The sequence below is a fragment of the Ursus maritimus genome, unplaced genomic scaffold, assembly GCF_017311325.1.
Source record: "Ursus maritimus isolate PB19 unplaced genomic scaffold, ASM1731132v1 scaffold_5, whole genome shotgun sequence".
NCBI lineage: Eukaryota > Metazoa > Chordata > Mammalia > Carnivora > Ursidae > Ursus > Ursus maritimus.
In genome coordinates, this window is record NW_024426663.1 from 21939502 (window position 1) to 22011590 (window position 72089).

Consider the following 72089-nt stretch of genomic DNA (forward strand, 5'->3'; position numbering starts at 1 on the left):
TGCTTGGCTATTTGGAGTCTTTTGTGGGTCCATACAAATTTTTAGGATTGCTTGTTCTTTTTCTGTGAAAAAAGCCATTGGAATTTTGATAGCAATTGCACTGAATCTTAGATTGCTTAGGGTAGTATGAATGTTTTTAACAATATTAATTCTTCCAATCCATGAGAATGGAATACCTTTCTATTCATTTTTGTCATCTTCAATTTCTTTCATCAATGTCTTACAGTTTTCAGTGTATAGGCCTTTAATCTTCTTGGTTAAATTTATTTTATAGGTGTTTTATTCCTTTTGATGAAATTGTAGATGGGTTTTCTTAATTTCTCTTTCTGATAGTCTCTTTGCTATTAGTTTGTAGAAACACAACAACTTTTCGTGTATTGGTTTTGTATCCTGAAATTTTACTGAATTTATTAGTTTTAACAGTTTTTTTTAAATTTTTTAAAAATTAACATATAATGTATTATTTGTTTCAGGGGTACAGGTCTGTGATTCATCAGTCTCACATAATATCCATTGCTCATTACAACACATACCCTCCCCAATGTCTATCACCTAGTTACCCCATCTCTCCACCTCCTCCCCTCCAGCAACCCTTAGTTTGTTTCCTAAGTTTAAGAGTCTCTTATGGTTTGTCCCTCTCTCTGGTTTTGTCTTGTTTCTTTTCCTCTCTTCCCCTGTGATCCTCTGCCTTGTTTCTTAAACTTCACATATCAGTGAGATCATATGATAATTGTCTTTCTCTGATTGACTTATTTCACTTAGCCTAATACCAGTCTAGTTCCATCCATTGTCATTGCAACTGGCAAGATTTCTTTTTTTTGATGGCTGCATAATACTCCATTGTATCTATATACCACATCTTCTCTATCCATTCATCTTTCCATGGACATCTGGGCTCTTTCCATACTTTGGCTATTGTGGACGTTGCTGTTATAAACATTGGGGGTGCATGTGCCCCTTTGGATCACTACATTTGTATCTCTGGGGTAAATACTGAGTAGTACAATTGCTGGGTCATAGGGTAGCTCTATTTTCAACTTTTTGAGGAAACTCCATACTGTTTTACAAAGTGGCTGTACCAGTTTGCATTCCCACCAACAGTGTGGGAGGGTTCCCTTTTCTCTGCCTCCTCACCAATATCTGTTGTTTCCTGGTTTGCTAATTTTAGCTATTCTGACTGGTGTGAGGTGATATCTCATTGTGGTTTTGATTTGTATTTCCCTGATGCCGAGTGTGTGGAGCACTTTTTCATGTGTCTGTTGGCCATTTGGATGACTTCTTTGCAGAAATGTCTGTTCATGTCTTCTGCCAATTTCTTGATTGGATTATTTGTTCTTTGGGTGTTGAGTTTGAGGGTTCTTTATACATTTTGAATACTAGTCCTTTATCTGATATGTCATTTGCAAATACCTTCTCCCATTCTGTTGGCTGTCTTTTGGTTTTGTTGACTGTTTTCTTTGCTGTGCAAAAGTTTTTATCTGATGAAGTCCCAATAGTTCATTTTTGCCTTTGTTTCCCTTGCCTTTGGAGACATGTCTAGCAAGAAGTTGCAGCCGAGGTCAAAGAGGTTGCTTCCTGTGTTCTCCTCTAGGATTTTGATGGATTTTTCTATCTCACGTTTAGGTCTTTTTGATGAACTGTTTAGGGTTTTCTATATATAGTATCATGTCATCTGCAAATAGTTTTCCGATTTTGATGACTTTTATTTCTTTTTCTTGCCTAATTGCTGTGGCTAGGACTTCCACCACTATGTTGAATAAAAGTGCAAGAGTGGGCATCCTTGTCTTACGCCTGATCCAATGTTGAGTATGATCTTAGCTGTAGGCCTGTCATATATGGTCTTTAATATGTTGAGGTATGTTTCCTCTATACCAGCTTTGTTGAGAGTTTTTATCATAAAGAGATGTTGAATTTTGTTGATCCTGCTTGATCATGGTGTATGATCCTTTTAATGTGTTATTGAATTTGGTTTGCTAACATTTTGTTGGGGGCTTTTGAATCCATTGTCATCAGGGATATTGGATTTTAATTTTCTTTTCTTGTGACAACTTTGTCTGGTTTTGGTAACAGGATAATGCTGGGCTTGTGAATGAGTTTGGTAGAATTTCCTCCTCTTCTATTTTTTCTATTAAATCTAAACTTTAAGATCTATGCACTGATACTTAGAAGGAGCCAATAAGCCAGGACAACTAATTAACTTCTTTCTTTCTTTCTTTCTTTCTTTCTTTCTTTCTTTCTTTCTCTACTTACTTTTTTCTTTAGGTTTTCCTGGACTTCACAATTAATTTGAATGTAAATTCTAAACCAGGATAAAGGCACATTTGGTGAGTATACTGTTTTTGTCCCTTCTTTCACAAGGACACTCAAGTGTCAGTTTTGTGTAATGGTATCATTTAATTTCCCACATTATGCAGCCCAAGACCTTGTCTCATAGCCTCATATATTTTTTTAAGATCCAAGCCTCGTGCTTACTGAACTAAATTCAGTGCATAAACATATTTGTTATAAACAACATGACATCTGGCATCCCCCAGAACAAGTGATCTGAGAGAGAGGCAGCAACGAAGATGGTAGCTGCAGTGTCTTTTATAACTGAATATCAGAAATGACATACCAATTCTCCTGACATATTCTATTGGCCACACCAATAGACCAACTCTGGCATAATATGGGAGGGGATTATACAAGGGTGTTAATACCATGAGGTGGGGATCATTAGGAGCCACTGTAGATGCTGGCTACCAGAGTACATATCCACATTTAAATTCTATTAAATCTAGTCTATACTGATAGTTCATGACAGAAATGTATTCCCAGCAAACTACACAATATCTGACAAATAGTGGACTCATAATTTTTAATAATTGGCTAGCTAATTTTATATTATCATAGATATATTATAGCATAGGTAGGTGGGTTTTTTAGGTTTTTCTAGAAGGATTTATAGAAGAAGGACATTTTGGCTGCCATAATTTGGTAAAGAGAAGTTAAAGGCATGCATAACTACTATGTATATGTGAATCTTAGGCATTACTTCAAAATTTTATTTCACTCAAAGAGGAAGTTTCAAGAGAATGGGCATTTAAAATTGTGTTCCAATTTTTACTGTTAGATATATTGTTATTTTGAAATTATTTAAGGTATGCTATAGGATAAAGTATTAAGTAAATAAGTAAGTGGTTTAGGAAAGAAAAGTTTCCATAGAGAGGAAAACAAGTATAAAATATTAAAACATTTTGTGATTTTAAATTTGAACTGGAAATATCAGTGAGCACTCATGATTCTACCCACTCATCCATCCAAACAAAAGATCCTACTAATTTCCCTAATCTTAGAAAAGTCTTAGAAACAATGACAATCTAGCAGAGATGAGTACCCCAAAGTACTATCTTTCACTAAAAGGAAGTAGGGCTCCTTGGAGAAATGGCTGATTCTAAATCTGAAACAGAAATTTTTCAAGATTAGCCTGGGACGTCTTATGCCAGAAAGCAGGAGCTATCAAATTCTAATGTGGTCATTTAAAAGGATGTATGATACAGCTTGAAGGAGGTCTCATTGACCTCAGACAAGGCAACTTGAACATCAGAAAGATTTAAACAGAATATATAAAAAATTATGAGTTCATGATGAGACAAAAAAATAAAATAAAAAAATAGAACAACAATACCAAACAAAACCCACTAGCCCCAAGATACTGATTCCAATGGAGTTTTCTAGGACACCAACTCATTACTCTGACAACTAACAAAAAATCAGCTTCTCATCAGCTACCCGAATAATAGTTGAAATAAGAATGACTTTTTTTTAAAAATTGAATTACAACTGACATAAAATATCCTATTAGTTTTAGATGTAAATTACAGTGATTTGATATCTTATAGATATTTTATAAATGAATGCCAGAAAACAAACCACCCAACTGAGTGATGGGCCAAAGACTCTAAGAGACACCTCACCAAAGAAGAGATCAGATAGCAAATAAATGTATGAGAAGAGGCTCCTATGTGTCATCAGGGAAATGCAAATTAAAACAACTAGATACCACTAAACATCTATTAGAATGGCCAAAATCTGGAACACTGACAACACCAAATGTTGGTGAGGATGTGGAGCAACAAGAAATCTCATTCACTGTTGGTAGAATATAAAATGTAATGGCCACTTCGAAGACAGTTTGGTGGTTTCTTATAAAACTAAACATACTCTTGTCATATGACCCAGCAGTCATGTTCTTGGTATTTTCCCAAATGAACTGAAAACTTACGTCCATACAAAACTCTGCACATGGATGGTTATAGCAGCTTTATTCATAATTTCCAAAATCTGGAAAATAAACTCTGAAACATCCAGACAGTGGAATATTATTCAGCACTAAAAAGAAATAGGCTATCAAGCCATGAGAAGACATGGAGGAAACTTAAATGCTTATTACTAAGTGAAAAAAGCCAACCTGAAAAAGCTGCATACTGTATGACTCTAACTTAGGACCTTGAAAAGTTAAAACTATGAAGCCAGTAAAAAAAAAAAAAAAAAAAAAAAATTCAGTGGTTTCCAGGGGTGGGAGTGGTAGTAGGGATGAATAGGTAAAGAGGATTTTTAGGACAGTAAAATTCCTCTGCGTGATACTATAACCATGGATACATGTTTGGGGTTTTCTGTTTGTTTTTTGATCCATGTTATTATATATTTGTCCAAACCCATAGAATGTAAAACACCAGGAGTGAATCCTAATGTAAACTACAGACCCTGGGTGATTATGATGTTTCAAAGTGTAGGTTTATCAGTTGTAACAAATGATCACTCTGGCGGGGGTGGCTGATAATGGGAGGGGTTATGCACGTGTTGGGGCAGAAAGGGGCACACATATATATCTATCTTTCCCTCAGTTGTGCTGTGAACCTTAAAGTGCTCTAAAAAATTAGTCTTAATAAATTTTTAAAAATATAAGAGGTCTGTGATTTGGGTTAACGTAATAGCGTGTTTGGCAATTATGAGTAAAAATGAACTGGCACCTGGAGATACGGTCTGAGTTATCATTATACAGATGGAAGGTGAATTAATGGTATTCTTGTCTTCTTGGTCATGAACTAATTCAGAAAATGTGATAAGGCCTGTATATTTAGCCTTGGCATAGACATGGTCATCAGTAAGGTAACTCTATTTTCTGTGGAATGATCTGAGAGAGCCCAAAGTAGCACATGGGTCATACCACATGCTTTTGTTTTGCCTCCATTTATTTGATCCAGGCTCAAGATACATTATTTGCCTGATTTGGTTTACACCTTTGTTTTCCCCATGAAATTTTTTAAGTATACAAGGTGAGGGACCAAGTCTTATTCAGGTTTGTCAATCTCTATTTACTGAAGCAAAGAATTATTCAGAACAAGGATAAGAAAATTCACTTGGACTCACACATTCCAGGCCTAAAAGAAGCCAGGTTACCTGCCTATTTATAAAAGTGGAATTAATGCCACTTCACAAGCTTACAGATGTGAAGATGGCCACAAAGTCTCAGTGTGTATAGCCTTTGTGGAATTACATAGTTACAGAAAAACCAATCTCCTGAAACATTCTCTCAGCAATAACAATGACAACCCTATTCTGTTTCTTTAGCTAATCTGAATGTGAGTTATTGACGGTGTGGAGGTGGGAGGCGAGAAGCAGCTGTTGACATGGGTGGTATACAAGATAATCTTAAAGATTCTCTGCCCCAAATTATCTTCACTCTTCTCTATTTCTTATGCTTGCAAATCCTACATTGTTAATACTAAGAAAGGCCCTGATTGAATATGGAATAAAAATATAAAGTGATCTGCTTCCAAACTGATAGTAACTTGGCCTCTATGCTCTTCCTACCTCACTGCTGCTTATGCTTTTCTTGTGAGCTGCACAACCAGGCAGAAAAGACCAACTTCCTAGATAACAGAGGGTTCCCTCGGAATGGGAGGGCCTGGGTTTCCATGCTAAAAACTCCAAACAAACTCTTAAGATCCATTAACATAATTACATTCTTGGTGGTGAAGAACTGATCAATAGAGCCAATCCTGGTATGGTGACAGCTCTGGGGAACAGTGGGCCAGCATAAAGATGCTGTATGTCTTTAGAAGGAGGAAAGTAGAGAGACATGTTTTCTTCTAGGTTGGAAACTGCAGATACCCTATTTTTCTTCCTTTAAATAACAAATTCTGGGATTTGGGAACAGATGATTTTATCCAAATTTCAATTCATAAAATTTCTTATATGTCTAAGCAATTTCTGCGTTTGACTCAAGAGGTACATGTCATAAAAATCACCAGAATTTTTTTTAGAATATTAGAAACATACAGAAATCTCAGCAGAGATACTGTCATACTATCTATGTTTTGATAAATACATTTCAAAGCTTTTATATTTTATTCACCCAAGATTTAGCAAGAAATAATCTGAAGAGGCTAGTGACATGAATGGATCCTCCAGGAGGAAGGAATATCTATCCCTAGTTTTCAATTATAACATCTATGCAAACATCTACATGAACGGATATGAACAAAGGTTTGGGCAATTAAAATGCTACCAGTTACAGCACAAAAGGGATAAGAAGTATGCTTTTCTCTTTTCAATCAATTGTATTTTAATTATTAGAAAACAAAATATTCCAATGAACATCTGTCAGGACTATTTTGCATCATTCTTTAGAATGTTTTTATGTTTAATTAAAGGTTTGTTTTCATATTACCCCAAACACTATTCATTGGGGGTACAGACACAAGAAAGGGACTAAACATATTAATATGATTAATATCTAATCAATAGGTATTAATTGATATGTAGGAAAATTGAACATATCAGTTGAGCCTATTTATGGCATGAACTAATTTAAAAACCATCAAGCTTTGGAACGTATGCATAAATAAAACAAATGCAAAATATAGTCTCTCTTCTTACCATACTTTTAGCAAATGTAGTAAATGAGCATAGAAATATAAAAAATATGTAAGCCAGGGATTAATTAGTCACTTTACAAAAAAAGAGGCTTTTATTTTAAGAAAGTATTTTTATAGGAAGTATTTCTGTAAGTATTTTTTTTCTTTTTTTTTTTTTTTATTATATTCAGTTAGCCACTGTATAGTACATCATTTGTTTTTGGTAGTGTTACAGTGATTCATTAGTTAAATATAACACCCAGTGCTCATCACAACATGTGCCCTCCTCAATACTCATCACCCTGTTACCCCCTCCACCCACCCCCTCCCCTCTGAAACCTTCAGATTGTTTCCCAGAGTCCATAGTCTCTCATGGTTGTCTCCCTCTCTGATTTCTCCCCCTTCAGATTTCCCTCCCTTCCCCTGTGGTCCTCTGTGCTATTGCTTATGTTCCACATATGAGTGAAACCATATGATAATTGTCTTTCTCTGCTTGACTTACTTCACTTAACATAAGCCCCTCCAGTTACATCCATGTTGATGCAAATGGTGGGTATTCATCCTTCCTGATGGCTGAGTAATAGTCCATTGTGTGTATGTATCACATCTTCCTTATCCATTCATCTGCTGAAGGGCATCTCGGCTCCTTCCACAGTTTGGCTATTGTGGACATTGCTGCTGTGAACAGTGGGATGCATGTGACCCTTCTCTTCACTGCATTTGTATCTTTGGGGTAATACTTAGTAGTGCAATTGCTGGGTCATAGGCTAACTCTATTCTTAACATCTTGAGGAACCTCCATATGGTTTTCCAGAGTGGCTGCACCAGCTTGCATTCCCACCAACAGTGTAAGACGGTTCCCCTTTCTCCACATCCTCGCCAACATTTGTTGTTTCATGTTTTGTTAATTTTTGCCATTCTAACTGGTGTTATGTGGTATTCATTATGGTTCTGATTAGTTTTTCCCTGATGGCAAGTGATGTTAAGCATTTTTTCATGTGTCTGTTAGCCATTTGTATGTCTTCCTTGGAGAAGTGTCTGTTCATGTCTTCTGCCCATTTTTTGACTGGGTTATTAGTATAAGTATTAACATATAACTCATTTTATAATTATTTTATACATTAATACCTTTAAAGGATGCTAGTAGCTGCCCCCATGAAATATTCTTGTGTTGCACCAGGAGACAACTTATAAAAAATTCTTGAATGATACTCAGAAATTTTAATCCTCATATGTCTGTTTCAGTGGGAGTGATGATACCCAAAACAACAACTGTCAAAAGTACCATTTTTCCAAATATGTCACATAAATCATTAATATGAATTGATTTTATGATGAAAGACTGCAGGTCAATTTTAAGTATAAGAAAATAAGTCCCATGGCCAAATATTAAATAATGGACATGAAACTTCTTACTAACATTCTTTTTTATTTTAAATTCCTTTTCTGTACTTTTTGTTACCCATACGCCTGCTTTTCCCTGTCTCCTCTGTACCTGTCTCTCTGCCCTCTACCTTCTTTCTTCTACTTTTATTCCTTGCTGTCCATACCCAGTGACATTTCCAACACTGCTTTATTCTCTCCTTAGCATTATTATATATAGAGATTAGTAAATTAGTATATTTGAGTATATTAGAGTATAGCGATATGGAATATGGAACTGCCAGGCTATCCAATTCACTGGGCACATCAAAAGGCTTATTATCTACGAAACAAGCAGCTACATCCATATTTTAACTTTCTTGTATTTATATGATCTAAAGGAAATTTCTCAGAGTTTGACTTTATTTCCAGAGGATCAATCTGAACACTGATTTCAAACTCTGAAAAATAAGCCCTTCCGATACTTCTTAGCTAGACAGATGAATAATTACTAATCAATAGATAAGGCGGATAAAGCAGTTCTCATGACTTCTAGTTACGTTTATCTACAACACACCTGAGAATTTGATATGGTAAATACACAAAGAAAAACATGGGGAATAGTGTTTAATGTAGGAAAGGACTCAAAATAAAGGAAAAATGCAATGTTCTAGAGTAAATGGGTCTTAAAATAGTGCCTTTTCCCATCTGTCTCAACTTAGCAGGCACAGTCATTGCTGATTTTCCTGCTGTGTTATAATCTGTGTTGATTGGAGTCCAAGAATAGGGCATGTCTGAACAAGACTGGTGAGTGAGAGTGGTCAAATAATACAACTGTCATAGATTTGCAGGTGTGGGTTTCCAGATTCCAATGGTGCCAGCCACTTGTGACGCCACCATAAAAATAGCATCACATGTTTATATTGAGGCCATTTATCTCGAAGACTTTGGAAGTATAGCTAATGCCACAATGCCCCAGGTAGTACATGAGTCAGGTATTTGAATAGTTATTTACTTGGCCACTTTTGGATTTATTTGAATTAGATTCTTAAAAAGCAGATGCAGAGTATTAATAATGAAAGTTATATCACTTGTTTACAGATAAATAGAACCAAATATGGAGGTGAAACAATAAATGAGATTATTTTTTTTAATCTCTGAGTGAGGATATACAGAAAATACTATATAGTCCTATTTTCTGTTGGCTTAACCAATTAAACAAATCGGTGTTTTGACTCTTCCTGCAGCTCTGAGTATTGATTGCCCCACATCCCTAGGTGTCAGTTTCTTGCTCACCCTGTTATCTCTTCTACTTGGTCAAGTTTACACTACCTCAACTGAGTTACAAATGTCTATTTATATAAAAGGACTATGGATATCCTCACGCTGTTCATTCTCTGCCCTACGTTGCTGTAGTTTCACTTTGTGTCTTCTACTCACTTAGTAATCCAGGACATTGGAAAGATAGAAGAGGTACCTGTAGATTACTTGTATTTTGAGAAAACATTATTTGTACAGGTGATTTCCAAGTCTAACCACAACACCCCTTTGTGCGTTAGCAAAGGAGCTGCATCCACAATACTAGAACTCTATAGCTCTTCCCCTTAAAAGACCCCAGGACAAGGGAGTGCAGTCCAATTACTTCTGTTTACTTATGAGTAATCTGACCAGTTTCAGTGATCAAAATCATACAACTTGTTAGAGACATGAGTAAACCAAAGCCCCAGGTTTCTAGTTCCAGTTCTGTGCTTGCCCTCTGTCCACTGTAACCTGCTTACTCAAACAAATATGACATTCACTGCACTTAGAGTATAGACACGGATGCTACTGGAGGAGTTTTCAAACAATCATATCATAAAAAGCAATAGCAATTGAGCTTATAGATAAAGGAGCACTTCACAATATTTTCTTACAACTATTTTTTTTTAAGAAGGGGAAGATTTTATTAGACGATCTCTATTGTTCCTGCTAGTTTTAATATCCTTGGAATCCATGAATCATCCTAGAACACATTGGTATGAAGCAAATGGCAAGAGGCATGCCTTTGTAAATTATAATGTGTGATAGTGCACATTTACTGCTGAAAACGTAGAATAAGAATAACCATCACAGTTGAAATGAGTATTTATTCTCCCTTTAATGTTGCTATATCTCATACTATCCTGCCCCCACTATTTTCCCATTTCATTCCCCATCAATCCACATAATGTGCTCTGTCCATAAATGCAGCGTGGTGGAATCAAAAGAGAATGGGCTTTGGCATATGATAGAAATAGTATTTGAATCCAGGCTGTGTGACTTTGAACCACATACTTAATATTTTTCTGAGTCTCAGTTTCTCCCACTGTATCATATAATTAGATTACACAAACGTAAGTCCGTGGAGGTGCTTATGGGGATCAGCGATCATAAGTGGAATATGCTTAGCACAGCACTGTGATATAATACTGATAATAATCAGATTCTTCTGAGTTTTAGAAAACAAGTATTCTGAAAATTTAAAGGGTGAGGGGAGAAGGAGGAGGCAGAGGACCCAGCTGTGTCCCTTCAAACACTTTATTGCAAAACTCACTTTTCTCTTTGCTCTTAGAATACTCTGCTCTGCTCAAATGCAAGGGACAAATGTAGTTCACTGCTATTTTAAAAATTCATTTAAAGCATGTTTACTTTGGTTGACTCCAGCATTAGTGCTTACAGTCTCAATTACAAGGTTGTCTGCCTGCCTAGCTGAAATATCTTAAGGCCTATTTCTTATCTTGCTCTACGTTGCTTATACCTTATATGACAAATGAGTTCTCATTGGTTTCAGATGAAAGCATGATGGGACCAAATGTTAGATTTAGTTAATGAAGTGTAATTGTGATGAGTTAAAATGAAGGCCTAATATCAAGATACACCAATTAGAGAGAAGAAAAGAAATTGAAGAGAAAATAAAATATGAAAGAAAAGTTAATCTAAGCCAATGAGCAGTATGCTTGATATTCCTGAATTGAAAGCAGGTGGAATGAAGGAAAGGACTATAAAAATTGTGAAAGATGTGGAATAAAAAGGTCTCCTAGGAAAAAATATATTAATTTGTCTTTCATGGCTCCTGTTTTCTAAGATTAATGTGACTGTACTGAATGCATTTTTAAAATTGTTTTTGAATCCATTTCTTAAAAAATTATTTCACTAGCAATCAAAGTAATTTATGTTTGTTGTAAAAATTACAGGATATGTGGAGAAACAAAGGGGAGAAAACTAAAGTTTTCCCCCAAGATAACTACTGTTAACTTCTGGTATCTTTTTATCTCTTCTTTTTTTTAATGCATAATCCATATATAATCTTATTTCTTACAAAATGTGGATGTTAGTGTGCAAACAGCTTAAAATACTTCTGGTATGGCTTTTATGTATATGTAAAAAGAAGAAAGACTGTATAATGAATATCCATGTGCCATTGACAATTATCCGGATATGGCCATCTTGTTTTATCTCTACCTTCTGCTATTCCTGCAGTCTTGAATTATTTTAAAGCAAGTCCAGATGATCTATCATTTCATCCACAAACACTTCAATATTTATCTCTAAAAGATAAGAATTCTTGCACAAAACAAAACACAATATCAATCACTAACAAATTAACAACAATTTCTTCATATCTTCAAAGAACCACATTATTATTATTTTTTTAATCTGGCTTCTCTCTGACAATATCATGGTCATCCTTTACTCACAATAAAAGAGTCTACTGCATAGAAATGGTGAACTAATTTGTATTGACAAAAAAGTATATGAATGCCTATTTTCCTATATTTCATCCCAAATTGGATCTTATCATTCTTTTCTTTTTGAAGATTTTATTAATTTATTTTAGAAAGAGAGGTGTGCATGTGCCAGCTGGGGGAGGGGCAGAGGGAGAGGAGCAGAATGAGGAGGAAGGGGGGGGAGGGGAAGGGAGAGAGAATCTCAAGTAGACTCCACACTGGGTGCAGAGCCTGAGGGCTGGATCTCACCACCCTGAAATCATGACCTGGGCGGAAACCAAGAGTCAGATGCTTAACTGACTGAGCTACCCAGGAGCCCCAGTTTTAACTGAGAGTAGAAAAAAAGACAGTCTACATAGGATGTAGTGCTTCACTGGCATCTAGGAAATAAGAGGAAATTCTAAATATTTTTATAGAATAAACAATGAAAAATTGTGTAAATGAAATAAAATGATACCTGTGAATTGCAAATTTTTCCCATTTAAGGTTTGTTGAGGACTTGTCAGAGAACAAAGTTACCTTTTCCCAAGTTTACCTCTGCATACAATCCCTATACTATATCTTTTACTTATTTAACATTTATTTAGCCCCACTATGTGCCATGTATTTTGCTAGGAGCTAGTTATACGAAAAAGAATATGATTTAGTTCATGCCCTTAAGGAGTTCATAATTTCACTGGCTGCGCTTTTTGTATTTTGTTGTAATTATCTGTTTATGGGTCTAAATCTCTTCCCCAGACTATGACCTTCTGCAGAGCAGTGTCCATGGTTTATTCATATTCTAATCCCTAGTGTTTAGAATAATTCCTGACACATAGTAGCTGCTGATCAATGAATATTTGTTGAATTCCCTGTGAGCAGAATCCCATTATTTCCAGGGTCATTCATACCCGTACTCATCTGCCAAGGGGAGATAAGCATTTGTTGTTGCAAATGAGTGACTTTGTCTCCCGTGCTCAGGCCATGCCACACAACTTTCTTTGTCTCCTACAAATCCGCTCTCTGTGCTTCTTCACCCATCCCATCCCTCCCCCACATCAGGGCAGCCCTGTTTCCATTACATCAATGGTTTCCAACTCCCCAGCCTTTTTCCTAGGAGGCTTTCTCAGGCTGGGTGTGTGCCTCCACACAAAGTCTGTAGTCTTCTCAAAGTGGCCTGCTGTGATACAACTCTCTTCTTTTGTCTTCTAATGACTTCCTTCCTTCATCCTTCTAAGTCTATAGTGGTGGCTGACTGGCAGCTAAGAGCCCTGGGTTCCTGATAATCTTTTGTGGTTTTCAGTATATGTCCCATCTACTCCTTTTGGAATAATCTTTTTGTAAATAAAACCTCTTCACATTATACTCTTTTAAGTGTATCATCTCTTTGTTTCTTTTCAATATTTTATTATTATTATTATTATTATTATTACTATTACTATTACTACTGCTGCTTTTCTGGAGAGTATGCACATGCCAGGGTAGGCGGGGAAAGATAAGTAGGGTAGAAATAAGGTTGTGCACATGCAGGAAAGCAGTTTTCTGTTTGAAGTTATCCAATAGCTTGAAAAGTATGTCCAAAGATTGAAGTATACTTTGGCAGAAGGATCAGTGAAAATAAGAGAGGTAAAACTGGAATACCTCTAAAAATAAATGGGCTCAGAAGGTGCAGTGATCAGTTGGTGAGTTACATTGAGTTGTGTTAATTATTTATTTTTTATTTAGCTTATCCCAACATTAACTATGCCTGTCCTGGGACACTGAATGGTTTTTTTGTTTCTTGATAAGTTACCAAGAAAACCTATGTGCCATTATTTATCTAAAGGTGATACTGCCTATCCCAGACAAAGAATTCTATTCTACACGTATTAGTTGGGTTACAAAAGCCCTGTCAAGCTTCATAGGATCATGGTCTAAAACTTTCAGGAGTAATTATTAAAGGTCTCCGAAAGGATATAATTCACTGATCTTTTATTTTCCTCGATTCTTATGGTGCATTGAGTAGTGTTCATTTTCTTCAAAAGCATAGACTCCAAGGGAATGAATTACACCCTGTTGCTTTTGGTGACTTGACTCGCAATTCTGGTGGATCATTCATTGAGTGCTTGCTACTGTGTTTATCATACATTATAGATAAGGGGATATGTAGATAAAAATATCCTAGACATTTATGCTTATTTCATTTATTCTTCTATTCAACAAGCTTTTATGAGAACTAATTAAATAATAGATGTCACAATAGGCACTGAGGAATTCTAAATGAGTAAGACACATCTCATTTTTTCTCAAGGTACTTAAGCGAAGACTGATGGGCTGGGAAAATGAATTTCATTAAAGGTAAAGGCACTTTTCCTTTCCGTTACAAAGATACAGAAAGAACTACTTTACCTTCATTGTGAGCTTTTCAAAGTGGCTGTTGTGGGAGTAGTTTCAAGGACCTCACAGAGACTGTATCCCAGTCTGTGCATGGTTCCTGGTGTTTCCGGTGGCGATGGATCTGTATGACTTAACCTCCACTACATTCTGAGACTTTCCTTTCAGTAGTAAATATTTTTATAATGTATCTGAGTTGCAAAACTCATCTCTGGTGTTGCAAGTTCAGATAAGATATACTGCATGGGGCACCTGGGTGGCGCAGTCCTTAAGCGTCTGCCTTCGGCTCAGGGCGTGATCCAGTGTTCTGGGATCGAGCCCCACATCAGGTTCCTCTGCTAGGAGCCTGCTTCTTCCTCTCCCACTCCCCCTGCTTGTGTTCCCTCTCTCGCTGGCTGTCTCTTTCTGTCAAATAAATAAATTTTTTAAAAAAGAAAGAAAAAAGAAAAAAAGATATACTGCAAGTTTGATTTTTGTTTTGGTCAAAGGAAGATCTATATTATAGAAAGCCCGTAAGCGTGCAGAGCCGAGGAAGGCATGAGACTCTTTTGGTGGAGAAGCTGTTAAAGTAACTGCAATAGGTACTTGCTGTCACTCACCCCAATGTCTTGATATTGAAGTGATTTTTCTATATATTAGATGTATTTATTTGAAGCATTAGTACTATTTCATCATTTCCCACTGAATAAACTTTGGTAGAAAGATGTCATGGGCTGGGAAACTAGTCACTCTTGCTTTTAAGTTACTATTTAATTCATGACTTTGCTATTCCCCTTGTCTCCTTGGATTGCCTCATGGCACTCCGTTTCATTAATAATAGAAAGGTCTCTAGTGTTAACACACTTCATTTTTATGCACTAAAGTTCTTTCTGCTGGCATTTGCTGTTATTTCTCCTGAGTTGCTTCTATTTATGATGATACCATTGTGCTTTGAAACAATAGATTTTTTTTAGAAATGATAAAGGAACACTTTTTAAAATTCTGTATTAGGAGGAATATTTAGTCTTTATTTTTAAAGACTTTATTTTTAAATTTTAGTCTTTCTTAAACCAAATAATATATTTTAAGGAAATTTCATTTGGTAGTACATATAGGTTGTTCTAGATAGAAGAGCAATGGCACTCTCAGGGAGTTATGTCCTCTGTGCCCTGTCACTTAGAGCTCTGACAAGGCCCTGCAAATGTGCAGTGCTAACCAGGCATGGGTTCCTATGTTCTACAAATAAAAAGTGAGTAAATATTAATAAGAAGCAGCCTTGAACTATAATTGTGAATCAAAGCAAGAAAGTAATACTGATTCTCAGGAGAAAACGTAGTAAGAGCTTTAAGATTTAAAATTCAACTTAACAGTTGTTTGTCCATTTTATGAGAAGCAAAAGCATCTCCATTTGCCCTCTTAAACCAGTCCTATTTCTGACACGTTGAGAGCTTTGATTACTTAGAGAATGATCTAAAGCACATTTAAAAGATTCAGTGACTTTTTATGAAGATCAGGGATATGTATCAGAAAATTAGATTAATTTTTCTTATTTTATTTTATATACTACAAAGTCATCCCCTTATTTAAAATATGGACTCTAGTCCTGAATTTACAATATGCACCCAAGGGAGCTACATTAGAGTACACTGGCCTGAGCGCCAAATTAATGCCTTTCTTCTTAAAGACTTCATAGAAGGGGAGACCCCCTCCTTTCCACGCATTCTGCTGAAACCACTGCTTGACTCATGTAAGGATTCAAGCAAAGGGAAAGGACCACATGTGTACAAAAATCAGCCTCATTAGGTTTTCTATTTTATAAATGTTAGGTGTAAGTAAAATGTCAAGCATTTGTTAAGCTATCCTTAAATTTAAGTATTTTCAATAATATCAAATATTATCAATTAAAGCCTAAACATCACTCAAAAGCACCAGACAAATCTTGTTCTTAAGGAAAGGGAGACAAAGCTTGTTTTTTTTTTCCACTCTGGTTCTTAAATTAACTTGGTTCCAGAAATCAAACTGTTTTAAACCATTATAAATAATTAACCAAAAACAACGTTCTACATTTTTGAAGGTACACATTTTTTCCCCAAAGCATTAGCTTTAATTTCAGGAGAGTAGTCTTTAAAGAGAGAAGCCAAATGCATCTTTAAAAAGCTAAATATATGACTTCCTTTCTCTCATTAATATGTTCTTGGCATTGGAAAACACATCTTATTTAAATAACTTCTCACTAATGGCTTCCGCAAAACTCCCATCTACCTTCTTTCTGTATGTCTCTGTCAATTCAGTGGTTATTTACTGTATGAGTCAGTTTTTATTTACAAAGCTAGAAAATTTTTAATGCGAGAAATATGTTACCTTTGAGAATTTATGTTTTGGATTGTGCTCTTGACTTTTCTTATAGGATCGCCTTACTTTTCCATTTTAAGGAAAAAGCCTTTTAAAAATTGGTAAAGTATTATTTTGAGATAAAATGAATAATTGCTATAATCTAATGTTCCAGACTTTACAGTCTAGTGACTATAAAACAAGAGCATGCTTTCTTTTAATTCCCCAATGATTGTAGCTTGAGCACCTACCAAACTAATCACTGGAATTCAGACTTATTTACCTCTGAGAGTTTTCCCAGGTCCTGCCTCACATCTGCTCGGGAGCAGGTGGCCTCCTCATCACACTGCTGCCTTTGCTGTTGGTCCTGCTCGAGAGACCACTAAACATATGAGCTCTCCTGTCCTCCGAGAATGACCGCTACCACCACTGCCTTTCTGATCCCATACAAGCCTGATGCCTGCTCTCCTCCCCTGAAATAGGACGTCCCCCTAACTCCCCGCAGTACAGTTGAGACCGGGTTAAAATGATAACTAGACTGTATTAAAGGTTTTGGCATCGTGGAAGGAAAGTGCAACGAAGATAGTAACTCACTATTGCTCTGAGAGCAGACAGGACCTCAGATCTCTTACTGGTCCGGCTTCAGGCAGGCGGACAGCTCACCAGGAACGTCCCAGCATACCCATGACTTGGCCCTGTCCACATTCCGAGGCCTAAAGTGAAGGTGCTCACCGCACTCTAAGGCCCCAAATCCTCATTTCTGGCATCATGTTGGAACTCATCCAGGATGACGGACACTGGGAAGATACGCTCTCTTCAAGGAGAATTTCCACACCTAGCCACAAAGCTGTGATCTCACGTCGGGAACCTGAAAACCTAAAGGATTTTCCGCCTTTAGCGATGCCTTATTTGAATACAATCATCCAAGTGGGCACGGGTTGGCCTTAACCAGTCCAGCTTTTTAGTAGCATGAAGTGGAATTAGAATTGGGCCAATAAGACCTCTTAACCTCATCCTATCCTTGGTTTACATTTCAGATACTCAGGACAGACAAATCTGCATATACGCTGCTGTTGAGACTTACAGTTTGGCTCAAATCCAGTTCGTCAAAAGAAACATCTTCTAAAAAATACCCATAAAAGCTCGTCTAAAAGAATTCCCCAGTTTACACCATTAAATGTTAATTTCCCATTCTGAAACACTGACTTTGGAGTTCTTTCATTGAGTTCAGGGTCTTCTTCCAAACAATGAGTTGGTACTCCTCTGTTTTTCCCTAAGAACAAAGTAACAGGCTTCCTCGAGAACCCCACCCAAGATGCAGGCCTGTTTTGTAACTCGGAAAGTAGCACGTGAGGGGTCTTAACAGGGATTGTCAACAGCAGAGACAGCAGTGTGAAGAGAAGGCCACCACGTTTTTAAAAATCTCAAGTTTTGGAATCCAGAGTACCCTATAAAATAACTACTCTAAAATTCAACAGCTGCCTCAGAACAACAATTTTTTATTCTCACGAGTTTCCGTTGGGCAAGGCTGACTCCAGAGTCCGGGCTCTGAGCTACAGGCTGCATGGTGGGTGCAGGCCTGCTCGAGCTCCCTCAAGTGGGAGCCTCGGCTAGAGAGGCTACTGAGGCACGTTCTCCTCACGGCAGATCCCCAGAGTTCAAAGGGCCACTCGAGTGCATGAGCACATTCAAGCTCACGCTTGAGTCACGGGTCAAAGGAAGAGAGATGGCCAAGCCCAGTGTTAAGGGATGTGGAAGCTCACTTAGCCCTCCTCTCCACGAAGTTGTGGTAAGGGTGTGGATGCATATTCTAAACAGAGGAATAATAATTTTGTCCAGTAATTCAATCTCCTTTCCTGGACCACCACAGACTTTACCTAGCAACTCTCTGTGTCTAGCCTTGCTCCACATCCTCAGTATTTATAAGTGATTTGGTCATTCCTCTGCTTAAGTCGATAGCTCCATTTTAGGAAAAATATAAGCATTTTAGTAAAAACAATGAGTTCATCCTGGTTAGTTGCACAGCACGGTTCATTTCTATTATTTGTGCTGTCTCTCTTCCTCTCTCTCTCTCTCTCCCCACTGCTGACCTTCTAAAGCTAGGGTCCTCTGTACCTGTTATTTCTCTGAACATCTAAACTTTTTCAAGGCTTGTAGTTTTGTGCATGCTATTTCTTCTTACAGAAATTTATTTTATTTATTCTACAAAAATGTATTAAATGCCAGTGCTGTACCACGTGCCCAGAAAGATAAGAGACACAGTGGGGAACAAAATACAATTTGTCCGTCCCTCAGAGAGTTTACAGGAGAGGGAGGGAATGCACCTACCCCCCCTTCTTTGCCACAGTGAGCATGCAGCATTTTTAGGGGGAAGTTTTGATCCCCTATGCCTTCCTCTGCTTTTCCCAGGGGGGGTTAAATTTTTCCTTTTTAATGGCCTCATACTACATCGCATGAGTGCAGTTAAGTAGTATTTTGAGATACAATTAATGCTTTTCTTCTTTCTGTAGTCACTCTCTTTCCTTCTTCCCTATTCTTTGCCCAGGACAGGTTTTGGACAGGAAACCCCTCTCAGCCTGCAAAAAACCCCACATAAAGCTATTGAGGACATTTTAATGACTGTAGGAAAAATAACAAGATAAAATGGTGTGCCACTGGAGGCGGAGAATCCAGCAGAAAGCAGTGGCCTTGTCTCCCAGATGAAAAGGAATTCGCCCGCCTGGGAAAGGGAGGAAGAGAAAGATATCTGTGGGTCCGGAGCAGGGAGGACATCTGTACTCTTTCTGGTAGTGCCCTGAGCATAATGGTGTCAGTACTAAGAATAACAACAATGATAGCACTGGGAATAACAGCAGCTAACTGTTACCGAACACTTACTGTGGGCCAGGCATTGCCACTTTACTTTGAGTTACCTCGTTTTGCCCTCACAACTCCGTGAGGTATGTAATATGCACAGCCTTACTTTATAGGTGGAAATCTGAAGGTCAGGAAATTGAAAAAAAAATGCCTGAGGTCGCGAGATACGGCGTGCCCAGGACATGAACCTAAGTGATGTCAAAGTTGGCCTTCTTAAACGATTTGTGATTCTGCCTCCCTGCAGTGAAGCCACCAAGCCAGTTGCCTGAAGAACGTAGGCAGAGAAAGCTATCTGAAGCCCTGTAAAAGTGTCTTGTCTTTCTTGCAGGACACGGAGCTTGGCAAGCACCCCTGAGCCCAAGGAGTCCTACAGACCAGGCAGCCAACGAACCAGAGGCAGGCGATCCACCCTCTTCCTCCCCTATTCCAACGACCCAGATAAGCGGACTGCATAGAAAGAACTAAGAATTACCAACATCCAATTTTCTACTAGCTTGAAAGATGAGGGCCTGGTGTAAAAAATAATTAAGCCTAATTAGAGAAAATAACAAATATATTTCTTGCACATATAAATTTGTAAAATGAGATTTATACCCATTACATAGATTATCTCTATGCTCTCTTTATCACTTTGCAGTACAATTAGAGCGTTTCCTGTAGATTACGAACAATGAGAAGTTAGGAAATTTCTTTGACTTTGTTACGGATATGCAGTAGAGTGCCAGGCTAACGTTGGTCGAGGGATCATTGAAATATCCTTAATAAGATTTCTCTATTACTCTATTTTTGCCCCCACTAAGTTCTGCTCACTTAAAATGTTGAAATTTTAATTGTGAATATAAAATACATTAATACAAATAGCTTAATAGCTTAGACCTCAAATGATCTTGCTCTTATAAGTGTATTTCCTTTTTTTTTAACCCTTTCTTTATTCTTTTTTAAAAAATATTTTATTTATTTATTTGAGAGAGAGAGAGAGAAAGCACAAGCAGGGGGAGTGACAGAAGGAGAGGGAGAAGCTGACTCCCCTCTGAGCAGAGAGCCTGACATGGGGCTCAATCCCAGGACCCTGGGATCATGACCTGAGCTGAAGGCAGACGCTTAACCAATTGAGCCACCCAGGCACCCCACACCTTTCTTTATTCTTAAGATAATTTTTTGAGGATATATCAGAGAATGTAACATGCAAATGTTTCAGACAAAATGTTCGTTCCCCACAGTATGTACTTTCTAAGGGCAAAGGGAACTTACACACTGTAATGACAGTAGCTGCAGAATTCATCAAGAAAACAATGTTGCTGAAGAGGAAGAGGAAGTGCATTCTCCATGGAGGAATGATGCCAGAGAGAAGTGTGACAAGTGACTCAGCACAAGGTCTTAATACTATTGTCAAGGGCCGGAGAGCCGCGCACTGTCACCTGAGAGGAAAGCCAGCCAAGGAATCAAGGCTGCTCCTCGGACTGAAGCAAGTTCATGTCAATCAGAACTAACGCTGGCATGTGTGGCGATACTAGCTGCCCATCTTAGTCACTTCCTTCCTGTTCCTCCACCTCTTGCAGGTCCTGTGAACTCCCCAACTCTGCAGTTCCGCTGACCTCAAGGAGAGTTTTTTTTCTAAGTATCAATGTTGACAGCTTTAATTTGAATTCGTGGAGAAAAAGTATGTCAGTAACACCACAGTATGTGCATATGCTTTCAAGTCTGAACTAAAACTGTAAGACACTTGAGGAAAAGACTAGGTTCTTATGCTCCTTCCTTCATTCACTCACAGACCGTCCAGTCACGAACTGTTGTTCACTACGTGTTGGACTCCGGTTGCTGGGACTCACACATTTGCTGGGGAGACGGAGATGTGAAGAACTTCTCTGCGTGATACCCTGGGCACCGGAAAATAGGCATTTTCCAGATCCAGGGGAGCATGGGAGGGGGAAGGCAGTCTAGAAAACAGAGGAAGATTTAGAGACTTTTGAGCTGAATCCTGAAGGATGATGAGCAGTTCGCCAAGTGGCTCAGAGAGGAGAAGGCACCCAGGAAAAAAGAACATGTTTGAAGGCCCAGCATCATGCACGAGCACTGTGTAACTTCACATGTCAGAGTGGGGTGTGAAAGAGAAGAGGGGAGTTAAGGTAGGGAAGAAAGCAAGGCTGTGACTCGCTGTGGGTGCTGTACTGCCCAATTTACAGATTGTGACAGATTTGACTAATAGAGTTAGTTTTTAATGGCAACTAGGTATTCTGTTGGCCAGGTGGGGACTGACGTGAATGTGCTATTTCTCTGTGCTGATGGCAAATGACACTAGTGATTGGGCAGGAACAGCTGAATGCAGCAGGGACAAAACCACGTAGGGTGCAGAGCTGGCCAGTGTCTACTACATAGATCAGCACACGATGGGTGCCTGCGAATGAATGTTCTCGACTTACTGGGGATTGGTACGTGCGCATACAATGATATTCGGTTCTATAATTGGTATAAAGAAAAGTGGGCTGGGGTGGAGTATAAACCTTGGAGCTCACTCAGGTACTAGAAATTCTTAATTACGCCTCTGCTCACAATTACACACACAGAGTTGCCCTTCAGGTTCCTCTGAGACATGAGTAATAGCTATAATATGTGAATGTATCTCCAACCCAGCCCTTCCTCAGTAAATGGGGGAGTACTTTAGCTCAAGAGAAAAAGAGAAGCATTAGAAGAACTGGTGTGAGAGATAAAATCCTTGAGAAAAAGGCCTTGTTGGTTTTTCTCAAAGGTTTAATCTTTTCCCCCCCTCAAAATTAGTCAGCGTGGCAGAGTGGTTAAGAGCAAGTTTTGGAGGTAGATCACTCTAGGGCTTACTCTGACTCTATCAATTAACAGCTGTGGGACCTGTGACAAGTCAGGTGACATCTCTTAACCTGATTTCTCAGCTGTAAATGGGGCATCATACCTAACGTCGAGAGTAGTAAGAATCAAACAAGGTAATCTGGAAAGTCCTTAGCACAATGCCCATTGCCATCATCACAAACTAAATTGGTCTTTGTCAGAGTTTTCCTATAAAGGATCTCTCTGGATCTGAAACACATTGGTCATGGCCTTTTCTTTTAAAATAAACTTTTCTTGCCTATTCCCAAATGCGAGATGTCCTGTTCATGTCATATGTCACGTCATAAACCTCTGTCTCTCCTCGCTCTTCTAGTGCTGCTGTGAGGAGCCACAAGGCCCTATTCCCCTCACCCTCACCCCTACCCTCCTTTTTCTTAAGTAAACTCTACCCTCAACCTGGGGCTTGAACTCACAACCTCAAGATCAAGACTTGCGTGCTCTACTGACTGAGCCAGTCAGGCCCCCTCCCTCGTCTCTTTTCTACACAGCACCTCCTGTTCCGCTTTTTGTTTCCAGTTTGACACCTTCATGCCTGTCTGCAGGCAGCTTTGGTTCTTCAGCAATCATGTCAAGCAGTGTTTTTTGAGCTGTGGACTGACACACCAACAATTAATATGACTATGTTTTTCGTCAGCTCGTAAGAACTTGCTCACGGTTGAAGAAAATCTGAGATCTTCTCTCACTCTCAGTTCACTCCTTAGTCATGAAAACTGGAAAGCTAAAAAACTGAAAGTCACTAGATACAGGATAACAACTCATTTAAAGAATCATTATGCAGCCAAATATTATTTCTTACATATAAAACGTGACATTAGAAGTGACAATGTTGGAAAATACTGGGCTAGTTATATCTCAGTGAAGATTATTTGCATTCAAACTTGAAATCAGGAAGGCTTTTCCAAATAACCAAGAAAAAGCTACCACCTGCAAGAGATAAGTTTTGCATAATGATAATTCAGCACATAGAAGATGGGATTTTGCATGAAAACTGTAGGTTAAAAGATCATGTGTGCTCAGGTATCACTTTGGTTTCCTATTAACTTACTGTGTTTTAGTTCTCCCGTCTAAAATGACATCAACAAGCCCTTACTCTCCTTTGTTTATACATCAATTTACGTATCTATGTCTCGTAGATGTGAGAACATTCTGTGTTCCTTGGAGGAAAGCTACTATTTAAATTCAAGGTATTATTCTTGGAAATGGGAAGAGCAGGAATATGCACGCTGACCTTCTGTGAGCCTCAGCAGGTGGCTTTGGGGATTCCTGTACGTTTCATTCTCAAGCCATAAAGCTGACAGGGGGGCCTCAGTTGCATAGTGGCGGTGGAAAGGGTTATGTTATTATTTGGGGATGGCATGGGCGATGTAATAGGTAACGTGCTGTAGATAAAGACCTAGAAGAGCATCTTAGACTCTTATCGCCATCCTTGAGGGTCTCGATGTTATTCATAACAGAACTACCAGAGTGCAGAATCTGAGGCGTTTTCTACAGCAATTAAAAATAGAAAAGAGTGTCCAATGTGTATGTGGGCAGAATGAATAGTAAGAACTGGCAGGGCCTGTCCCACCCTTCCTTCCTTTGAAATCTGATCTATAGTATCTTTTCTATTGTTTTCAGGCACAAATCTAAATTCTTTGTATCTAATAGTATCTTAATATTCTGGACTTTGGGTTCCGAAAAGCAGTTATTTGGTTTTCCTTTTCTCATGACTCAGTTGAGCAAATCTCCCAACCGGTGTAAATATCTTTAGCTTTGTGTTGAAATCTTTGTTTTGCTTTGCATGCCCAATATTATCTTGTAGCAGGTGCAGATTCTGTGTGTTCTGAGTTCTTAACGAACATAAATCCCCAGTGGAGATATTTTCATTCCTTGCATGCCATTGTTCTGATAATGATGCTTATAAAACACAGGGAGATCTTTTTCTAGATTCCATGGCTAAGCATATGTTTCAAGAAAGGCCAATGTTCATCAGGAAATGTGGAACTGCCTACGAGTTTTTATAGATATATGTGTATGTCTCTGAGTAAGTTTGCTAGAGATAAAAGCCATTTTATTTATTGCAATCCTTTGCCTTCAGTGCAGTTCACACAAAGTGCCTCACACTGTGAAATCGTTATATATGACCTTTTCTTTGCTCCTGGAGTCATTTAGTTAAAACATAATTTAAAATGATAATTACTGGAAATGGGCATGATTAGAGAAGTGTTCCAGGGCAACTTCACAAATAAATACAGAACATTTATAAGCACGCTTTTTAAACCAGTTTCCTAGATGCTACTTAAGAGATATCTGGGTGAGGGAAACACGAAACTGGTATTGTCTACCGTTCATCTAACGTGCATTATAATTTTCCAGAAGCAAACATCTGTTTGGAAATAACAGAATGGTGCACTGATGTTTCTCTCTCTCTCTGTAGTTGACAGAAGGAATGACTTGGGGGTGGAATCTTTGGGGTCAGTGATTGTCATGTTAATAAGGTTACCTTTAGGATGCCTTGCAACCTGTTAGACAACAGTGACGGATTCTGTCTTTACAACCTTCTCTTAAACGTTTAGAAAGTTGTGTGCCTGGGGCACCTGGGTGGCTCAGTCAAGGTTAAGCATCTGCCTTTGGCTCAGGTTATGATCCCAGGGTCCTGGGATCAAGTCCTGCACCCGGATCCCCGCTCAGCCTTCTTCTCCCTCTCTCTGTTGCTCCCCCTGCTTGTGCTCTCTCTGTCAAATAAATAAATAAATAAATAAATAAATAAATAAACAAACAAACAAATAAAATCTTAAAAAAAAAAAAGAAAGTTGCATGTCCATTCTAAAATAAATATGATGATACGAGTGATTCAAGAAAGCTTTGTTAGAAGAGTCTTTCTGCCTCTTTGTTTAGGTCAAAGTAAATAAGAAATAATGCTTTTCACAGATACTTTGCTGTGGAATTATTGTCTTTCCCTGGACTCATGTGCGAATTTAAAATGCGATGTGTAAATTAGAGGGATAAATCTGACATAAGTTTATTTTTTTTCTTTATAATCAGTATAGCATTAATATGGAAGTATTTGCTTTCTCCACACAAAGATTCGGAAAACAACATAATAAAATTAGGACAGCAGCAACAGGAATTTCTAAAATATGTTTTTAGAAGCAGGACATGAAGGTGTCCTTTAAGACTTCTTAGGCTGCCTGTAAGTCAGTGTTAGTCAGTGCTCCCATGGACCCAGATTCTCTAGTTAGCGGTATTACTGACACATCCCAGCATCTGTGGTCTGCCTGGGCTCACTGGCAGCAGAGCTGAGGCCACCGAATAAGTCATGGCTATCGTGGCCTTTGCAAATACTGCCAGCCTTGAATTTAAACAAGAGTTGAATAAAAAGTTGTCCATTTCATTAAGTAGAGAGGTAGCTATTTCCAGGCATGAAAACATGCCGCAAAGGAAGACAATCTAGGCATTTCCTCCTTCCATTAGCTCTACAACCCTCGATCTCAAAAAAAGTGCTACAGATACTCCTCTGAGTAGTAGATGAAGGGATAGGATGAGCTCTGTAATTCTTTTGGTTTTTATGTTTGTCACTAGTTTTTCAGGCCAGCTGGCTAAGCAGGGACTATTTCTAGCCTAAAGGAAGCTCGAAGGAAGACCTTGTGATTTAGTTGCTAAGTAAGTATTTCTGCAGATGCTGTTATCTTTAGGTAATGATGTCCTACTTTGCAAATGAAACTATGCATTTATTTTGGAGGAATAGATTTCAGAAATCTCGAGCTTTCTAATCTGGGATTCTGCTATTAACTACTGGTGTGCCTAAAGACACCGACTCATCTGTAAAGCACTGGCCTGGATAGCGTGCGAATTTCTCTTTGGCTTTATGACTTGTGGTTGAGTGCCCACCAGGACTGAAAATATTCTTGTTTCCCAGCCGGAATGGAAAATAAGCTGCCTGGTCTGGCTGGTGTAGGACAGCATTCCCAACACTGACGAGGAGCAGATGTGGCGACCTTTCGAACGGAACAGAAAGCTGCTCACTGTACCGTGGATAACGTGGTCCCTTCCCACATGTGCTTCCTGCTTCTGAGAAGTCCTTGCCTGTGAAAGGATATAATAAACTCTTTGCTGTGTCACCACTGGTTACAAGACTTTAAATAACTCAGATTAGTTTGGGTTAAGCAGGATTGAAAATATTATTTTTCTTGCCTGTGGGAGCAAATCATGAAAGATTTATTTTTAATCGCTCACTTGCCCTCTTTGCGGAAACTCAGTTTTGTGTACTTGTTCCTCTCCTTCTTCTTTCCTTTGGAAATCCTATTTCCCACCCTGTATCAAAGTGAAATAGTTTGCAGATTGAGTTGTTTAATGCGGACAAATAGACTCCTTTGGCTCTTGATTGTTTCGTGAGGAGAACTGACCACCCTGGCCTTCCTGGGCACACTGGGGGAGACATAAGCATGACTGGGGAGTCCAGAGTTATTTTAAAATACTAATCCCGTTGTTGGCTGTTCATAGTAAACTGGGAAAATCGTTCAACTCTCAGAGCCTTATTTTTTAAATATTTCTAAGGTAACTTACACAGAGCATACAAATAATCTAATACACGATTTGACTCAGAGTAGGAATGCAATAAATACGACGTTCTAGTCCCACACCCTCACCTAGCTCTTTTTGTTGTTCTGTTCGCTGTTGTTGTCATAGTCTAGCAACGGGGTAATTGCTGATTTTCATGACTGTAATAAAATGCTATGAAGAGATAGACTTCTAAGCATCTCGGCATTCTCATCAGAGGCTACACTCCCTGCCTGTCCCTGCCTCTGACCCCCGCCCCACCATGCTAGCAAAATGTGAAACAAATAGCTACTTTGTTGCACAGTTTTCTTACAAAGAGAGAGCGAGGACTACAAAGTAGTTAAATTTGAGGCTGCAGACAGGAAATGAATAGGTGGGAGTAAGACCTGAAATTCTTGCTTTCCATGGTGCTATGATAAGCAATAGTAGATCATGTTCTCTGCTCAGAATGTCTTATCACCTATTTCGTGTAAATATCCAGAGAGATGGTTTGACATTTTGTTAATTAAAAAAAACCTCACAAATTTTAGGCTGCTATAATTTTTTAGTGCACAGTATGCTATGCTCCAACACAAATTTAAAAAAAAGCAACAGTTAAACAGACCCCCAAATCTATTAAAACCTAACCCCTGACACCAGCCCTTCTCAATCTTAAATTCCAAAGTGAAGTTTCATTTAATGTTAGTATCAGCTGCTTTAGCACAATATAGACACATTCTCTGACTAGTGATCATTTTTGATCTTTACAAATCTTGATTTTTAAAAAGTGTGCTTCTTTATAATTTTGGATGTAAAGTCATGTGAACAACAACTACAAAAACCCCTCCAGTTAGCTTCCCACTGCTGAATACATAATATTTCAATTTCCTAACAAGTAAACATAAAGTAGACAATGAACTTGACCAGTATTTTGATAAACATTGTTGAATATAATGAAATAGCTTCATAATTTCTTTCTTTTCTGTTGCTACTAGGCCTTTCTAGTAAATAAACCACATTAGTCAGTATTAAGAAGACATTCTCTCATTCATTAACTGGAAATGGTATATTGAACTTAGGTGATTAAATTTTAAAAAACTGTTTTGCTAAAAATTTCTTAATTTATGTAATGTTCTTCATATGATATTCATTCTTAATTTTTTACTTAATGATATGGAAATGAAAATACCTTTTGAGATCTTTACTCCAGTCCATATCTGTTATGGGTTCAGTTGTGTCCTCTGAAATTCCTATGTTGAAATCCTAACTCAATACATCAGAATGTGACTGTATTTGGAGACAGGATCTACAAGACATACTTAAGGTGAAATTAGGCCATTAAAGTAGGCCCTAATATAACTGGTACTCTTACAAGAACAGATTAGGTCAGAGACATAACAGAAGAAAGAATGCGAAGACCCCAGGAAAAAACTGCCATCTACAAGCCAAAGAGAGAGGCCTCGGAGGAAATCAACCAGCTGACACCTTGCTCTTGAACTTTTAGCCTCCAAAATCGTGAGAACTAAATTTCTGTTGTTTAAACCACTCAGTCTGTGGTACTGAGTCTGTGGTCATGGCAGCCCTAGCAAACTCTACAACATCTTAAATTTGGTAATAATATTGTCTAATAGAGCAAGGATTTCCCACATGAATCTTTTCTTCTGCCAAAATTCCTCTTAATTCTTTTTTTTAAATACCAACAAAGTATGACTGACACAATTTCTGTGCTTAAGTATATTAAAAAAAAATTCTCTTACAAATATTCTGTAATTCAGACTTGAAACAAATCAAATTAACTTTTTCCCTCAGTTTTAATGAGTAAATGAGATCTTACGGAATAATCCATCACTGAGATAATTTTTACAAAATTGGCTTTAGGACCACATCTTCCAAATTTAATCAATTCTTAAGTCTTACTGCTTTTGCTACTTTTCTCATAAAATACAGATTTTTTTTTACCTTATTTTCCCTTCCAATTTTCATTACCTTAACACAAACACTAATGTCTCTTCTGTGCTCATATAGTAAGTTCCCAAATGTGCTCACCTACTTTCTCTACCTCCAAAATATTTGTTACCTAGACTCCAGAGTTACAATTATGACCAAAAATTTTTCATGAAAATTGCTTCAATAGTTTCCCATTATCTATAGAATAAAATCCAAACTCCCTTCACAATGCAAAAGCACATGCTTCATGATGTAGGCCCTGCAAACTGGGTCTGCTTTGGGTCCATTGCCAACCTCCCAAGCTCAACCTTTGTTTTACTCACTAATACTTATTACCTACAGCTACTACAATGTGTTAGGCTTTTTCAAAATATCTCTATATCTTTGCATATGTTATTTTTACTACCTGTAATGTTTCCCCCATATTCTCTGACCAACTTTTCATCCTCCAAGTCTTAGCTCAAATAATATCTTATCTCTTGGTGAATTTGAAGGGGCCTCCTGTGCTCCCATGACATACTGTTTACAGCGCCATGTCCCCCTCCACACTAGATCAATGTATTTCCATATTTGTCTACTCGGTTTCTAGTACCGTGCCTTCATGGTGAAGTTACCCAATAACTATTAAGTGAATAAAACAATGAAGTGGGTTACGGCATCACAAAATTGCTCTAAAGTGTTCTAGAAGACCTTGCATTTACCACAAAGTCTTTATGGAAATGACCATAAAGAAGATCATCCTAACAGGGTCAATTTTCTCTACGGGAATGATGTAATTAGGGGTTGTATTACATAAGAAAGAATAATACCAAGCAGGGACACCTGGGTGGCTCAGTTGGTTAAGTGTCTGCCTTTGGCTCAGGTCATGATCCCAGAATCCTGGAATCGAGCCCTGCGTAGGGCTACCTGCTCAGCGGGGATTCTGTTTCTCCCTCTGCCCCTCCCCCATGCTTGTGCGTGCACTTGCGCTCTCTTTCAAAGAAATAAACAAAATTAAAAAAAAAAAAAAAGAAAGAAAAATACCAAGCAAATTGTAGTTTTGACCACGTGGGCAAAGCAGAGACATGACAATTATAAATGGATATAATTAATATATTATGCTCTAAGTTCTATAAGACATATATACATGTTCCAGATATATACGTAATTTAATGTAATGTGAAGTAAATATAACTACTGAATAATAAATTTGTTATTTATTAATTCTGCTGAATCTTCTAAAATGGTTTTATGTCTTCCTTGAAAACATATAACAGCAGTATCATTAAAATAAAATTCTGCAATTATGTACTTGAGGTAAACTTGAAAGCATTATCAAGCATTAAAAGACATTTAATGGCATATGTCATTCTTTTTTCCTTGTAATAATTTATTTTGGAATTAGTGTGGAGTGGGCCTAGATCTCTTTGAGAAGTTTCTGAATTCACGCACAGCTGGTGGGATGTAAGTTAGAAAACATATCTGAAAGCAATTTAGCTTTATGTTTTGAGATTTTTCAAATTGTTCATAGTGCTCGAACTGGAATTTGCAATTCTGGAAGCTAATCTAAAACAAGTCAGACATTTACAAAGGCTTCCTGGAAAAATGTGCTTATCACAACACTATCTGACATTCAAAAACTTAAAAAAAAATCAGTAAAAGATTGGTTTAAAAAACATGGTACCTCTGTTCGCTGGAATATTGTACTGTCATTAAAATGTACAAAAGTATAATAAGACATTAGTATTACAATAGTGAAAAGCAGGTTACCAACCGATGTTTACAATAAGATTGCAATTATACTAAAAAATGCTGGAAGGACAATGAAGCTGAAAGTTAGTAAAAGGAAGGAAATAAGAAAGATCAGAGCTGAAATAAATGGCATAGAAACGAAAAGGAAAATAGAAAAGATCAATGAAACTAAGAGCCATTTTTTAAAAAAATATAAACAAAACTGACAAACCTTTAGCTAGATTCACTAAGAAAAAAAGACAGAGGACTCAAAAGTAGAACTGAAAGAGGAGATATTATAACTTATAACACAGAAATATAAAGAATCATAAGAGACTACTATGAAAAATTATACACCAACAATTTGGACTACCTAGACAAATAGGTTAGTTCCTAAAAACACACAACCTACCAAAACTGAATTATGAATAGAAAATCTGAATAGACTGATAACTAGTAAGAGATTCAATCAGTAATCAGAAGCCTCCTAACAAACAAAAGTCTAGAACCAGGTGTTTCACTGGTGATTTCTACCAAACATTTAAAGAAAAATGGACACCAATTCTTCTCAAACTCTTCACAGAAAATAGAAGAGGAGAAGGAATCATTTCTAAATTCATTTTTTTTTTTTGAGGCAGGCATTGACCTGATACCAAAATCAGGCAAAAATGCCACAAGAAAGACTAGAAAATTACAGACCAATATTTCTGATGAACACAGTTGCAAAAATCCTCAACAAAATATTGGCAAACTGAATTTGACAATACATTAAAAAGATCAGACACCATGATCGAGTGGGACTTACTCCAGAGATGCAAGAATGGTTCAACATCTGTAAGCCAGCCAATGTGATTTACCACATTAACAAAATGAAGGATAAAAATCATATGATCATCTCCATGGATGTAGAAAAAGCATTTGACAAAATTCAACATCCCTTTATGATAAAAACTCTGAACAAAGTGGGAATACTCAAATATTCCTCAACATAATAAAGGTCATATATAATAAGCCCACAGCTAACATCACACTCAATGGTGAAAAGGTGAAAGCTTTTCCTCTAAGATCAAGAACAAGACAAGGATGGCCACTCTCACCACTTTTATTCTACAAAGTACTGAAGTCTTTGTCAAAGTAATAAGGCAAGAAATAAAAGGCGTGAAAACTGGAAAAGAAGAAGTAAACTATCACTACTTGTAAATGACATTATATATAGAAAATCCTAAACATTCCACCAAAAACTATTAGAACTAATAAAACAAAGTAAAGTTGTAGAATACAAAATCAATATACAAATATTTGTTTCTACAAACTAATAGCAACCTATTAAGAAATTAAGAAATTAAGAAAACAGACCCATTTACAATTGTATCAGAAAGGATAAAACATCTAAGAATAAGTTTAACCAAGGAGGTGAAAGACCTATATACTGAAAACTGTAAGACAATGATGAAAGAAATTGAAGATGACAAAAATAAGTAGAAAGGTATTCCATTCTCATGGATTGGAGGAATTAACTGTTAAAAACATCCATACTACCCAAAGTAATCTTAAGATTCAGTGCAATCGCTATTAAAATTCCAATGGCCTTTTTCATGGAAAAAAAGACTCCCAATAGCCCAAGCAATCTTAAGAAAGAAGAACAACGCCAGGGGCATCATGTTTCCTGACTTAAAACTGTGTTTTAAAGCTATAAGCAATTTAAATAACATGGTATTGTCATAAAAATAGACACGTGGATCAGTGGAACAAAGTAGGAGTCCAGAAATAAACCCATGCATTGTACAGTCAACTAATATGTGACAAAGGAACCAAGAATACATAATTGGAAAGGACAGTCTCTTTAATAAATGGTTTGGGATAACTAGACACCCACATGCAAAAGAATAAAGCTGGACCATTTTCTTATACCATATACAAAAATTAACTTAAAATGGATTGAACACCTGAACATAAGACCTAAAACCATAAAATTCCTAGAAGAAAACACAGCTTTTTTTACATTGGTCTTGGTGATGATTTTTTGGATTTTGACACCAAAAGCAAAGGCAACAAAAGCAAAAAAACCGAGTGGGACTATATCAAACTAAAAAGCTTCTGCATGGCAAAAGAAACCATCAACAAGGTGAAAAGGCAACCAACGAAGTGAGAGAGAATATTAGCAGATCATATATCTGATAAGGGGTTAATATTCAAAATATATAAAGAATTCATACAACTTAATAGCAAAAAACAAACAATCCACTAAAAAATGGATAGAAGATGTAAATGCGTATTTCTCCAAGGAAGACCTGCACATGGACAAGTACATGAGAAAGTGCTCAGCATTACTATCATCAGGTAAATGCGAATCAAAACCACACTGAGATACTACCTCATACATGTTAGAAGGGCTAGTATCCAAAAGACAAGCTATAGTGAGTGTTGGTGAGGATGTGGAGAAAAAGGGAAGCCTTGTACACTGTTGGTAGGAGTATAAACTGGTGCAGTCACTATGGAAAATAATACGGAGGTTTCTCAAAAAATTAAAAATAGAACTACCATATGATCCAGCAATTCCACTTCTAGATATTTATTCAAAGAAAACGAGAACACTAACTCAAAAAGGTATGTGCACCCCTTTGCTCACTGCAGCCTTATTTATAATAGCCAGCACATGGAAGCAACCTAAGTATCCATCAATGGATAAATGAATAAAGAAAATGTGGTACATATACACAATGGAATATCATTCAGCCATAAAAAGTGAAATCTTGCCATTTGTGAAAACATGGATGGACCTTAAAGGAAGTCTGCTAAGTGAAAGAGGTCAAACAGAGCAAGACAGATATGATCTCACATACATGTAGAATCCAAAAACAAAAAACTAAAGATATAGAGAAAAATCGGTGGTTCTCAGAGACAGGGGCGGGAGGGGTAGGCAAAATGCGTGAAGGTGGTCAAAAGGTACAAATGTCCAAGTATAAAATAAATAAGTTCCGGGGACGTAATATACATCATCGTGACTAAGGTTAATAATGCTGTATTGCATATTTGAAAATTGCTAAGAGAATAGATCTTAAAAGTTCTCCTCATAAGGAAAAGAATTTTTGTAACAGATCTTAAAAGTTCTCATCACAAGGAAAATATTTTTGTAACCATGTTGCTAGTTAACTAGACTTAATGTGGCAATCATTTCATGATATGCACAAATATCAAACCATTGTATTGTACAGCTGAAACTAATATGATGTTACATGTCAACTATATCTCAATTTAAAAAAACCCAAAAATATGCTGACAAAAACCTAGAAATTCTTCAAAATACTCAAGGTGACTATTACTGAATTGTGAATTTTTTAAAAATTTTCGTTTACCTTTTCCAAATTACATATACTATTTTTATAATTGGAGATTTATTAACTTCCAAAGTTATCCCATTCGTCTTAGCATTTTCTCAGAGTTCTAGAGGCATAACAAGTAGTTACTGTTGCCTATAGACATGTCTGTCCACTGAAAAATGATTTTTAGAAGATCTTCTAAAATGATTTTAGAAGATCATTATCTTCCCATTTCCTCAGTTTATTTCAAGTTAAAATAGCATTTACTCGTGTGGCTACCTCTTGGTTTTATGGAGAGTACTCTACTTCATGAAAACGACACTGGCCATTATCCTAAATAACCCTAAGTCATTAAGAAAAACTTTTAAAGTGCACCTTCAAAACATCTTGGCAACTTGCTAAAGTGGTACATGAAAAAAGGAAAAATTGGATATGGGCTGTAATGTCTATTTCCTGCACTAGCCTTTCTTCTAAGTCTGGTAATGCAAATGTAAAGGTCATGTTTCTCTCTCAGATAGCGATAACAGTTTTCCTCGAGTAGGTTGGTGACGCCATGTATGCCAACTGTCCATTCTGTCCTATGTCTCAAATTAACTGTTCATTCCTGATCTTCCTCTGGGTGGTTTTTATTTGTAAAGCACAAATATGTGCTTTTATTTTAATTCCTTGCTCTTGTTTTCATCTGTAGCTTCAAATGGCATAGTCCTTATTTCAGTCAGGAATATTTAACTATATCCTCTGGGAATAAATTCGTATTTGCTCTTCCAGCAGTCCCACCGAGGTTTTTTCAGTAAATGACTTACTAAAAATATCCCATTCTTTTCTGAATCATTTTGAATGATCATCTCTCAAGGAAGCCTCTTCTTTTAGTCTGGAACCTCGGACAGACAGATTGTCCCGTTTCCAGTCATTTTGAGCACCAAACGTAAAAAGCAAATAAATCCAACTCTTTATCATCTGAGGACCTTTTGGATTTATAGGAACAAAACGATGAAGAGAAATACTTTAATGCTTTCATGTTCCTTCCATTCCCCCCCTAAGTTTTAACTTTGGCCACTTGCTTTTCCAAACCTGCTGGAATGTCTTCATACTGCTGAAACAAAACCCCCAGGTCAACATAAACACTCTAGGGCTACTGGCTTTGTTACTGGTGATTGGAATTGAATATTTTCAAATTATCATTTTGGCCTGTGTATACCGCTTAAAGAGAGAAGATTTGGAACTGAAACAAGATGTCACTTAACATGCCCTCCTCGGATTGTACTGGATGTCCCACACCTGACAGGCTCAGCACGTTCCCACGGCTTTTTCTTTTGGTGTCACTGGCCTGTGAGTAACACCCATACAAGTGGAAAGATGAAAGTATGTACTATTTTGGGGTTCTCCAAAAATAAACAACCTGCAAAAATACAGTCTAAAAGCACAGTGTTTTGGGGATCTCTCCCACCACCACCGCCGCCGCCACCAGCCCCGTCACCCGCACTGCAACCGTGGTGCCTTGTGCCGTTGTCCACTCTCTGCTGGAGAGAGCCGTGGGGCCATGCCCGTGCTGCCCACAGGCCGGGGCCAGAGCTGGAAGGAGGAGGTGGTGACCGTGGAGACCTGGCCGCAGGGCTCACTCAAGACCTCCTGTCTGTATGGGCAGCTTCTCAAGTTCTGGGACAGAGACCTTACTCTGTACCATTCCAATGCCATCCTGCGACACCTGGGCCGCTCCCTTGGGCCGTTCCGGAGGGACCGTTGGGAGGCGGCCCTAGTGGCCGCAGTGAGTGATGGTGTGGAGAACCTCTGCGTCAAATACATCATCCTCATCTACACCAACTACGAGGCAGGCAAGGAAGAGTATGTGAAGGCACTACCAGGGCACCTGAAGCCTTTTGAGACCCTGCTGTCCCAGAACCAGAGGGGCCAGGCCTTCATCACCGGCAACACGATCTCCTCTGCAGACTGCAACCTGCTGGACTTGCCGCTGATTCACCAGGTCCTGCAAACCCCCCGCCCCCGGCTCTTTGGATTCCTTCCCCTTGTTCTCTGCCTACTTGGTGCTCCTCAGGTTCTGGCCCAGGCTCAAGGCCTTCCTGGCCTTCCCCAAGGCTGTGGACCTCGCATCAATACCAACCAGAATCAGTGAGAGCTTGTGGCACCCCCTGCAAGAGGTGGGGGCTGCCTGCGTGCCTTTCCCCAGGACCAATAAAATTTCCAAGAGAGAGAAAAAAAGATGAAAATAAAAAAATAGAAGCATAGAGTTTTTCTCAAAGAAAAATTGCTACCTAACCATTTCCCCAGATACCAGTGTGACACACATGAACTGACTGATGGAGCAGATGGCCTTGCTGGGACCAAGAGTTTAAACATTTTAAAGGAAATTCTAGTGGCAGAAAAGAGAGATGTTAACTGGCATATGTGCCATTGGAAAATTTCCTAGGTATTTTGTTTTACAGAAAAATTTGTTTGCAGGAACTATTTCCTGAACTCAGAGACAACACATCACTAATGAATGACACACAAGGAATATAGTTTATTACTAAGGAGATTATTTGGAGATATTCTTAACAACTGGTCAGTGAGAATCAAATATAAACATATGATTCTTGAAATGCCAGAAGGATCATTTGAGCATTGACCATTTTACAGGTTCACATGAATGATGAGGAAGAGTATGGGAAAAATGCATTTAAATTCTTTGTATATGATCGTGGGGTGAGTACAGTAGAATATGTGGAAATATCAAAAACTTTTAGACAGAAAGCCACAGTTTTCTAATCTATGAAATACATATAATAATTCCTATCTTGGAACTACTTGTGGATTAAATGTAAAAATATATCTGTAAGTGGTTCATCATGGGAATGATACGCTGAAACTAGGATGAGACATTTAAAGATGGCTGAATATTGGGAAATTGCTTTCACCCCATTGGGGAACATACCCAAATTAAGGAGACAATTAAGGAGATTTTGGAAATGAGAACAGGGACATAGTCTTTTTGGCTACTGTGATGTGATATATTGCTTTGCTGTGAAGAATAGCCAATAGAAGGTTGCAGAGGTAGGAGAGAAAATAAGAATGAGGACAGTCAAATTGAATGAGTGGGATGAAGTGTTAAAGGTACTGAGAGAGATGAGGAAGCCACTCATGACTTGATGAAGAAGCAAATTGCCTGAACACCAGGTAATCACTATCTGATCTTGACTGAAGAAAAGGATGAATAACAAGCAAAGCTAATTATAGAAGGTGAACTCTTATGATAAGAATTTGCCGAAGCGCATAACGTACCTCCCTGCTTGAAAATATTCACTTGCTGTTCTCAGGATTCATATTTGATTCCTATCACTGGCCACATTTCTTAGCCCCTAGAATATACTAAATAAATGTTCTTAGGTAAAGAATGAATGAATGTCTTAGGTTGGGTTCCCCAGCAGAAGCAGACTCTCAAATAAGGATTCAAGGGCAAGAAGTTTATTTGGAAGGTGATCCCTAGAAGCCCCAGTAGATGAGTGAAGTAAGATTAAAAAAAAGGGGGGAAAGGATTCTGAAAAAGGATATGTTAATGAGCAAGTTACCACTGTGGGCCAATTGGGGCTCATTTCTACTGGCTTTCTCTGAGAGATGATGTGGAACTCCCATTCTTATTGGTCGAGGGCTGCTGCTGAGGGCATCCACTCTCTATTACCTTCCTTCTGAGCATGCTCGTATGGCAGAGAAAGCCCTTGGGCAGAGGTTCCAAGGTATTTGTAGAAAGACACTGTAGACTGTATAATGGTGATTACTGAGGGACAATGAACAGGGCCCAGGAAGTGTGTGCTCCAGTAAGGGAATGAGTAATGAATGACTTAGAGCTTCCTTCCCTTGGATCTGTAGGTTATTATAGTCTCCGAATGACCAAGAGTGAAATGCCAGGGCCTAAGTAACCATCAAACCATATTAAGGAACATTTTCTTTATCATCATAGTTAACTTCTTGGAGGAAACATATTTTATAGGAAAAGAGACACCAGTAGGGGAAAAGTCACTGATGAGGCATATGTAGAATGGGCGGTAAAGAGTCCTCGAAAATAAATTTGTGACAGCAATGTAGGAAGATTCTGACAATAGCTATCCTATATGATAGGATAAATGTAATTGCATCCTGGAGAAAGTGTGAAGCATGTAAACTTCGTCCCTCCCTCCTCACTCCCCCTCCCCTCCCCTCCCTCTCTCTTTTCCTTCTTTCCTTTGTTCCAAAATAGATATAAATATTCAATAGTTTTCCTCATCTTCCCGTAGGATTTAAGAATTCAGGCGATAGTAATACAAAATAGAATCCTCCAATTTACAGAAAATTTATGTTTGCTCCTTTTCTAATTAGGGTACTTAGAAAAGTTTCTAGGATTTTGAACATTTGACCCAATTCTGTACTAGTCTGACCTTAATAGGAGCCTGAGGCAAGCATAGAAGTCAGAGTTTGGCCCGATATACTCACCCAGAGGGATTAATTGTCAAATATATTTCGTTTACTAGATTGTCAATTTTTAGTGTCCACATCCACTCTTTTCCACAAAAGTTCAAGAGTAGTTATATTTAAACAGGACTACACCCTCAGGAGACGTCCCAATTTGTGTTATTAGCCCGTTCAGACTTCGAAGAATTAACAGTTCAGAACTGAGCATTTTATTGCTGCCTGCTTTTTCTTTGTCTCTGTTTGGTAATGTAAAATATGGACAATATCCTGTTATCAAGCTCAGACACCTAACGTTTTATTCACTGGCTATTCGAAAAAAGGTGGGATTTTAAAAATACCTGAATTATGTAGATAATTTTTTATTGTATTTTAATCAGGTATAGCCTTAGGAAAAGTGAAAATATTCCTACGTACTCCTTTGGATGTCACTTGCCTAGGGTGGTTCAAATTTTATGTTTTTCCCCTTTAGTTTTTCTTTTATTTTGATGATTAAAAATAAATATAGTATTTACTCTTTGTCAAAATAACACAATAGAATATTTCTCAATGATTTTTCCTTTTAACCACTTCATCCACTGAACTCTGAATTTAATATGTAATCACTACATTTTTCTGTAGATACTTCTCCATTTAAATGTCTAATTTAAATATTTTTCCATTTTATTCCATTAAATATTTTATATTTAAATATTTAACTTTAAATTTCTTCTATGAAAAAATGAAGTGATCATAATTGCTCACCTTGAATCTCAGATTGGTGAAAAATCATTGTTCTCAATCTTTTTATAGGTTTCTTATAATGACTATTATTAGCACATAAACCTTTGTAGTATCAGTGCCAAAGGGAGATAATACACTCACTAACAGTAGGTATAATTTATGGTATGTGCTTATAGAACATCTGAAAAAAGCAGCTATGGCTGTGTTCTTAAAAATCAGAACTCAGCCATAATATCATGAAGAAATATTCAATGTATAAGAATAATTATTAATACTTTGTGTTATTTTGTACTTCCTTAACTTTTAACTATTAGATCATTAAAAATAATTTTTGAGTGTTTGAAGATCATTGTTCCTTACAAAGAAACGTACAAGATAAAGAAACTACAGAAGAGTGTTTTGGTAGAGGATGTGGTTAGAAACTGTAAGAAAAAGATCTGTTAATGCTAAAACATCGCAAACCATTATCTTATCTCAATATTTTTTTGAAGTGAAATAAATCCTATGAGATCCTAACATCTGTATATACAAAATTCAATAAAACAAACTGAGTATGCTCATATAGAAATATTGGATAGGGAGATGTTTTGTGATAATTACCTTTTTTTAAAGTTCAGAACATTTTAGGGAGCCATTAAAATAAATTTCCATTCTTAATGAAAAGTTGTCCCATTACCCAGTTTGGATCATTTTGAAATTGGAGCCGTAATTGAATGTGGATAATATTTTTTGAATTTTCCATCCTTTATATTTTACAAGTATTTTTTGATAAACAAATACATGTGCCTGATCAAAAATTTAAACTATTCCAAGAAGTTAGTATGATGAAATTAACTTTCTGTCCCCTGTCTCCTTGTCCCATCACTTCCTCCCAGAGGCAACTGATATTACTTTCTGTGTCTTCCAGTAATATCTATACTTTCAAAATAATATAAGTAAAATTTAATGATCTGTTATATAGAAACAGCTATTTATGTATCTTTGGATTAGCATATTACATACACAGTTTGGTGAGTTACTTATTCACTTAGTATCTTAGATATTATTTCATATCAGTAAGTTACAATTCTAACTCAGTTTTTAAATTATTATATAGTATTACATTAGGAAGATATGATTTATTTTGTGCGTTGGATGCCCTATTGTCAGACATTTAAGTCATTTCCATTCTTCTCACCAATGAACATTTATAGCAATCAACATTTTTTTCCTATGTCTTTGTACACAGATAGATGTATTTCAATAGAATAAATTCCTAAACGTAGAGCTACTGTTTTTAATTTTTATAGATATTAATTTCAGTAGTAATTGACCAAGTTCCCTTCATATAGTTTTTTATCAAATGATATTTTAAATGGGAAAGGTAATTAAAAGCCTATTATTTTGGCTCTTAAAATTAAGTGTCTATGCCACCCATTTGTCACTTGGCCAAGGTGACTTTATATTTATTTCTCTAAAATAGATGTAAAAATTCCTAACAGCTGCTATAATATCTTCCATATTTTGCTGTTCCCACTGCTAAGTAATAAGGCCCACTGAAAACTCCTCCAAGTAGTAATCAATACATCCATCATCTCAGTATTGTTTTAGTGTCCATTTGCTCTTAATATTAGTAAGTTACTGCAAAATCCTACATTTGAACAGAACTGGAAAATGAAGAAATAATACAAGTAGTCATGTTTTACATGGTGTCACATGCGTTGTTGCTTTTATATTATTATTTATTAATTTTTTTAAAGACTCTATCTGTGCATTGACTCACAAGGAACAGAAAGATCTTTTTCCTTCATCAGTCTCTTGGGCACAGCAGGTCCTGAGTGCCTTGCTCTAGGATTTGCAACAGGTGTTCCAAACATCAAAATAAAAATAGGAGGAGGAAATTCCCATCCTATGATACATGGGGGCTGATAACCTCCTTTGCAAATAGGAAGATGAAATTTCTACCCAAAACCCCTCTTTGCCTGCACTAGACAGTTGTAAGTATAGCACCGAAATAACACTGAAGACACGACAGGATCCTGTGGGGAGGTGTCTCTACCATCTGAACTGTAGACTGGACAGGCAAGTAAGTGCAGTAATACCCTCGGATGTCATGAAAGAAACGAAAAAGGATCGAGTTTCACCAATTGTTTGTACTCAAATATATTTTCTCAGCTGCAGATCCTCAGCTCTTTTATTGAGTGGAAAGTTTTGAGTTGAAGAGTTTCAAGAAGAATCATGGTGCATTTTTTTAATGTCTCAGGAAACACTTTTTATGGTAACTAAGTCTATGAAAAAACTCACTTTTTTAGACATTCATAAAATATTCTTTTCTTTATGTAATATTTTACACAAGAACACTTTAGATTTGTTATGTGACTATTTTAACAAATATTAGATTTGTATCAACCAGCTACATGCTGTATTTTGTGAATCATGATCTATTTTTTTTAAAGATGGCCTATTTTGAGCCATTGTAGAGATATATTACGTTTTTTTGTGACCAAAAAAAAAAAAAAAAAACCAACAAAAAAACTTAAACAACTATCAGAAGTATATCTTATTTTAGTGTTTTGTTTCAGTGTGAATTATCATCACTGTATTTGTTTAATGTAGCATTCAGTGCAGTTTTCAATAAAAATATACAGATTTTTGTTAAAAAAACAAAAATATTGAAGATCATTACTTGAATAGCTTTGATTCTTTTTACTTTTATTATTTATTTTTTGGTTATCTATGCCTCTTAGAGATGTGGATTAATTTTTCTTCTCTAGGATTTATTTGCCATTTCAGTTTGTACTGTTACCATTCTCTCTAACACAGACATTAAAAAACATATCCCCCATCAGAATTGTATTATAATTTGAGTACAAGGAGATAGACAGATGGGCAAATGACGAGTACTGTGAAAAAAACCTAAAAATATAAATGCAGCTTTGTTTGCAATGACAACTAACGCAACTAATTTAAATATGAAGTTTCAGTTAATGCAATAAGCTAAAACATCATTAAAAATGATTTTAAAAAATCAAATCTCACCTCGTGTGGAAGCAGACTGTACTCTTAGACTTTGAAGATCAGTCTTACGGGTTCATATTATTTAGTGATGATTAGGACAGAGTGTCATTTTGTGACACTCCAGGGCAAGTAGCCTCAGGGTGCCAGGATATGGCACACTGGCTCAGTAATGTGAAATCATTCTAAATGGCACCTCTGAACTACGCTGGAAAGTTAGCTTTCTAATGAGAACTTAGCTACTGAAGAAGCATTTGGCTAAGTAACAACAGATAGATATCTGCCATTGCAAAGAAGAATTTCTTTTTTTCTGCCAGCATTTAAAACGAAACCGCTTACATTTAGGAAATTAACAATGTAAGTAAAAATGGGGGGGTGAGGCAGTCGGAAATGTGTGATTAAAAGAATCATTTAGCTATAACGGCCATGCCGGATGTGCATAATATTTAGAAAAAGAATTGAGTGTGATACACAGAATTGAGGAAATTAATTTTTGATATAGGTGTGTCAGAATCAGCTCTGTGATACACTGGCAGTTTAAAAGTGAAAAGAGGGCTATCAGATTCTGCTCTAAAACCAATATAAAAGGACTCGGTCTCAATCACAGTTTCTCTCCAGCTTGCAGAGTGCCTATAAAACAATGACCACTTACTCAACAAAAGTACCAAATACAGGCACAAAAACTGCTCAAACACTTCCGGAAACATTTTTTGAAGTTTAGGAGATATGAAGGACAAGACTAATAAGGTCCCTACTTTCATCAAATTACACCCTAGTTGGGAGGCATACAATAATCGAACAAGCATATGTATTCGTAATGTAATTTCAGATAGTTTTAAGTTCTATGGAGAAAATAAAACAGAGTGCTGTGACAGAATATACCTGGTGTGTGGGTACTGTGGAGAGGGCCAACATCCCTCAGGGAAGGCATTCCAGATAAGGATACATTCATGCCAAAGGCTGAATGATGAGAAGGAATCAGCTCCATGAAGATCTGGAGGAAGGGCATCCCATATAGAGAAACAACAATTGCAAAGTCGTTGCTATGGAAATGTTCAAACAGAACCAAGCAAGCCAGCATGGCAAGGGCAGGAGGGGCAGTGTGGGAGAAGATGAAGTCAGAGAGATGGTGAGGAGGCCTGACTACACTTGGCCTGGAAGTAATGGCAGAAGAGATTTCTGTTCTAAGTGGAACAGGAGACCATTGGAGAGTTACAAGCAGAGGAGTGAAATAACATGCATTATTAAAATGATCACAGTTTCTGGAATTAAGAAATTACCTGGTACAGAGCTGGATAAAGATTAAATTGCATAGGGATAAACTTGGAAGTGGCAGACCAATGAGCGGTTATTGCAGTAGCCAGACATTTGACGATTGTGGTAGGATTCAGGTGGTCTTAGTAGAGATGGTAAAGTGATTAGATTCAGGATACCTTTTGGGAGCAGAGCTTACTTGCTAAGAGTTTGGATACTGGGAATGAGGGGAAGAGATGAATCAAATATCACTTCCAGGATTATGCCTTGAGCCCCTGGCTAGATGGAAGCACATTTACTGAGAGAAGACTGGGGGAGATCAATTTAAATGGGAGAATATTGGAAGTTCTGTTTTACACATGGTGAGTTAACAATGCCTATTAGAGGGCTATGTGGATCTTGACGCAAGACTATCTGCAGTCTCAGCAAACTCGAGAGTTCTGTGGGTCATCAGCATTGCTCTCTTGTTCTTGCTGTCCTGCGTCTTCCTAGACTGAGGGAACAATGGGAAAAAGTTCACTTATTTATTCCCTCCACAAATATCTATTGAACATCTGTGCCATAAACCTTCAGGTCAGGCGCTGTTCTAGCAGGTGTGGACAGGGCAATCAGCAAGATGGAGCTGTATTTTTGTATTAGACTTTTTCCCTTTCAGGTTTAGTTTCAAGAGTGTGGGTGAAAACGGATGACTCATTTCCGTTCTTTCCTTGCGAGCACAAGGCTGGCCGTCAGTTCAGTGTCTGTTGCATCACACTTCTCTGGCATTCAGTAGAAACGCTCAGAAGCAGACTCGGCCTGAATGCACGATGTCACCTGCCAAAGTCCATTAGTAAAGAATACACAGTGAATGGTACTGTGTAATATATATTTCCTCCCACGTATTCCTCCTGTCTTTTCATTCTTCTACTGTTTATTATTTTAGAGTCTTTAGAGTCTTAGAGTAAAATAAACGTCTTTGAGCTTGTGATGATTAATAGAAATTATTATATATAGAACTAATCTGGTTTAAGTCTACCAAAGAATCACCAAAATATTTCTGAGTAACTGGTTATTACAGCCTTCTTGGGATTTCGTTAGTGGCAAATTGAGGTTTCTGAAACTGAGAAATTACCTGGTGCTTTTCAACACTGATATGATAGTTTCTGATGCCACTTGCTTAATGAAGGAGTAGTTTTTGTTTTTCTTCTAGAGGATTTTAAAGCAAAGAGAGAGGCAGGGATAAAAATAACTTCTCACTGGTGCTTTGAACTAATTGTGGTCCTAATTAAACTTCAGGTGAACCAAACTTGAGACCATAAAATACAGTCAGCTTCACTTTATATTCTGCACCCCCCAGGCTTCCTTAAAACTGGCTCCTCCAGTTTCCCTCTGAATGATGCTATCATCAGAGCCGGTTGTGCCAAACTGAGATTATTGTGTGCTATAGTCATGGTCTGGTTTCCTGTCTGGTGAAGACGTGTTTCATGGTCGTTAATAGCACTGGCCTTAGTCAATGAGACTAGGATTTGAATTCTGGCACTGCCATTCACTGGCTGGATGACCTCAGGCCAGACTCTGATTCTCTGTGGACCTCAATTTCCTCATCCATGTTTATGGGTGAGACTTAAATGAGCTCATGTAGGTAAAGTACCAAGCACAGGGCCTGACACGGGGTAGGTGTTTGTTTATACATCCCCAAGATATTTGAGTGCCAGTCACTGTTGTAGGCTCTGGGATAAAGCAGAGACAAATTAGACAAAGTCCTTGCCTTCATGGGTCTTAACATCTAGGCGCTCTGCAACCTTGATTCCCCTTTTTATCATTTGCTCTCATTCTAGAAATGGCTCTGGGAAAAATACTAATAGATGCAAAAATGGGCATTTTATCATGGTCTCCCCTGTGTGTGTGTTGTGGCCAGAGTCTGCGTGGCCCACCTCAAGCTCCATCCATGCACCCCCAAGGCTGTCCTTTCACGCAGGACCTCTACCACGGGCCTTCCCTGTCCCACTCCATCAACACTCACCTGCTATTCTGTATCTTGTTACCTCCCTTCTCAGTCACATGAGGCAACTGATAAAGAGTTTCTCATAATTGACATAGACCTAATATGACTCTATTGAGGGTTCTGCTTAGTTCCCCAAAAATGAATTTCTAGAAGTAGGATGGTGTAATTTGTGGCATATGTGAGACTGTAGAAAGCTATGGAGAAGCAGCCTTGTCTGTTCACATTGAACCTAGGCTATAAAATGACTTTCTTCCTCTCTTCTCTCACTTTCCCCATGATTTTCCACTTTTGTCCCCTTCTCTTATGTTCATGTTATTCACTTTACACAAAATATATTCTGAAGTCAGTTAAAATGTCATGTCCTCCTCTGACCTTTCCATTTGAAAGAAGTCTCCCTCCTCTGTATCTCTCTGGCCAGTCTTCCCAGTATTGTCCATTTACTTGTTATTTCTTCCTGACTTCTCTCCAACCACAAACTTCATCAGGACACATGTGAATGTTTGGGGGATAAAATCCAAGGTGGTGGCTGAGAGCTAAAGCCAGGTCAGGGCCTTTCAGAGGTTGAGCAAAGCTCTTTCCTTCCCTCTCTCCATCTCTCTGAGCTGCCTTCGTTTCTTTCCTTAGAATGTATTGTAAAAAAGCTAAAGCAAAGTTTAAATATTATCATGTAAGAAATAATAGTTTTAATACATAAATTATAATGTAATAATTCTATTTACAAAAGTATTGGAGGTTTTGTCAAAAAGTAATTTGTGAGGGGTGCTTGGGTAACTCAGTTGGTTAAGCATTTGACTGTTGATTTTGCTCAGGTCATGATCTCAGGGTTGTGAGGTGGCGCCCCATATCAGGCTCCATGCTGGGTGTAGAGCCTGCTTGAGATTCTCCCTCTCCCTCTCCCCCCCCTCCCCACTCATGCAAACTCTCTCTAAAAATAAATCAAGTTTATTTTGAGGTCTTACTGAGTGAGACCCAGGGTGAGTGACTTTTCAGCTCCCCCATAACACATACCATGTGTAAGCAGTGGTGTCAGTGTCGATAAAATCAGTAACCAAAACATTAGTTGGATGAAAATGAGGGAGATCACAGAGGATAAAAAGAAACGGGGATAGAATTTTGATGAGGGACTGAGACAGTTTTGGGGAATGGCGTGAGTATTAGCTCAGGAGCTTGGGCAATAAGCTTTACTGCTTTGTGACTTCTCAGAGTCAGGGATGAAAAGACCCAAGAGATCTAGAAACTAGGTCTCTCTGTAGGAGATAGGATTTTCATAGTGTTGGAGGAACAGTAGCAAGGGAGAATCCTGATAAAGACAAAGAGAAGAGATTTAAGAACTTAGCATCTTTGGTGGACATACTTTGGAACTCTCTGCCCTAACCCCTTTCTTTGAGACCTGTCTCTATGTAGCACTGGTAATGGACAGCCCAAGTATCTGGTGACCCCATTACCAGAAAGCTGGTCTGCAAAGAAAAGGAAGAAAGAAGACAGAGGAATTGTGCAGAGAGAAGCAGAAACTAGAAGCTATGTGAATCCTGAGAGAGAAAATGAGTTGTCTTAGTTCTTTCACTTCAGTTCCCATGAACCCTGCTGGTACTTTGCCAGGGATTCCATGATCTATACCATTATTTAAAGCTTCCTTGCTTTATATAGCCTACAAGCGAATTACTGCTTTTTGCAATGAGAAGAGTCCTAATTAGAACAATATCTGATATGTTTTTGAGAGCTGGTTCTTTCTTGTGGTCCCAGGAACTTAAGCTCTTAGTCATAGATACAGCAAGAACTGTGTCTGTTTCTTTACCACAGTTAAGATAGTTGGAGTTAGTTTTCCATCTTCTGTAGGGTGGAATGTTAGGTCATTCTTCATACATTTGGGTTGGAGCTAAGGAAAGGCAGAAGGAGACAGTTCTTAATGAAGCCTGGATATAGACTGAACAGTGTAGTGTTTAAGGCAAAGGCTAAGCTGCTGAAACAAAGAGACCCTTCAAATACAGTAGCTTAAATAAGATTAAAGTTTCTCTCTCTCTTTTTTATAGTCATAGTAATAGCTGAGGTGTTTTACTTAAGGTCAGTTGTGTCAGTTGTCCTTTTCCTTATTTATATGGTGACCAGTAACATGATTATGTCCCAAACTGTAGGAATGGAGAAAGGGCACCAACGGTTTAAGGCCAAAAAACTGGATTTGCCACATACTACTTAGAGTCATATCTCATTGGCCAAAACTCAGTCATGTGACCATAGGTAGCTGCGAGGGACGCTGACTAAAGTACTCTCTAGCTTTGTGACCACATATCTGGCTCAATAACTTTTGGTATTCTATCATTAAGAGGATAAGAAGGAAATAACTTGTGGTTTCAGAGGCTCATTAGGAGAATTTGTAGCGAGCCCAGTTGGAGCGTCCCCTCCTGAAAGATTACCGTGGTTTGTGTTCTCCTCTCCCTCTAGTATTGACCACATTTGAGGTTTTATTCATTTACGTGCTGACAATCTTAATTCACTCATTAATTTTATTCTTTATGCGTGTCGTTTGTTTTTGTTGTTGGACATTTTGTATATCTGATTCACTAAAAGGCAATCCAAAGTTCAAATTCAATGTTATTTTACTCGTATATGACTATTAAGAGTTTTATAGGGTTTTGGAGAGATTTCAACAACTTTCTTTTTTTGAAAAAAGAAAGGCCAGGTACCCCTGATCTAGCCCTCCGGATACACTAGCAAGGAAAGTGTGTTTTGCTCTGATAAGCCTCTGGGGATCAGAAATTGCTATTTCAAAGCAGAAAGAAATGCCAGCTAGTGGCTGCAGGTGGGGGATAAGTGTGGAATATGAGAGACATACTTTTATAACTTATTTAATTCTTCAAGAATAGTTCCGTGATAACTCTGCGGGGGTCGTGGGAGGGCATCTATCAAGCACAATAAAGGCAATCAAACCCTGCAAAGCATAGGAAGGGCATAAAAACACAGAATTGAAAAAACTGGAGGTTTTCATTCTTTTATAAGCATGTCTTTTATAAGTGTGTCCAAATAATACCTTAATAGGACATTAAAAATAACCTAACTTTAAATATGTGCACTGGTGATGGGTAGTAAGGAGGGCACGTATTGCATGGTGCACTGGGTGTTATACGCAACTAGTGAATCATCGAACTTTACATCAAAAACCAGGGATGTACCGTATGGTGACTAACATAATATAATAAAAAATATTATAATAAAAATAAATAAATAAGTAAGTAAGTGCAAAAATCCTATATTTTTCCGCGCTTATTTTTTCTAGATTGGGTTTAGGGATAAGGAGTAGAAAAATCAAAGTACTCTGCTATGATCCCTGCTTTTCAGGACTGGGTGTGGCAAGGTTATGGGCCCTTCTCTGGCCTCAAATCAGACATGACTTGCTTTAAATAGATCTCTTTAAAGATTGCATGTGAGATCACGCAGTCAAGATTCCTGGGAGAGACTGGAGATAGTGGTGCCGCCAGGGAAAAGAATGGGGAACTGCTGTAGTTACACACTATCCTTTATGCTTCACCGCACACCTGAAAATTGGCTTCTTAGCATCTCTCCAGATTCCATGGTCCGCCGCCTGCCCTAATATTCACTACTTTCCTGACCTCCTCGTCTTATTTCTAATATGCAGTTCTGAACTACGACTTTATCTTTTGGCACAGGTACTTAGAAAATGTCTCCTCTGTAGGATGCTTCGTTAGTTCTGGGCTCTACCTTGTGACCCGTTGCATCGGAATTTCTCCTAGGGCTGACCCACTCACCGGCCTAACTTATTTTCTGCCCCAGCCTTGCCTAGGTTTTCTGAGCCTGGTTTTCATCATCTTTTTTAAAAACTGTTGCTCTTTTTATCAACTGTTGGTTCAAGTTCATCTAACAGTACCAGTGATCAGACACTCATTTTACTTGTGGGGGACAGATCTGAAAATGGTACAGGAAGTTGGAGATTATTGGGAATTTAAGGTAAGGAAACAGGGTGGAGGTAGATTCCGAGTAAAGCCGTAAAGGGTGAGGCGGGTCCAAGGTGGAATGGCACCTTTCTGACATCACGGAGTGAAAGCAGATGAACCTTCTGGTGACTCACGGGAAACAGCGCTGGGTGAGGTGGAAATATTCGGCAGCATGCGTTGAGCTGCCCGACGTCTGAACCTTCCTTCTAATCTCCAGATACCTGTGTGCTTTTCCTGTTTCCAATTTTGAATACCTCCTGGGATGACAGCTTTTGACCTTCTTTGTTGACAGGCTTTCGGGGTATTAAGAATGATCAACAGCTTTTAATATACAAGTCTGTTCTTCAGACGATAGCCTGCATCCACCTTTTGCTCTTAAAATACTTAACGTTGACCCGGTGTCCCTCTGTGTTTCATTTTTGTTTAGTCCTAAGTAGGACTTACTAGGTAAAAAGGATGGGGAAGAAGACCTTCTTTCAGTAGAGAAGTCAGAGACAAGCCACCACTAACCTCTATGGGATTTGGAGTCTTGTTGAATAAAGCGAAACACCGAGAAAATAAAATCTATACGTGTGTGAGGCCACAGAGGCAGGGTACGAAACATGAATTGTATTAGAGCATGTGGTTTTAGCATGTAACACCTCTTCCTTTTGAATACTGTGATTCAATTATTAACTACATTCTGTCCTTTAGAAAGATATCACATTGAATATTTTAGAGTACAATGTGCCTGGTTTAGTCACAGAAGAGCACGAATATGGCACTCTCTAGAAGCTTAGTTTTTCCAAATGCTCAACACATGGACCCTAAGAGCCAGTTGCATATTTATTTTTCATGTTACATTTGCTGATGGAAGTTATATCTGGAGTTAAAAATTACTTGGCAGATCGTAGGATTCTTTTTAGACTAAAATTTGACAATGTCCTTTTAGCATATAATATAAGGCTCACTATGTGTGGAGATGTGGGAACGGAAAATGCCTTTCGGCAAAAACACTGACACCTGGGAGGCTTCTGTCAACTTCCAACAAAAGCATTTGAAAAAACTGTAGATCAGATGCTGCGCAAACGTGTTTCTATCTAGCATACACCATCAAGCACACCGTATCCTGTTATTTTGATACACGTAGAAAAATAATTTTAATATCCATTTTTAGAATTTTTCTGCATGACTCCTCATAAAAAGAAATTTCTCTGAGAACCTCTTATAATTATTGTTTATTAAAAGAGCACAAGCTCAGCTCTGAGCACTCCTAGCTCATATTGCTAGCCTCCTTTCAAGCCCTAGTGCACTTTATGCCTCACTGACGATACTTGTCATTTTCAGCTTGCTTTTCCTTTTTGCGTCCTCTCTCCTATTTGACTGTGAACTCCTGGAAGACAGGTTCCATGTTTATTTCACCCCTTCCCTGTATAATGTCCTGCTTAAAGTTGGCACTCAAGGGAACAAACTGTGTTGTGACACTACACTTTTTCATTTTGTACTGTAAGCTCCTTGAGCTTTGAAGAGACGATCTCATTCATAACCCCATGCACTTATAACATTCCTTAGTCTGCAAAAGAACTCGATAAATGATTGTGCCATATATCAATGGGAACAGTATGCAAATGCTACATTTTATCTTATATACCTGTTTGTCTCAGTGCTTTCCGGAAAAGAAGAGCTGCATTCAACCAAACCACAGGAATCACACAGAATGGTCCCACTGGTCTTTAACTCCAACAGGTAGCTGTATAATGTTGCTAACAGATCATAACGCACCAGAGAAAGATCTGGGACAGGTGTGAAATTTATATGGAGACACAGGGGTAGATTCTAAAGAGTAATTTTACTGTATCTGGTTTTCACATTCAGGTTTGGGAGGCAAGTATGATATAAATAAGTTAATTAATATTCTTAACTACAACTATCAAAATTCATTTGAAGCCTCTTTGCCATTGGTATCCAGGGCAGATGGAAAAGAGTTATTTAAAGGCAATCTTTTTGTGATATTATGGGAACTGTATCAAGTGAGTTGAGTTTGCCAAATGCCACACAGTTGAATTCACAGATGAATGTGACAATCATACCAATGAGTTATTACTGATGACCTTCTAGAAATTATAGTTCAAATGGTCAAATATGGCGGGAAATAGCAGAAAAGGTTGCAAAAAGAAGGACAAAAGTAAAAAACTAACCAAAAAGTTTGATAATATAGAAGAGGCTGTTTGGAATAAACAAGGCAATACAATTTTTAGTTTTGTGTTTGATCAAAATCTTTGCAAGGATCTTATCACAACTTATTGTGCATTACACAAACCTGTCCTGATTTATGGGCAATTGATTTTTTGGGCCTGTGTTAGAGGTAGAATTAGTAGTCATGTAAGAGTTTCTAGTCACCTCTGTTGATGTTAGGAAGATAAAACACATAATCCTATCTGGTATACACAGAGAGGCTAATTTTAAAAAACAAGGAGGTGGCTTTTAGAAAATGAGTAACAGAAGCAAGACCTTTATGTTAAAGTAAACTATGTTTGGTATAAAAGGAAAAGAAGTTTTTAGAAACAGACACATGACAAGAAGACAGTATCATAAATCATCCTAAAACTGCAAAAGGAAATTATTTTGCTTAATTTGTTTTGAAATTAGCCAAATTTATTTCACATTTGGGGATGGGGAGGTGAGAAGTTAATTTTTAGAATCTCTTTTATAACTATCATAGGTGATTGTTCAGCTCATTACCCTAGGAAGAAATAGCTCTTTCAAGTTCAGTGTGAATTTTGACAAAAGATATCTTATTCTTGAGCAATTATATTAAGATTGTCAAAATGGGTGTGAGGTCTAAGCAGGGCTGAAGTGGTGACATCCTAACACATCACCAGAGAGTGGCATACTGCGTGTGGTGAGCAGTCAAGGTGCCGACAGTTTGCGATGGGCAAGGGAAGAGAGAGAGGGTGGAAGTAGTTTTGAATCCATTTCCCCTATCAGTGTTACCATTTCATAATGTCTAAATTCTAATCTGGAATTATTTGTGATAAGTTTCTCTCCCTTTATTCTCTTCTTTTTCCCAGTCCTATAAATGTGTGACAAAAAGTGTGAGTACTATTTTTGTATCTCTGATGCTTAGTAATGATGAACTACTAATTCAATTAATTCTGTATGTTATTTTGAATTTCTGCTTCCCCAGAAGACCAGGCCTGGGTCCCAGGACTGTGAAATCCATCTATTGATAATGTTTCTCAGGGGATTCTGAGCTCCAGCCAGGATTTTAAATCCTAAAGTGTGTCCTTCTCTTCTACCCCTTCCTGCCTCATGCAGGAAGCACAGTGATCTTTCCTCTTAGATGAATTAATTTCAATAACGATGTAAATAATTTATGACCTCTTCTACTTTATATTTGCATTTTTAAAAATATATTTATTCATTTGAGAGAGAGAGAGAGAATGATAGTGCACACATGAGCAAGGGAGGGGTGGAGGAAGTGGGAGAGAGAACCTCAAATACAATTCCCTCTGAGTCGGAAGCCCAACATGGTGCTCTAGCCCATGACCCTGAGATCATGACCTGAGCTGAAATCAAGAGTTGGACGCTTAACGGACTGAGCCACCCAGATGCCCCTTTTATATTTGCATTTTAAGGTGAGCTTCAATGTGTCAAAATAGAGCATTAGTTCTCTTTTGAGATCCTACCACTTCCAGAATTATCTAAGAATCCAATTAGGGTGGTTACTCAATCCAAGAGGGTCAGTCCACTTCCCAAAGCCAGTTGGCAAGAATACTGGGGAGTCGAATCTGCTCTCCCCCGCATGTGCCTCTAGCACTCATACAGTATTGGATGGACACTCACACTCATGCCTGTGGTGGCGAGATCCTTGCCAAGCCTGAGTCCCACAGCTCCCTTTATTTCACACATGCTCTTGTTTGCCAAAACAACACTGGTCCTGAGGTCTTCTGAACCTAGATTAATCTGTGTGTGTGTGTGTGTGTGTGTGTGTGTGAGAGAGAGAGAGAGAGAGACAGACAGACAGACAGACAGACATAGAGAGAGAGAGACAGAGAGAGAGACAGAGAGAGAGGGAGAGTGCACACCAGAATCAGCCCTCTCTCAAAAATCTGTAGATCCTCACGATAAGTTTATCACTTCAGCTCAAACTGCCCTTTCCTCAGGATGAGTGGGTGTTCTCACTGGCTTGCACAGGAGCTCCCAAACTTTAATTTGAATTAAAATCGCCTGACGGACTTATTAAAACACAGATTGCTGGGCCCCAACCTCTGAGTTTTTTACTCAATAGGCGTTACGGACTGAAGTGTGTCTCCCCAAAATGTACATGTTGACACCCTAACTCCAGTACCTTAGAATGGACTATATTTGGAGCTAGGGCATTTAAAGAGGTAATTAAGATTAAATGAGGGTCATGAAGGTGGAGCCCTAATTCAACATGATTGATTTTTTTTTTTCCTAAGAAGAGGAAGACGCTCACATAGGCAAAGCTATGTGAAGATACAGCAGGAAGGTGGTCATCTACAAGTCAGAGAGAGAGAGAGACCTCAGGAGAAGCCCAATTTGTGGATACCCTAATCTGAAATGGCAGTCTGGAACACGAATACAGTAGGTTTGGGATGGGCTCAAGAATTCCTCTCTGACAAGTCCCCAGAGGCTGCTGATGCTGCTGGACAACGCTTTGTGCACCACCGGGCTTGCAAATCTTTGGCTTGCCTTGAGAAACTCTAATAAAGTAATATTAATACAGTACTTCCTGTCCTGAGTCAAACTGAGTGAACTATGCTTCTTCTTAGTTCTCCCTGCTCCCCTGCCCCCTTCTTTCTAAGGTTCTTGGTTTCTCTCCAAAAATCCCAAATCTGAATTGAGAAAACAGCAACAACAAAAAAACCCTTACTAGTTTAAAAAAAAAAAAAAGGGGGCAAAAATAAAACAGAAGGGGCGCCTGGGTGGCTCAGTCGTTCGTTAAGTGTTTGCCTTCGGCTCAGGGTGCGATCCTGGGATTCTGGGATCGAGCCCCTCGTCAGGCTCCTCCCCTGGGAGCCTGCTTCTTCCTCTCCCACTCCCCCTGCTTGTGTTCCCTCTCTCGCTGGCTGTCTTTCTCTGTCAAATAAATAAATAAAATCTTAAAAAAAAAAAAGACAAAAACGGAAGGATTTGCTGACTTAGTGCAGGGGTCGAGTAGGGAGTGGGAAGAACATTAGACTGGGAAGCTGGAGAGTTAGAAGTCTGAAAACCTTGGTTGTGTCTTGATTCTGCCCGAAGCTATCTACAGGACTGGGATAAACTTAAGAATGAAGGTTTCCAGGGCACCTGGGTGGCTCAGCCGGTTAAGCGTCTGCCTTCAGCTCAGGTCATGATCTCAGGGTCCTGGGATCGAGTCCTGCCTTGGGCTCCCTGCTTAGCAGGGAACTTGCTTCTCCCTCTTCCCCAACCCCTGCTTGTGCTCTCTCTCTCTCTCTCTCTTAAATAAATAAATAAAATCTTAAAAAAAAAAGAGAGAATGAAGGTTTCCATTTGTACAAAAATGGCATTCAGTTAAATGGGCTTTCAGTTTCCATACAGTTCCATTATTTTGTAATGTATCCAGTAGATGTTAATGAAATCCTGAGGAATGCTGCTGGAGAGTACTGAATATTTTTAACCCTTTCCCAAATCAGTGAAAGACCAGTGATAGTAGTAATAATAATGAATATGGGGATTTCCAAAGGGGCACCTGGGAAGAGGGGCTCTCCTCCTCCCCATCGGGCTTCTAAACTTGTTGAGAAATAAACAAATGAGAGAAGTAGAGGGTAAGTATCACCTTGATTATAAGTGGAAGCCACACTGGAAGATCTTCCCCACCAACTGTGACAATGCTGAATGGGGACAGGCTTCCTACGTAAGATTTAAGGCACAGAGAAGCAGAATGTCTCTTTGCTCTCTGTGATTTTGGTGGCGATGCTTGCTCCTTAGAGCTGAGTGTTAACAGGTATTCGTTCCAAATGTACTAATCAGAGAAGTTTCTCCCCAGAGACAGAGCAGAGTAACTAGAACACGGAGAGAGGCCAGGGCAGGTCTCTAGACCTGGAAAAAACCATCTGTGATGGAGAGATAAGCTCTATCTCCTACACTCCTTATCATCCCATGAAACTGATGAGGTTCACAAAGGTGAACCACTTACCCAAGGTCACACCGCTGAGAAGGGCAGAGGTGGCCTGGAGCCCAGCTCTGCTGATTCCAGATTGCCTCCAGAATCGGCATTTCTAATTCCTTGGCCAAAGTTTTCTCTGTGGAGATGGAACCTGGCGGTGTGCAGGCAAATTTTCATGCTGATAAATGGGGAAAGCTAGACCCAGGTTAAAAGCCTGGGCTTAACTGAGATGATCAATCATCATAGCAGCCATTTTCCCTGGGTATCTGCTCATCTGATTTTAAAGGAAGAAATATATTCCCTGCTTTTCTGATTCTTGACCTTATTCCATTGTGCTAGGCCGGGGGATGCTTCAGATTTTCTTGGTATTTTCCTGTTACCAAAGAGCTGGAGTTGTCTTTGGTTTTTCACAAATACAAGGCTATTATAGCACTTTTTAAAAACTCTGAGTAACTGGGCCGAACAAGCATATTGTTTCCCAGCATTCTTCTTTCTAGTTAAAATATATCCCACACTCTTGAGAGTGTGGGGAAGACTACTGCCCTTTAAATCTCTCCAGAACTTTTGATTTTAAAACCTAGATGGAAAAAGAAGCTTATGAAAGTAAAATTCATATTCTATTCATATTCATACACACACAAAAATACTAGTAACAACAGATGTCTCTGCTTGCACGAACAGATTTATCCTAAATCTGGATACAATGAACTCCTTTTATTTCCTTAGAAAAGCAGATCTTTGGCCACATTTGGTGGAATATTTCTCTCTTGTGAGTTGACAAATTTATTTTCAGCCTATATTTTGATTATGTGAAATGATGGAGACTGGATTCTTCATCATCTTTTCTTCCGGTATCATTTGTACATGATATTCACTAGTGTCTAGCACCAGGCTGACATACAGTCCGATTCATTTGGTTATTCTTTCATTGATCCTAACTTGGTTCTTTAAAAAATGTAATGTTTTAATATTTACATCACCAAATATTTAGAGAACTTCAGGTTTCAAGACATTCAGAGATTGTTATGGTAAGCGTTACTGTTAGGTTAATTAGCTTACTAATCATACAGTAGATGATAACAGATTTTTTTCATCTTCTCTCTAACCGTATACCTGTCAATACACCACTGGTGTAAGAATGGGGTAGATGAGGAAAAATTGCATTATTATATGGAGAACACTTGATCTTTGACATAGTCATACATCTTATATGCTTCCATCAAGTGAAGTTCAGGTATAATTTTCCAGAGAAATGTTGGAAATAGCTGGCATTTTCTGTTCTATATGCTATGTTAATTTGCTTCCACATTCTATCGCACAATTTAAAAAAGGGCAATACTTTATATAAAAGTTGAAGCGAGTACTGGGTTATTGGATTATCAGCTGTACTAGTTTGCCCCAGTCATTGCTAATCCTTTCCTCTTACTGGGATAGTCGGTCTGGGCTTTTCTTTCTTTCTTCTCTTTTTCTGTTTTGCCTTTCCAAAACTTTACTCAGCTGTTTAATTTTTAAGATGTTTCCATATTCTGTTTTCAGTGATATACCATTTTTCATATACCATTTCAGTTCTAAACTTTAACAATTCTACTCCAACTGAATAAAGCTGGTTTTCAGTTTAAGCTTTTTGGTATTCTGACATGTACTTATGTGGCTACTGGAAGTTAACTTATGGAAGTTGATTCATTTTGATAAACTTAATACATGAAATGGAGTCACTGGTTCATTTATTTGACATACAGTTATTCAGTACCTACTGTGTACAAAGGCACTATTGTAACTGCCACAGGAAATACAGCGATGTGGTCATTAATCATAAATCTCTAGGAGGTCAAAGACTATGTCTCTAGGAGGTCAAAGACTATGTCTAGGACCATATCCCAGTTGTGTCCTCAATACTTGCCATGATGCTTGGCATGTGGTAGGTACTTAAGAAATAATAACCTGAACAAATGAATATCTGATATACCTTAATCTAATTTATCGCTTAGTCTTCCATAAAAATCTTTATTAATTTTTTTAATTTTTGTCATTTGTATTGTATTCTCCAAAAATTTCTAAAGGGAAAATGCTTCCCAAATTATGTATTGATTTAACTAACTTTTGGTTGATAAGTAGATCATAAAGATAATAAGACTATACTGTATAAAATTTATAGTGCCTAAAGTCATTAACAACTGCATGACAATATTATATGTGACAAAAGACCATTTCCATACAGTTCTAATTTCTCATTAATAACTTACTTTTTAAAAAAACTCACCACTTTTAAAAATAATGCAAGTTGGTGCAGCCACTCTGGAAAACAGAATGGAGGTTCCTCAAGAAGTTAAAAATAGAGCTACCCTATGACCCAGCAATTGCACTACTTGGTATTTATCCCAAAGATACAAATGTAGTGATCCAAAGGGGTACCCGCACCCCAATGTTCATAGCAGCAATGTTCACAATAGCCAAACTGTGGAAGGAGCCAAGGAGTCCATTGACAGATGAATTGATGAAGAAGATGTGGTATATACCCCCCCCACACACACACACTGGAATATTGCTCAGCCATCAAAAAGGATGAAACCTTAACCATTTACTTTGATGTGGATGGAACCGGAGGGTATAATGCTGAGAGAAATAAGCCAAACAGAAAAGGACAATTATCTGTGATTTCACTCATATGTGGAATATAAGAAACAGCACAGAGGATCATAGAGGAAGGGAGAGAAAATTGAATGGGAAGAAATTAGAGAGAGAGAGAGAGAGAGAGACAAAACATGAGAGACTTAACTATAGGAAACAAACTGAGGGTTGCTGGTGGGGAGACAGGGGGAATCGGTTAACTGGGTGACAGGCATTAAGGAAGGCCTGTGATGTGATGAGCACTGGGTGTTAAATGCAACTGATGAATTACTGAACTCCACATCTGAAACTAATGATGTACTATACGTTGGCTAATCAAATTTAAATAAAACAAAAATAAATGAAGAACAATAAATAACAATAAAGTAATGGAACCAAGGCACAGAGATTTCTTAACTATGATGCTTAGAAAGAATCAGTAGAAAATGAGGATGCCAGAGCTTGTATCAGCAGCTAAGTTGGCAGCCTGAGGTGTACTGGAACTTTCTCTACATTCACGTGGGAGGAAGAGTGTGATAGTGAAGCATGCATTCTCTTTGGATGCTTGCTCACAAGTCTCCTCCAATTAATTTGAATATATGTGCATTGTTGAGGGTGGGGAGATGTAGCGAAGGGACATAGCTGGAGAATTTTGCCCCATTTCTCATTACTGTCCTTACAAGATCAAAGTTGAGCCATTTTCCCTAAGACTGACAGGCAAGTTTTAAGCAGTATTATGCTTGATTTCTACAGCGCCTATTTTGCAAGTAGAGAAGACAAGTCAAAATTTCTTCACTTAAGAGAGTAAAACCTAAACTCTTTACCATGACCCCCGAGGGCCTACAGGGAGCTGTTTTCAGCGAATTGTCTGATTACATCTCCTATCATTTACCCTCTCGCATGTCGTCTTCATGCCTTTGCTCAGGCCTGACAAGGTCGTTTCCTCCTTTAATTTGCTGTTACTCTGCCTGGAATGCTCTCCTCAGATCTCCCCATAGCGTCTTCCTTCTCATCTCCAGGTCCCTGCTCAAATGTCACATCCTACCTAGTCTGACCATCCTGCCTATTATTTAAAATAGGTATTAAGGAGGGCACATATTGCATGGACACAGGGTGTTACATGCAAATAATGAATCATGGAACATTACATCAAAAACTAAGGATACACTGTATGGTGACTAACATAACATAATAAAAAATTATTATTAAAAAAAAGTCCCTCTGCTCCCTGGTCACCATCTATTCTTGTGCAAACCTGAGCTTTTTGACCTCAAATCCCGTCCTCGCCCATCTCCCACTGGACTGTTGGACTTTGGCGCGGACTACTCCAGGCTGTAATTGCCAGGCTGGCATGTCAGCTGGCTTCCTGGAACATTTGGTCAATGGGTGGCACTGATGCGGAGATGCAAGGAATGTGCCTCCGCCTCTGTCTGGAGTGGTGTCTCCAGCAATGTCTGTTTCTTTCTCCGCAGCTCCCGCTTACTCCTTCAGGTGCACCAGCTTCCAGCTCCCTCCAGACGACCACAGTCTTTAGAATCTGGTTAACATGACCTCCTCTCTTTGTCCCTCCAATCTAGGAGGGATAATGATGTCCTGCTGTTGCTAATCTCTGGGAAGTCTCATCGTCCTAGATGATTCTTTGGCTCTTCCACTAATTCGTTACCTTTGTTTTAAAAAGAGTATTTCCTTGATTATATACTAATATAATCTTATTACTCTGCCCAATTTTTAAAAAAATTTTTAGTATCTACAACTATTTTATTTTTTTTACCACCTGTACTGTCTGTACTGCACTGCACTGTTACTGTTTCACCTTAGTAGAATGTAAGATTCCAGAGGACAGATACTCTGTCTTACTTCTCACTGTATTCTCAGTATCTCTAGCACAGTGCCTGGCATATGGTAGTTGCTCAGTAAACATTTTTTGAGTAAAATAAAAGTCTAGATGAATTTCTGCAAGTTTCACATTCAGTACCAGTTATAGCACATGGTGTTTTCATACTAATTTGTTTTTTGTTTTTGTTTTAGAGAGAGCAAGAGAGAGAGAGCTCGTGTGCTTGTGTGAAGAGGCGGATGGGGGAGAGGGAGAGAGAGAATCTTAAGCAGCCTCCATACCCAGCGCAGAGCCCAGCAAGGGGCTCGATCTCATGACCTTGAGATCATGACCTGAGTCAAAATCAAGAATTGGGCGCTTAACCGACTCAACTACCCAGGCACCCCACTAATTAGTTCTTTAAACACCAAACCTAATGAAAAGGTTATTTTTTTTTCTAATCCAAATGGAAATAGGAGTGTTTTGATTTGCTTTAGAGGAGGGTGAGAAAAAGCATCTAAAATGTTTGTTTCTACGAGATTCAGAGTTCTAAGCCGGATCAAGATTTTTATAACTCCAAATGGATTATTCCTATAAGGCTGTGGTGTCCCCATTCTTAACAATATGGTCTTTTATATATGAGTGTGTATGTACTTTTGAATCATAATCCTAATAAAGGCTGATTGTTTGATTGACTTGACAATGCTGTGATTCCTTTCAGTTTGGCTGGCATCAACAAAAACACAGGAACTTACTTTGCAGATAAAATTGACATACCACTTTTTGTCCTAAACAATGTCCTAAGGAATAGCAGACAGATTTTATTCTACTGGTGGCATCATTTTTAATGACTCTATTATTGAAGACTATTTCAGTTTGCTGAAGACAATGCTGCTTTTTAAAAAAGATTTTATTTATTTGTCAGAGAGAAAGAGAGAGCAAGAGCACCGCAGAAGCAGTGGCAGGCAGGAAAGGGAGAAGAAGGCTCCCCGCTGAGCAAGGAGCCTGATGCGGGACTCGATCCCAGGACCCTGGATCATGACCTGAGTGAAAGGAAGATGCTTAACCAAATGAGCCACCCAGGTGTCCCAAGACAATGCTGCTTTTGGACACTCATATCAGCTTTTATGGAATAATCAAGACCCAAAGATATTAAAACTTAAATTTACTGTTTGGTCAGTAGCTATAGAAAAAAAGCAAGTCCCGGCATACTATATTCATTTATTGGTTTATTTATGAATCTACCTATGCACTTATCCATTATTCATTCAGTAGTATACATTTCTGCCCCATTCTCTGGTTCAAAACCCAGTTTCAAAGGTTATACTTATAGCAATACAGATCATATACAGGATAAGGAGAACAAATTAATAGCTGTAACTATCAGAACAAAAGTAAATAATGAATAGCAAGGGAAACTGGATAGAAATTTACTATACAAAAAGCATGCCATAAGATTTTTAATAGTTCCCAGAGGTAGGTTTTGAGTTTTCTAGCAACCAAAACAAGGACAGAATCTGGTGATTTAAAAGTTCATAGTATCTATAGAGCTAGCATCTGAAAAATTACCCAGAAGAAGCTAAGCCCTTCCAGGGACTGAAATTGGAAAGGATTTCCCAGTGGGTTCTCATAAAGGGGACACTGTATATCCTTCCAAAAAAGAGTGAGAGACACTGCCTGGTCAAGAAAGCACCAGGGAAATGTGAGAGACGATTTCAAATACGGTAGGGTGTCAGAAGTGGACAGATAGAGCCTGTCGCCTTGCCGGCACAGATGGGCTGAGCGCATGCCCCGGAGAGAAAGCCTCAGAGTTTCGCCATACATCATCTGGTGAAGTCCTCTAATTTGATAGGTGAGGCATCTGTGTTCAGGAGGAATACATGGCTTTCCAAAAGTCATGCAGTGTATATAAAATGAAAGAGTTTGGATTCTAATTAATGTCTCTGACTCCACAGTCTGTGTTTTTCCAACAAACTAGGTAAAAAATGCAACCTGATTGTATTTCCCTAGTTTCATAAATCAGTTATAGTTGGAAAAAGGCAGTTTATAGGTGTAGCCCAGGCTCTGAGTCAGCAAACTGGGAGGAAATGAAGAGCTCAGATGTGCAGGAGTTAAAAAGCAGGAGTCTGCGTGTTACTGTAGGAAAGAAAATAGATGTTGAATCAGACGAGCTGGTATAAATTCTATCTCTGCCATCTACCAGTTGTATGACTTAGACAAGTCATTTATCACTTTAGAGATTCTATTTCCTTATCTACAAAATGGGAATAGTGATACACACATTGAAGGACTATTTCAAGAATGCAATAATGTGCATATAACAACTGGCAGAGAGCAAGTACCCTGTGATGTTGGCCTTTCCTGTAATTAGGATTATTATCAGGTCAAAGAAGTAATTAAGAAAACAAACAGCTCAATGTATATATAGAATTCAAAGGTCAGAACAGTCAAGAAGTAAAATACCAAACTGGAAACAAAAGTCACAAATTATAAAGGCCAAATCCAAATTTAAGATCAAGAAGCCATGGGTACAGAAGGCAGCAGAGGCTGCAGGACAGAGTAACACATTCTAATTGCCTGGAACAGGAAAGGCTCAATTTGATGCACCATTATGTTTAATTCAGGAGTTTTGCGTTTGCTTCCTTCTGGCCCAGGAGCCTGTCCCCACACTGGATCCATGGAGAGAGTGGTGCTCATTAAAAGGAAAGTGGGAGCAGACCTCGACCCAACAGCACGAAGAATATTGCTGTAAGTATCAGCAAAGGAAACGCACCTTCCCCACATGCTAATTCGAACACACACATCTGAACTGAACCATGAAAGCTGGTGGCAGACTGTTCAACCTTGGGTGTGCTGTATGTTTCATTAAAGTCTAATTATTCATCAAATGTCAGAGGAAGAAAACAATGACTGAGAAGTGACACAAATCCAGCCCTATGTTCTATCGCTCATCATTTTAAATGTAAATATTATATTGATTTTTTTAGTCAACATGAACAATATCAAGAATTTTCATTGCATCTTCAATAGCAAAAAAAATTCATATATAGTATTCCCCAAATCAATTGGGTAAAGTTGGTACAGCATTGTTGTATCTATTTTTGAGATGAAGAAACAGAGCTACATATAGGATCAAAAAACTTTATGACTGGGGCGCCTGGGTGGCTCAGACATTAGGCATCTGCCTTCGGCTCAGGGCGTGATCCCGGCGTTCTGGGATCGAGCCCCACATCAGGCTCCTCCGCTGGGAAGCCTGCTTCTTCCTTTCCCACTCCCCCTGCTTGTGTTCCCTCTCTCGCTGGCTGTCCCTATCTCTGTCAAATAAATAAATAAAATCTTTAAAAAAAAACCAAAAACCTTTATGACTAAGTTTTGTAAAATCATATGCCAAAATTCTTAGTAGGTCAACCGGAACTGCCACAAGTAGTCCTCATTTCCCTTCAGATTTATTTTTTACTTCTGTCCTTATAAATGGTATATTCTGATCTAACCCAGTACTCCAGAATTATTCCTTGCACTTTCCTCCTTTTCTGTATTTGTTCACATTTTATTTTTTCCTCAGCCAGTAGGGATGCATTCTTCCCTTCCCCTTTTAAATGTTGAAATCCTAGTAATCTAAATTTTTCTTGTGCTATGGAATCTTCCCACGTCTCCCCAGATCAATTAATTCCACTTTATTTATACTTCCTTTTTGGTTTTTGAATCAAGTTTTGCATCCATATCTCCCCATGCCTTTACAATGCTAAGCATTGATGTTAAATTCTGAGTAATAGTAGGAAGAAGGAAAAAAAATCCCAAACAAACAGAAAAAGACATTCTTGCGTTCTTTCAACTTACAATTAAGTGGGAGAGAAAAATATGAAACAAATTAATACAAAGTAAATATATAATTGCATCTTATAGCCAGTATTACAAAGACAAGCAAAAGTATACTAGGAGAAGGGCTAAGGGCTAACAAGGGACCTTTTTAGATGTAGGGAGAGAGGGGTAGGAGATCATTTTTAAGGTAATGTTTAAGCTAAGAGCTGAGGGTCGAGTATGTTTATTGCACTTATTGCGTACTTGGGTGTTTTCTTGCTAGATCTACGTTTCCATGTATTGGTTGTTATTTCCTGCACAGGATCTGTAGGATATTGCTGGTTGGCTGGCTCAATAACTGTTGCATTGAAAGGGAGCTGCCCACTTAGCAAACACCTAACCTGGTGAGTTCATCTTGGTTCTGAATCAATGTTTTAAGTTCTCTTTTGTCTTGAACTGGACACTTTGGACTAAGTTCTTGATGGATCCGGAGGCACTGGAACGGGTGTAAGGGGAGAAAGAATGTTTGCTGCTGGCCAGATCTTTACTACGAGATGAGGCTCAGGAGATGTGAAGCCCAGTTCTTCTCAGACTAGTTTTCAATCTCTGAGGAAAGCATCGGGAGGGCATTCCATGGGTAATCTTTGTTTCTTCATAAAGGATTAGAGGATTTTATCATCAAATTAGGGAAGATCAGTTTAAAATGTCAAAACATAGAGACTGTTGTAACTAGAACACACTTAATAACTTGTATTTTTTTTCTTTCAGTGGGAATGTCTTTATTTCAATTTATCTATTTGGGCTTTTAGTATTACTGCCACGCTGATGAATAGATAAACTATGTTCTATTTAGCCATCCTCACCAAAATGGCTTTTCTAGGTAGATTGCTCTACCTGTCCAGCCACCTTTGGCAAGAGACTAAGGTTGGTTTCAGATTAGAGTTGCTAAATCCTAATGCACTGCATTTGGAGATGACTGAACAGGAGAAACGAAGTAGTTTGGCTACAGCACTAAATTTGCACTGATTTCCAGGGTGCAGCCAATTAGTCTGGCTGGGGAAGTGTGGCTTTTCATCCTCTTCGTTTGTCTTTCCTTCAACGTAAATTTGATTTTGAGTATAAAGCATCCAGTGCTCCTCTTCTGGGACTGATGAAAAGTCCAAACAAGTAATCTGGGGAAGAATCTGAATGTAGATCTTTATAGCAAGAGGCTGTTTGTCATATAGCAGATTGGTGAGTAAAACCTAGCCCCCTCTTTCCCAAAGAAAATCAAACCCTCGTTCTCCTTCCAGGCAGGGCAGACCTCAAGGCATTTTTGGAAGAGTGGTAATTATTATCTTTAAGTAATTCAATACAAGAATATGATAGTGTCGGAATGGAAGTAAAAGAACTTTATAAAAGAAGAATCTTACCAAAACGGAGAAGGTTGCAGAGTGGAAGCATTTCTGCTACAGCTAAAACGTATTTCCCCACATCAAAAAGACATTTAATAGTTTGTATGGACTGACGAGAAAATTAACATTATTTTCTTTTATTCTTTTTGTCCAAAAAGCATAACTGAATACTCTATTGTTAAAACATATCGTGATCCTTCTTGAGAAATTTTCCAATTAATGGTATTACTTCCTTAGGTGTGAACTCCACAATTTAAATAGGAGCCTATGTTCAAAGATGTATTTCATGCTGTGTCACTTTATCAGAAGAGCAATCTGCCATCTTTTGACAGCCAGTGACTTGTGGCTGAATCAGTGATACTTTTAAAAAGAACTCATTATCAGTGCACTGAACAAAATATGCATTTAAAAATAGTGCGGATTTTAATTTTCAATGCCAGTGATTTTTGCCTGCATGGGTGTGATGTGTTAGGGATCAGCTGAAGCGTTTTCAAATATTTGATATTTCAGGAGACTCACAAAGTTAGATCATCAAGGATCACCTCCATTCTTCGTGGGATAAACCAGCTGTTCTTTTCTTATGAGTAGTGCTACTTTGAAGAAAGATTAAGAAAAAAGATGACACATTTCTATGACCGGGAAGTCATCTTTTGAGGAACAAGGGGGTAATTAGTAGGATGAAGATATCTTTTATAAACATCATCAACAGACTTCAATTAAGCATTAAAGATGAGTGAAATAGGACTATGCTGTATGGTCTTGACTAATTCTAAAAAGTTCTTCATAGTTCTGTGACATTGAAGTCAAATTCACATCCTGTGAGAAGTCAGCAAATGGAAAAAACAAAACAAAACAAAACCAGAATGGGAAGAGGTTAGAAGAACAGCATCCTGCCAGCTGACCTAAGGACATTTTTAGACAAACAATTCTAATCACTGACGGCCTGTGGCAGATTATTTACACATCTCTAGTGTGGGTTATTGTATGGATGCCTCAAATTATTTCAGCTATGGAAGGTGAAATTCTGATGGTGCCAGATTGAAACCTCATTTGAGAGAATCCCACATTCCACAATGACTAATGACTGAAAATTCAGGCTTGATGGGGGAAGGGAGAGAAGAGGAAGCACAATGAAATAGCGCTGGACTCAGAATACTTATTTTTCAAGAGGCCACTTGGAAGCTGATCACTTATATTTAAGCCCATATAGGCATATCTAAGTCACCGTTATGGAATTTCATGTCATCCATCTGGCCAAATACTATTTATAAACCTCGAATCAAGCCATCAGAAAGTGTTCTCACTCACAGTAAGTTGAAAAGGTTTTGGAAATACCAGGAGAAAGTTTATGTTAAGACTCTGTCTTCTTACAGAATATGCAAAATTTTAAAAATAAATGAGGTGAAGCTATTCTCTCTGTCGTTTCCCACCAAAATGCTTTTTCCTAATATTGGTCTGTGTCAGTGTTGGCTGTTTTGGTGGTGGGAGGCAGTGCTGATTTATCTAACAGGCTTTGGAGTCATAGTGGCCTGTGTTGACAATTCAACTTCTCCGCTTGGTTGGACTCTATTAAAAGTTTAGTATGGATAGTTATAAATATTACTGCTCAAGTTAGGAACCTAGGCAGCATTCTCAACCTCTCCACTTGGATACTTCTCCAAACCACTTGGTTATCAAGCCCCAAATACCTGATCTCTTAAGTATTTCCCAGTCATCATCTTCCCACCAAACATACTGTCATGGCCTCTGCTACTACCATTGACCTTTATCACTGCTTACTTGGGCATCTGGGAGAACTTCTTCAGACTCCTTATCTCCTGCCTTAGTCCCTTGTAATTCTTTCTACACATTACTGAAAAATACAGTATATTTAAAATGCAAATCTAATCTTGTTATATCATGTATTAGGATACTTCAGTAGCTTTCTTTAACTTCTAGCATAAAGGTTAAACTCATAAAATTGTACACAAGATTCCTCCTTTTCGCTCTTATAGTACCCTAGAATGCTCCCCCTGCTGACCTCTTCCCTCTTACCCTGTGCGTGAGTGTGTGTGTGTGTGTGTGTGTGTGTGTGTGTGTGTGTGTACGGACACACAGAGCTTTGTAACCCTTACTGGTCCTGACTATGCAACTGAAATGGAATTTCCTCTAGGAAATTTTTCCTTACTCACCGTAATGAATTTGGTTTACCTTCTTCATGTCTCGATAACACAAGTCCACACCTCTTTCTGAGCACCTAGACTCTATTTTTCCTGTTAGTTTTTAGGAATGATTTTATCATTGGAGTGTAACTTCTTTGAGGCGGTGTTTGTGTCTCCTAAGACACTTTTAGATTCCTAGCAAAATGTCAGGCAACATCATTAACAAACTACAAAAGTTTGTTGTAAGGATGAATGTGTAGGGTTGAAGTACTACTAATTCTAGGGACATTTGTATTTTGAAAAAGACTAAACACTTACATTAAGGAAATGAGTCTCAAATTGTGGAATTTCAGGCTTAGGCCAACTGATGATGGAGGTGTGTGTTTGTGTATGAGTGCTGTGCCGTGCCAGTGTGTGTGTGTTAAAGGTGCAGTAAGAACAAGAGGAGGTAGGGTTGGAGGCAATAGTGATGTCTCGCGGCACCTGGGCGGCGCAGTCGTTAAGCCTCTGCCTTTGGCTCAGGGCGTGATCCCGGCGTTCTGGGTTTGAGCCGCGTATCAGGCTCCTCGGCTTGGAGCCTGCTGCTTCCTCTCCCACTCCCCCTGCTTGTGTTCCCTCTCTCGCTGGCTGTCTCTCTCTGTGTCAAATAAATAAATAAAATCTAAAAAAGAGTCTCAAAATGCTTTGAATAGTATCAGGTAGTTGGCTATTCTATCAGCTAGGAACATGGCAAATGTAACTGATTATTAGTCATAGTGACTTAAACTCATTACAGCTTATTTTTCTCTTGTGGTGAGTAGTCTGGAGGTAGGTGTTTGCTGGTTCAGGGGCTCAAAAATTTCAGGACAGAGGTCTGTGATTCTCTTATTCTTTTTTGTATCATCCCCAAATGGCTGTCAGAATTCTAGTCACCAAGATCACATTCCAGATGGGAAGCAGGAGAAAACGTGGACGGGCAGAAAGGTGAGTGCCAAGGGAAAATGTAGGTGGAGACTTATCATGTCACTTTAGGGAGCTCTGTGGAACCACCCAATTAAATAACTATGCTTCATTATACTTCTCCTTACTAAGTTTAAGGATGAACTTCTTGATCCTTTTGGAAAATCAGTAAATATAAGCATATAAATTGTGTTCCAGACAAAAACTTACAGTTTAACTTATTGATCTATTTAATTATGCATAATTTTATTCTATCCACTCAATTCCATCAATAAAACCCTCAACTTGCCAGTATTATTTACCCAAAGTTATTAAGTACTTATTGTGTTAGGTACTGTGCATATCTCTGAGGATGTAGAATATAAGAAATAAGAAAACATAAGGGACCAGGACAAACTTCTTGCCCTGCAGAAGCTTATTACTTAGTGGAAGGAACAAAGATATCAACAGGTAATTCTTACAGTAGGTGATACGAGCAAGACAAGCCTTAGGAATTCTGGACAAGTATTATCCAGACCCACTCCAGTCTGGGCAGAGGAGGACAAAAACCAAGAAGATCTCCATGAAGAACTGATAGCTCATCTATTTTCTCTTTTTTTTTTTTTTAAAGAGAAGGAGTTGAGGAAGCATGACAGTAGTTCCAAGCAGACTAAAAAACAGATGTTCAGGGGTGCCTGGGTGGCTCAGTCTGCGAAGTGTCCAACGCTTGGTTTCAGCTCAGGTCCTGATCTCAGGGTCATGAGATGGAGCCCTGCATTGGGCTCCACGCTCAGCAGGGAGTCTGCTTGAGGATTCTCTCCCTCTCCCTCTGACCTCCCCCCCCCACCCTGCCCCATGCTCTCTCTCTCTCTCTCCCCCTCAAATAAATAAATATATCTTTAAAAAAAAACCCAGATGTTCAAATACAGGGAGGTGTGGTTTATGGCATACTACAAGATTAGTAACCCTGGATATACTCAAGGATTATATCTGTATACTTGTATAAATCATTAAATTCTGAAATATTATTCTTGCAATATAATTTCTTTTTCAAAACTGTTAACTCCTAGAGCAGAGAACCACACTACTCTGCCAAGATGTGGATGCCATGATCACCTTGACTCACTCACCGAGTGCTTATTATCCGAACCCCACAAAAAATATATGGAAGTGTGGTGAGTTTTGGGTAAAATACGTGCTTGAGACATCTGGGGAACAGCTTAATGGAAAGAGAAAGTAAGCAGTGTGATAAACAATCGTGGAACTTAAAAGTAAGATCTGTGATAAAAATATAGATGTGAATTCCTTCATTCATCCCACAAATATTTATTGATCACATAATGCTAGATGCTGGAAATATAATGATAAATAAGAAAAAAATTCCCTACCTTTAAGAAGTTTCCATTATAATCATAGAGACAGAGAAGTAAAGGTTTTAAAGTAAGTATAGGTGGCATTTAAGACTAGGAAGTCAGATTGCTTCCAAACTGCAGAGAAAGTATGTCAAGCAAGAAGGGATGACTCATCATGCCATCTGAAGCATCCTAACTTTTACAGGAGAACGGTGGTAGGAAAAGTGGGATTCAAAACAGAGGTTGAAAAGCAGCATCTGAAAAGTCATAAAGAAAATCAGACAAGAGTGGTACCACAGCACTCAAGAGAAAAGGGAGAGTTTGACAATGGGAGTCAAAGATCTCACTGGGTAAAGTAAGGGCCAGGCAGCTCTAGACTGAAGGTGCCCAATGGAGTGAAGAAGTTATTTGTGCTCTGAACAGGAGCAGATTCAGTGAGTTGACAGGAGGCGGAAACATTTCAGTCTGAGGAGTAAATGGGAGGTGAAGAAGAGATAATGGGTGTCTCCTGCTCCTTTTATGAAGTGTGGCTATGGTAGGAAGGAGAAAAATAAGGGAATGTAGACTTGAGAAAGGCCTTTTAATAACATCGGATTAGAAAAAGAGTCCATAGACAGGATGTGTTTAAATGTAGGAAGGGACAATTTAAGGAACAACATCCTCCAGGAATTTAGAGAAAATGAGATCTGGGGAGAGGGTGAGAAGAATTAGGCTTTAGTTGGGTGTTTCTCCTACTGAAACCAGAGAGAACACGAAGTTCCAGGAGGTGGGTACAAGCGTGTGTAGGGGAGGTGAGACAGTACCTAGCCAGTGGCCTGTATCTCTCTGGGAAGGGGACCGAAGAAGCTTTGAGAACACAGGCTTGAGATCTTCAGAGAAAGGCGAAGGTTTAAAATGCTGTTATAGGGAGTTGGAAAGAGTTGCTTGAGTCAATCAAAGGAATGCCAGATGGTCTTGTGATCCTGTCCGACGTTAAGAGACCATGCTATTTTCTTGGTACCAGCTCCCATTACTGGGTGACTCTTCTCCAGAGTAGCGAAGAATTTAGGTTTAGGAGCTGAGGAAGGCCGTAGTTTAATGCATCGTTCTGGGGCTGAGGGCAGGTTGGCTGGAGGAATAAGGGAGTAAGGAATTTGGGGGTATTCGTGGGGGAAAAAAAATGTCCAAGTCAGGGCCTCTTAGATTTTTCCTCCTTAAAAATTTGCACCGTCTTCCGCAGCTGCCACGCGCCGCTGTGCTGAGGTTAAGCTCTGAGTCGTCCACAGGCTCCTTACGGCCCGAATAGCTGAGGTCTCAGGCTGCCTGTCTCCAGCAGCCTTGAGCATCTATTATGTTAAGATGAAACGCCAAATTTAATTAATGAAACTGTTATCTTTTTCTGTTACATTATGCAAGTTGTTGGGAAGTACTAGTTTAGTCGATTTTTGAGATCTCTGCAGGTGGGGGATGGCAGTGATGCCCCAGAAAGCTCGGACTTAAAGGAAATAGTTGTTTCCATGGTGTCGAAGAAACACAAGAGTAAGGGGGAACGACAGAGGCTTCAGGAAAGGGTGCTGTGACCAAAGAGGAGAAGACACATAAAGATTTTAAAGACTTGTCTCAAGTGTAACTAGCTGGACTGGAGTGGAGGAGAGGGGCAAGGGTCAGGTTTGGGTAGGATTTTCCCCGGAGACACATAATATCACCTGGGATGCTGACAGTCAGCACAGCCTAATCTCTTCTTACCCCCCTCATCCTTCCTTTGTCTCCTTTTGTTCTGGTGAGATTTCATCAGGGATTTCAGCTTTAAGGGTGCAGGGAAATCGAAACTGAAAGATTATCAGATACCAGGGCAGCTCTTGGGATCAGTGCTAATCTTTCTCTTTTTTTTTTTATTTAAACAAGTGGTTCCAGGGCTAAAAGCAAGTTTGAAGGCCATGTGTCAAAAGCAGTAAATCAACTAAATACCCTTCAGGGAATTCTACATATATTCTAGTTATTTCAGTGGAGACTAAAGCTGTTGTAAATTTTGTTACCAAAACCAATTTTTTTTTTCTAATTTAAATTCCTCTTTCTCCACCTCATAAACCACAGGGTATAAATCTTATTTTAAGATCTGACTTCTCAGAGCATCTTTGTTGTGGGTGATACCGTTGACTTTTAATGTCTACAGCTTTTCTATATGATTTTCCTGTACAAAATAACTCACATCAGCTAACTGGAATTTGCTCACTGGAAACTCTCCTGAAGTGATACTTTCTTTCCTAGAGATCGCTTAAGACAATTCCAGGTCCATACGGTGCTCAAGAAATGCTTTTAATCCAGGTGAGGCTGCCTGTGATTCTGTGATTTGTCATGGTAATAGGTTCTACTCATGTGGCCTCCACTTTTCACTTCAAAAACATAGCTTGAAAGTATATTTGTATATAAGAGATTTTTGTTTCTTTATTCTAAGTTAACTTCCAGGGAAGCCTTCGTTGGAAATCCATTAAGCCAGAAGAGAATTCCTTATTTCTCTCTTTTCCTGCACTTTTATTTTCTTATTGTCGTTCCTTCCTTTCCCCTTTTTTTCTTTCCTTTTTTCCCTTTGTGCTGCAACTTGAGCTCATTCCGCCAAAGGCTCTTTTTGAGGAACTGTGTCTTTAGTTAGACAGCAAAGGGCTAGGTTCCAGACTATGGCTACTGTTACCCAAAACTCAAAAGGTATTACCTAAAAACATTATTTCAGAAAAGTTAGCATTTTATGAAAGGCTA

General features: G+C 38.4%; 1 protein-coding gene across 1 annotated transcript; it reads left to right on the forward strand.

Annotated features, from left to right (window-relative positions):
- The first annotated feature begins 17440 nt into the window (after window positions 1-17440).
- Window positions 17441-36104, forward strand: LOC103672175 (glutathione S-transferase P-like). Its single transcript, XM_008700852.2, is given in 4 exon segments — window positions 17441-17609; window positions 19773-19830; window positions 35296-35869; window positions 35871-36104. Coding segments are annotated over 4 exon segments (1035 nt in total).
- The last annotated feature ends 35985 nt before the right edge of the window (window positions 36105-72089 follow it).